Source organism: Eurytemora carolleeae, unplaced genomic scaffold, assembly GCF_000591075.1.
Source record: "Eurytemora carolleeae unplaced genomic scaffold, Eaff_2.0 scaffold364, whole genome shotgun sequence".
Lineage (NCBI taxonomy): Eukaryota > Metazoa > Arthropoda > Copepoda > Calanoida > Temoridae > Eurytemora > Eurytemora carolleeae.
In genome coordinates this window covers 186,892-258,980 of record NW_019396261.1, presented here as the reverse complement: position 1 = coordinate 258,980, position 72,089 = coordinate 186,892, and the positions used below count along the sequence as shown (strand labels likewise).

At 31.6% G+C, this 72,089-nt stretch overlaps 1 protein-coding gene, 1 long non-coding RNA gene and 1 pseudogene across 3 annotated transcripts; 2 read left to right on the top strand and 1 right to left on the bottom strand.

Annotated features, from left to right (window-relative positions):
• The first annotated feature begins 15,633 nt into the window (after window positions 1-15,633).
• LOC111699591 (uncharacterized) lies at window positions 15,634-19,729 on the top strand. Its single transcript, XM_023470294.1, has 6 exons — window positions 15,634-15,664; window positions 15,871-15,934; window positions 17,870-18,002; window positions 19,061-19,176; window positions 19,440-19,545; window positions 19,704-19,729. The coding sequence occupies exons 2-6, from the start codon at window positions 15,872-15,874 to the stop codon at window positions 19,727-19,729; spliced, it is 444 nt and encodes a 147-aa protein (XP_023326062.1). The 5' UTR covers window positions 15,634-15,664; window position 15,871.
• A 6,664-nt stretch (window positions 19,730-26,393) lies between these two features.
• Window positions 26,394-48,590, bottom strand: LOC111699597 (uncharacterized). Of its 2 annotated transcripts, XR_002764783.1 has the most exons (4): window positions 47,074-48,590; window positions 46,049-46,141; window positions 26,848-26,965; window positions 26,394-26,545 (listed from the first exon to the last, which is right to left on the bottom strand). It is a non-coding gene; the product is annotated as an uncharacterized LOC111699597 (long non-coding RNA). The 2 variants fall into 2 exon arrangements; XR_002764782.1 differs by lacking the exon at window positions 26,394-26,545 and having other exon boundaries at window positions 26,748-26,965.
• Window positions 42,442-43,733, top strand: LOC111699596 (serine/threonine-protein kinase pim-3 pseudogene; annotated as a pseudogene).
• Window positions 48,591-72,089: the final 23,499 nt, after the last annotated feature.

Here is a 72,089-nt window from a genome sequence, read left to right as displayed (position 1 = left end):
ACTTTGAAAAACCTACACTTAATTTCTCGACCAAATATTTTACACTAAATGTAACCAGCTAAAATAGAATATACACTTACACTCAAATATCAGGTTTTTAGAGTTTATCAAATTTGATCAGTAGTTACTTTATCAAATATTGGTAAATTCACATTGACAAATAAATCTTATCTAAGAAGGAAAAAATACACAAGCAAAAATTGGCTTGATTTGTATATTAGTATTTAGCTTTGTGTGCATAGAAAAGTTTGTTAAAATAGCACGTTTTAGCTTCTCCTGGTGTATGTTCATCTTTAGTGCTAGAGCTTCAAACCGTCTATAATTTATCGTAATATCATGATGAACACTGAACAGATTCAACATTTTCATTAGAATTTATTTTTAAGGCTTTTTAAATGAGAAGAATAAAAAAATATCATTTTTCCTATTTTAGGATTGTTTTGTAGAAAATAGTGGAAACCCAGAAGGAACAGTAAATAAACAGATCAGGTTGGGATGTTTTAGGTTAGGATAAAAGGTTGGGATGTTTTAGGTTAAGATAAAAGGTTGGGATGTTTTAGGTTAAGATAAAAGGTTGGGATGTTTTAGGTTAAGATAAAAGGTTGGGATGGGAGAGGATTGGATAGAAATGAAAATAGACTGGGATGGAAAGATAAAATGGATTTAGTAAGGTAGTAGATAAAAGTTTAAATTAGGGTTAAAATAGGACGTAATAAGATAATGAAGGAGCCTGTGTGTGTATATATATTGTGTATACTATGTAATTGTAGAAATAACATTGATGTATTGAGTAGGAAGAGGGAGGGGGTGCAGACCCACCATAAGCCTCCTATCCGCAGATTGACTTCAAAGCCACCATAACCTTTCATTCAAACAATCTCAACATGAAAGAATAGGTTTTTATGATACATAAACAATTTGTATAAAAAATTCTATTTAAATTGAGACTTTAATACTTCTATTTTTGTTTTAAAATTTTTTCTAATTCCTTTACTTTTACAGGTGTATCTTGAACGAACCAAACTATATGAGCACCAATTCACATAACGCAACAGTTTTGTGAAATACTTAAATTTTGTGCTTTTATTGTATGCTTTGTGTATACTTTTCACAAGAAAAAAGTTATAATCATTTGAATGAATTAATATTTGAAATTTGTGGATTAAATATTGTGGATTATACTATGAAGAGATATATTTTGATTTTTGGTTGTTTAAGCCCTAAAAAAAAGATAATTTCACGGGGCTCATGGCGGCCCTGCAGCCCCTCCCTCGTAGGAAATATATGGAACGAATTGATGTAATATATATATATGGAAGGATGTCTGAACAGTAATTCAACTGAAAGGATTCCCTTTTCCTTTCACTCAATAGAACATCATATAGGGGCAAATTCTTGTGTGTTCGGCCTTCCTAACATCTAGGAACAAAAAATTGATCTCGATTTCTTAAGGGGTATTGGTGCATCTCAATATCTGAATTCCTGGGGAACACTGGATCCATATAGAAAGTCGAAAAACAAATTAATAGTCTCCTGCATAAAATATAAGGCATTCCTTAAAAATCGACAACTAGGTTATAATACTTTTCGATTGGCAGATATATCTATATATAAACTTGGCTTGTCTGTCTGTTTGGGTGTCTGTTTGTTTGTTTGTATCCAATAAACGTCAAAACGGCTGAACCAATCGGGCAAAAACATTTTGTGGGACATCACGTAACCACAGGGAAGGTTTATGAATGATAAAAAAATGTGTTTTAAGGGTTTTTAATTTTGTAAAAAAAAAATTAATTCTTGGAAATCCGCGAATTTTTTTTTAAAAATCCGCAAAATTTTTTCTTCTTTGTTTTAAAATGTAAACAAAAAGAACATGTTCACAATTTAACTAGAAGATGTACATTATACATATAAACAAATAGATAGATACAGATCAAGAATATAGTGTAATTTCTTTATTTATTGGAGAATTACCTTGACTGGATAGCTTGTTTGAAAGGTATTTTTGTTAGCGTTTAGTTAAATTAGAAACAAATCTGCCGATCAAAAAACTCAGTCTTCCATCGGCAATTGAGTAGAACCAAATCCGGGTACTCCGTCCAGCGCGCAAGGGTGGCCCTGTAAAAATTGTTCAAAAGTGCACTTTTTCTTTTGAATATATATATATATATATATATGAAGCTAAGAAAAATACAAAAAATATTTTTTTACTATTATTTTTAGAGCCGCCAAAAAAAACGTGATTTTTGGGTCATTTTTGAACATTTTAATTTAAGTATTAAAATCCTCGTTCTTTCTATATTATTTTTTTATGTGTCTAATCCTCCCAAATAAAGCTATTTTTTAAAGAAGTGGGCACCCTTAGGGCATAAATGAAATATTGAATTTTTGTTAATTGAAAAAAAAGTTTCAATTGAATTTTTCTAGGTTTAAAAATGTTCTCCTTTTTTAAGCGCATTTTCAGATATTCAAACCCATGCTCATGAGTTTGAAGATTCCAACATGATGTAATCATTGCAATACTTTAGTCCATCTATATTTTATGCCCTAACGTGGCCAGATTTAACAAAATATCTTTGAGAATTGGAAACTTTTAAACACATAATAATCGAAGGAAAGGATTCCGAGGTGGCTCGGACGATAAAATGAGGAGAATGTGGCTCGGTTGTGGCTGACCTTCCTCTCCCTAGGTAGAGATATATAAAACATAGATAGACAAACCTAAAGATTAATAGATAATTTATAAGATATAGCATGAAACACTATAGTTTTTAATAAAATGTTAAAATAAGACTGTTTTGTTTTCACTGATAAGATAAAAATATAGATAGATAGATAGATCTCTTGTTTGATAAACCGCATGCATAATGTATATACTGCCTGTATACTGCCAGTATACTGCCTTCATACTGCTTGTAAACGCCTGTATACTGCCTTTATACTGCCTGTATACAGCCTGTATACTGCCTGTATACGGTAAAATATAAGTAATAAATATAAATATTCTGGTTTACCATTCAGACGGTTATTATTAGATAACAATCGAGTAATGGAGTATGCATTTGCTTCAATGATAATCTATAAAGTATAAACATATATTATATAGACATATATACATATATATTATATATATAAAAGCAAAAACATACGGGGTGTGGAAAACACCCACCCTTTCCCCAATTGTATCAGGCGGAAATCTTGGTATGAGCTTCGACCTAATTGTGATGTAACTAAAATCTTCTAATCTTAAAACTTTAAAACTTTCGTTGGTCATGTATTCTATCTTTAAGTCATTTCGTTTTTTCCGACCCACCTGTTTTGGAAAATAATTTTGTCCAAAAAACTTTGCAATGTAGATTTATTTATGGATTAATTGATATCTAAAGCAAAATGATCAATGTTTTATTGAAACTTTCGTGGTTTGTCTCTTCAACTCCTTCATTCTCTTTATCTTCATCTTCCTCCTCTACTACCTCTTCAACTCCTTCATTCTCTTTATCTTCATCTTCCTCCTCTGCTACCTCTTCAACTCCTTCATTTTCTTTATCTTCATCTTCCTCCTCTGCTACCTCTTCAACTCCTTCATTCTCTTTATCTTCACCTTCCTCCTCTACTACATCTTTCCCTTTCATGTATTTTACTCAAAGAGAATATTATATATATTAGAGTGGAATTTAGACAATCCTCTGGTATGAATTGTGTCAGTCCCTTTCAGCCTGAAAGGGAGTTCAAAGTGTACAAATCATGTAAATGTTCACAAATTATATGCAGAGTGCATAAATACAGTATGTTCCTTAGACTATCAATTTCAATTTCGACTTTTTTAAAGCTGTTAAATAAACTTTATAATATAAATTAGGTGAATAAAAAACATCATTTGATTTTTAGTTATAACGGAAAATCATCGTTTGTAAATTGAAAGGCATAGAGTCTATGTGAAATGATCATTGGTCAATTATGAAACCAGCATATTTCATAATTTGGGTTTCTTTTAATAATAATTTTAGATTTTCAATAAAATGATGTTCCAGGGCCCAAAAGGTATATATCACAAATATGTGAAGTACACCTGCAGTATGGAAACAGTACAACAAAATGCCCGTTTTACACTTTTTTCTAGTAAATTCCACTCTAATATATATTCCATTCTCTTTGTTTATACTGCCTTCGTCGTCCATATCAATACAATGAAGACGACTTTTGATTTTAATTTTTGATTTTCAAATAGCATAAATATAACTGCAGATAACATGGAAATAAGGAAAATCTGTTAATTAACAGCTTCTCTCTGTTCAATTTAAAGAAAGCAATTGTTAGAAATCAAAACTTATATAGAAATGTCGTCTTCATTGTATTGCTATAAACGCCGACCACTGCATATAATAATATTAAAAATTCGGTGATGGTGAAATGGAAGTTAGCGGCAGTTCTTCAAATATTTATTGTAAATACAAAATACCTAATATAATAATAAACATTTAACAGAATCCATATTGTTAATAAACTGTCTACTTCAAGATTATCGTAGCAACTTAGCAAGCTGTATTTTCAAGGTCCTGTAGATAAATTGTATATATTGCGGTAATAATGAAGATAACTATAAAAATGATGTTTATGATAAGATAATTACTATTTGTAAAACAGGGGGCGAAAGTTCCAAACCGTGCTTATATGTTCTAAACCTGAAACAGAGCGTCAAGTTTGGGCTCAAAGGAATTGAGTCTTTGCCGCAAAATAAAATTTTCTAATCTCTATATCATTGCAACCTGATGGTGCAAACTAAGGTTATTTGATCTATAAGAATACATAGTTTGAAATGTCTAATGTCAACGACATTGGGTAGTTAAGATATAGGAATTATAAAAGATTAGAAGTTTGTGGCAAACACCTTTAATACCTCTTCCTGTGCCGAGTTGAAATATCAATTCAAATTAAAACTGTGAGCTGTTCACAATTTCCATTTTTGCTCATGTCACGAATTCTAATTTGGGTTCGCGTTTTGGAACCTATAAACCAACTTTAAACAATTCATAATTTGAGAATATTCAGAAGAAAACGTGCTTCTATAATTTACAGAATAGCATCAATCACTAAATATTATTTTATCTTTTGAATTATTTAAAATTAGTTTCCGCATTATGTAAATATCTGTAATATATGTCTATATCTAAATATATTATGTCTATATCTATATATATATGTCTATATCTATATATATTATGTCTATATCTATATATATGCTTATCTGTCTGTCTGTCTGCTTGTTTAATTGTATCAAATAAACACCAAAACAGCTAAACTGAAATTGGGCCTAAAATTTGTGTGTGTCGACCTCACATGACCCCAGGGAAGGTTTCTGGATGCTCAAAATAACAAAATTGTGTGTCCAAAAGTTTTGATTTTTTAAAAATTTTGAAAATGCACGAGAAAATATCATTAATCGCGCGAACTTTTTTTTTTATTGTGTTTATTTAAGAGAAGATGCTCACAGATAAAGCCATAATTAAAAGTTGAATAAGCCAAGTACTTATAAATACGGAGAATTCAGATGATTCACGTTTCCTCCATTTTTAATAAAATATTTAACTGTCAATATTTAACTGTTTATAAACAATATAATATTAATATTTGAATTTTTTCATGTTATAAGTCCTTATATATTAAAATATAAGAACATAATGTATTTTTTAAATTTTTTATTGTTTTATTATTTTAATTTGACCGCTTGCAAAAAAACTTTTTGTTACCAAATTGGGTAAATGCTTGAAAGTATCATTGATTCAAATCTATTAAATGTCTCAAAACCTTCCTAAACGTGTTTTGCGTCCAAACTTTGTATTTGCTACAAAAATGTGACTTGATCTAAAATGAAATCAATAATCATCAAAAATTAAAACTTAATTATTTTTCAGGGGCCTCAGACCTCACTGAAGATTGGTCCATGTCAAATGTTCCATGAAACTTTGTGTATGAGGATGTTTATCTGTTTTTATATTGAATAATAAATTGATTATATATATACATACATATATATATTTTGAAAAATATAAACAGTTAAAAAAGATAGCTTAGCACATTTGGCCCAAATGTGTCAGGTCAGGGTCAACTTACGGTATAGAACTGTCTTCCCCTGTACTCCGGATGTAACAGAGTTAGTTGGAGACGTCAGATGTAAACTAGCTGAAACTATCAAATAATCTGTTGTCAAAATCTTCTTTGTCAAACTCAGATTCATTCTGAATATCGTTGGTGTTCTTCTTATTTCCCTCCTTCCTCTTCTTTATCCTCTCCTTCTTTGGTTCCTCTTTCAGCTAGAAAACAAGGAATTTTAAAAGTGTAAATAAGCAGGATCGTATAAGAAAAAGGGGGGGGGGGTACTGGTACTGTAAAGTTCTTTAATCTGAGATAAATTTAATAATCAAAATCATTTTTGAAATTTTTAATAATTTATCTTAAGCTTGAGATCTGAATCAATATCAATATCTTTATCTCTAGATTTAATATTAAATGGTTCATCCCGTCCAGTTGCTTCCGGTTAAAGAGTTGTATAAACATCAGTTGTTCTGTAGTTCCAATATCTTTGTTGTAGTTTCAGCATTCACTGTTTTAGATCCACTTCCTGACACTTCAGTAACATCAGTAACAACTTCTGTTGCTTCCGGACCAAATGTAAAACTTTTCATGAACTTGGCTTCCATAAATAATAATATTATTATTTATTATAATATAATAATAAAGTCTGACCGCGTCAACCAATTGTTGCACCTGCTAGTCCTGTCCATAGAGCTAGGTACAGTACAAACTGTGACCGGAAAGGTTGACCCGGATTGGAAATTCAAATATTCTACGGCTGCCCGTGAACTGTTTTTATCCTGATCCATAAATAAGATATAAATAAAGTCACTTCTCTGCAATTTCGATTTTCCATCCACCATGACGAGAAAAAGAGCATTGAACGTTTTGAAAACGGAACAGAGATCGGCAACTACTTTAAAGAAGAATTCATTATTTTAAACCAAACCAATGAACAACAATTGTGAACATTTTTTTTCTTCATTTTTAACATTTAATTTCCTAAATACATTTTTTTCCAACAAGTCTTTGAAATCTTTCTTGTCTGATTTAAATTTCTTCTTCTTTAAATCTTAGTTTTGAATTTTTACCTTAAATCAAAACTCAGTTGATTAAAAAGAACTTATTTTTACTAAAATATTGTAAAAGATATTAAATTAATAAAGCCCAGGTGTTAAATCCTCAATAGTCAATTCCCTCAATAGCCTTAGTTCTAATGATATATAATTGGTGAAAAATTGATAAATGATTTTGCCCTCACGCAATAATCATACAACGTAAGAACATTAAACTAATAATAAATAAATACTAATATTTTATTCTAACAATCCTTGGAACCCAGCGTTGCCCATGTTACTCATAGTTACTCCCGCCGTTTACCCCCACTAGGTCGTAAATTATAATTTTAGCTATTTTTCCCTATCAAAGTCGACCCACTCAATTCAAAATCTCAAAACAAAGCTAAGCATATTCCTGTGGCTCTCTTAAGTTCCCCAGTAAAAACTTGAGGAAAATCGGTCCAGGGGTTCATGAGTCATGATCGGACATCCAAACAAACAAACAAAGATTACTACTTTATATAAGCTCAATTACTACTTTATATAAGCTCAATTACTCCCTTCTTGCCGGACCAACTCTTCAAAGATATTCTTAAAATAATTTTCCAAATTTCTAAGATTTCTGAACTTTGAAAGTATCGTTGCTAAAACCAGCTCTTTATAAAGAAACGTAATTTACTTTCAGAAAAATTTAAATTTCACCCCCTAGCGTCGATTCTAATGAAATGATTCATTTCTATAGATAAACCTATTTATTGTTTTGATTGAAGGGAATAAATCTACGAATGATTACTGGCACGACTTGTCTAGTTTTCTTTTAACTTATTTAGCTGCATTCAAACTTATTTAAAACTTCTCATAAATATAAAGGAATTGAGTCTTTGCCACAAACTCTGATTTTCCAAACCCTATATCTTTGGAACCCAATGTCCTTATTTTTTTCAAACTAATATATTGTTAGATCAAATAATCTAAGTTTGAAATATCAAAGGTTTACTCCATCAGGTTCCAAAGATATAGGAATTTAAAAATTTAAGTTTGTGACAAAAACTCGATTCCTTTCCTTTTTCTTTACTTGAATAAAGAAAATGACGATTTAAAATCCTGCTTAGATATGCATTTTTTGCATTTGGTTTCCGATAAACTAAATTCTTGATGGTTACAAAGATTGGATCATTGAAAATTATAGGAATTTTTGCGTCTTTTTATATGTAATAAGGTTTAGTGAACCATTTCTTATTAAATGTGAAACTTTTTTAAACGACGTCAAATTTTTACAAATTACAGTGTTCCGCATTTGATATTTCCTTTCTATTTCTCAAACTTAATCGCAATAATGTAATGAACAGAATTTTATCTATAAATATAATATAACTAGTTTCTTTATCTGTTTGTTTGTGTGTTCAATATTCGCCTGAGTCGATCTTACTTGACCCCAGGGAAGGTTAAAGGCTGGTCGAAATTATAACTTGTAAGATTTCGATTTTTTACGTCAAGATCAATGGTTACGAAAAAATCCACAAGATTTTTCGTTTTATGATACACGAAAAAAAACTCTGCCGACTTAAAAAGCAACATTTTGATTGCTAAAATTGTTACTAGAGAAGGGGACTTCGTTAAATGTCGATAGCATTCCAAAATAATATTTATTTTCCTTTTGTTTTGTCAAAAAACCTAATATTTTGTGTCTCAAGCAACTTTCTAAAATTCTTTTCAAAAAACAAGTTGTTGTTACTTTCAGTTGAAGATCTTTTCAACTTTTCAGTAATGTAATTCATTAGAAATACACTCTCAGCAGCAGTGCACTTTTCAGTTGCTCTTACTTTTACTTTTCCAAAAACAATATTTGGGAACTTTGAGAACACATTAACAAAGCGGTGAACGAAAAAACCAAAACAGATTCGAGGATTATTATTGAAAAATAAATTGCTATGGTTGGATTTAGAAATAAATGTTTTATCAAAGGTTGGAATTATTAAAACACTTTTTGTAAAATATCAAATTATTTCTCTCTATTATTATTATTAGTTACAACAAAATTTTAATTTTTCTTCCCTTCGTACATTATTTCATTTGACTAATATAAGATTTAGATTAGATTCAGCACATTGATCATGCTATACCTCCTTTAACAAACTCAAATTTTCTAATCTAATATTCTAAACCTTATAATATTTCAAACTGAGACCATTTGAACTATGCAATTTATTAGTTTACGATATCAAACGTACACGCCATCGAGTTGCAAAGATATAGGGGTTAAAACTTAAAAGTTTGTGGCAAAATCTCAGTTACTTTAGCTTTTATTTTGAATTTTGTAAATTCCAAATTAGCATATTTTGGTTTATTATTGTTTGATGTTTGTTGGTGGCGGTATTGTTTATTTTTGAATATTTAATTTCCTTTCAGGACAAACATTGTTAGCATAAAAACAACAATATGGATATAAAATTTAAAAAAAAACGCTGAAAGGGGGGGACTGTAAGCGTAATTTCATGTGACCCCTTGGCCTCTGTGCAAAAATGGCAAATGCGTCGAAAAAAAATTAATGACTAAGTTGTAATACCTGAATGATTTGGTTGGAATTAAATTGATTTTTTTCTGATCCGAGTTGAAAATTGTAATTTTCTGAATTTGTATGGACGCTACGTTCTTCGGTATAAGTCGTTTTAACAATTTTCTCCTTTTAGACACAACAGATAGAAGTAAGATTAGTAGAAATCACCATCGAATATTTTTCGGCGTAAGCCTATTCCTTTCATTTTTGCGAACACTCCCTTTAAACCTTAAATTATCTGAACTGCAATTTATGCAACCTTAAACCTTAAATTGGGTGCATGTGTGTTTGTGTGCCCGGTCATAACTCATGAACCTTTGATTGGAAAACTTGGTCAGCGTGGTTTAAAAAGTCGAAAGGATTAATTTTTAAAGGTAAATACAGTGAGTTTTCCGGGTTTGTGCATAAAACTGAACTGAGAGAAATCAAAGACGACATTCAAACCATTCTCCTTCCCTTTTCCTATGCACAAACCCGGAAAACTCACTTTGTAAAGTTTAGTTTCCCGAGAAAGCTGGGTGACCAAGCTAGTAAAATACATGAATATATATGAAGCAATACACAATGAACTTAAACAATAAGCTTATAATTCTACAGTATTTTTTGACGCAAATGGCATATTTTTATCAATAAGTAAGTTTATGATGTAGGGTCAGAGAGGTTAGAAAGTTATTGTACTCTACAGTCTACACTATTACAATATCCGGTTTTTATAAATAATAAATATAGAAAACCAATATCAGATGTTTTCTCTTGCATCAACATTCATAAAATACATTCATTATTTAAAAACAAATTGTGCAGGCTTTTCCTTTCTTGGGGGTTTTGCTTTAATTTTTTAGAATTAATCATTAAACATTATGATTTAAATACTTTACAAGTTAGATCTGAAATTGTTGTTCTTGGTGTAAGGTAATGACGCCCCCCCCCCGAAAAAAAATCGGAACTTTTGTGTGGATGTTGTTAATCTCGATGTCCAATGAGGACACTTTTAAATTTGTGGACTGTACAGTGACCACTGTTTACTATATAATGTATAATGTAAATCCACTGCACAATGTTAGTCCGTCGTACAATGTTAGTGAACTATGCAATGTAATGTAAGTACACTGAACAGTGTAAGTACAATATATAATGTAAGTGCAATGTACAATGTAAAAACACTGTACAATGTAAATACACTGTACAATGTAAGTACACTGTACAGTGTAAGTACATTAAATTGTAAAGTGTAAGTAAACTGTACAAATAAAGCGTACTATACAATCAATGTACAATGTAAGTACAATGTACAATGTAAGTACAATGCGCACAATGTAAGTACAATGTAACATGTAAGTGAATCGTAAAATGTAAGTACACTGTACAGTGTACAGTGTGAGTACACTAAGTCCATTAAAGTTTGGACTAAGGAAAGATTCTTCCGGAAGTTGTTAATATCCGTTTCTTATAGAACACACGTTGTCATTGTCAACATATCCTGTATATATATATGTAAATATATAAATATAAATTATTTGTTATGATTTTAAACTAGAGTAAATATAAGATTGAAATCTGATATGTTTTACACATAAAACTTCATTGATTCATTTGTTGTATCGTTTTGTCATCTGTAGTCTGTGTGTACTGTACACAACTGCTCCAGCTGCCTTCAAGTCGTGTCGGTATTTCAAATGAACCGGAATTTTCAGTGTTATAATCATAACCCCCTTTATTGATGAGCTATTGAATAGAACTAAAATGTCTCTAGTATGTATCGTATAATGTGACCGATAAAGGAACTGAGTTTTTGCCACAAATTCTAATTTTCTAATCCTTATATCTTTGCAGTCTGATGATGTAAACCTTTGATATTTCAAACTATCTTTATTTGATCAAAAACAATTTATAGTTTGAAATATCAAAGGTCTCCGATATATACTTACATAGAAACTTTTAAAATGAGCTTATGAAAATGTGTTGCACCTCTAAAAAGGGGGGCATGGACAAGATTTACCCCGACTGATTTTTGTATTTAACCCCCCCCCCCTCATCCATTTTAGGTTTAAGTTAAAAAGAAGCTTTAGATATTGACATTTGTTAGAAACATTAGTAAGTTCTGGAAGTTTAACGATAAGACTAATAGTTTAACTTAAAACTTTTATCGGGACTTGATAAAAATCAAGTTTTTCGTCTTTCAACGGAACAATGTTAGGAAGAGAGGCTGGGATTTGAAAACACACTTTTTTGTGTTCAGCATATTAGGGTGACAGTGTGGCAGGAAGGTAGATAATAGGGTAGAACTTGTCAATTATTTATCGGATAGTGAGATACACACATATATATATAGCTATATAAGTATATGAAAATAGCTTGGGAACCCAGCATTGACTGGAATAAAAAATTTCTCAATAAAATTGTTTACAAATCTACGAACATTCCCGTAGACCTTCCGAGTTCCCCGCTCAAATTTTGAGTCAAATCGATTAAGGGGTTCATGGGGTATAATCAGACATTCAAACAAAGATAAAGACAAACAGAAATTACCACTTTATATACAGGGTGAGTCAAAAAAAGTGTGAAAATTCGCAATTTAGTTCCAGTGTACCTGTCTAAGCAAGGCTATCAAAAATAGATCTAGAGCGATCAAAATTTCACTAAAAGAATAGAGGACATTTTTATTAATGTGCAAATGTTAACTGCGTTATTTTTTTATTCAACTGAACAATATATCGGATCTATTTCATTAAAATGGGGGATTCTTATGAATATATCTCTCAATTGGTCAGACCGATCTTAATGAAATTTTAGGATTGAATAGCAATTATTTATTATCACACTTTTGTTTTTCTTCACTTTCAATTCTGACAGGAAAAAAGTTTCGCGGATTTTTTTGTGGTACCATGTGAGTTTTAAACAAATAAAGATAATATTACAAAATATTGCAAAAATACCAAAATAAAAATTTCATGAAAAAAAATTTACTATGAAGAAGACGACGCTAATCACAATTTTTTTCACACACCCTGTACGTATACGAAATGTTGTGTACGTTTTAAGAAGAATGATGAAAAAATTCGATAAATAAAGAAATAAACAAAAGAAAATACATTTAAATCTGCAGATTTGCAAAATATTTTGCATGGATTCCTATTTATGCAAATTCAATAAAATGATATTATCGGAATTTTACAGTTCCATAAATCATTCCTTCCTTACATTATCAAGTTAATAATCTAATTTTTCAGATTCTGAAGTTTCAGAAGTATAAATTAAATTTGATGAAAGGGAGTGTCCCGCAAATGAAAGAAGGGTATACGGGTGTATGGCAATAAAATATTTCACTTCTAAAACTTCTCTCTGCTCTACAATGTTACAATTAAACATTTTGATAGCAAATATTCTATGGATCTTTAAAATTTTAATTTTGAATCAGGAAGGGTCAATGACGATTTCTCATTCCTTTAAATTGCTACCAGTTTTAGAAAAAAAAGAAGAATTTTTAGCTATAATTATAACAATAACGAGCTAGATATTTGAAACAATTCTCGCTATGTTTTGCCTTCTGGATTTTAATTTGGTAAATTGAATAATTGGTTTGCTGACTTTTCCTAAAAAGTTTCTGTATTTGTTGAATAATAAATAGTTCTTTTGAAGGTTTTAGATATATTATCATACGTCTGGTCTTTGTTTGAAGAATACTTTTTTGTTCTTCATGATCTTGTAGAATTTAAAACTACGGAAATATCTATAAAAAACTAAACTCATGCAAACAAGTTTCAAAATGGTAATAGGACTGGAAACAAAGAGAAAAGGTAAAAATTTTGAATAGTTGGTTTATGTCATGCACGTAGGAGGAGTTCAGATCCTAGTAAGTACAGGGTGTCCCACGAAACATGACAATAGCAAGAAGACTTGAAAGTCGTCTTTGATATTTGAATTTATTTGTGACATTTAGTCTTCTATCTACTTTAACATGTATGATTCTTGAAACAATTATCACATAATTCTCCTAGCCCTGGCATTTCCAAAAAGTGGTCTGCGTTTTTTGTGCTTTCAATATTACTGGAGATACAAAGAGTTTGGTTCAGATTTCAATTTTGTCAAATAAAAGCAAAATTGTCGAAATCTGAACGAAATTCTTCATATCTCGGGCAATATTGAAAGCACAAAAAAGGCAGACCACTTTTTTAAAAAATGGAAGGACTAGGGGAATTTTGTGATAATTATCTCTAGAAATTTACTTCTAAAATTAGGTTGACAAATAAACGCAGCAAATGATATCAAAAATCAAGACGACATTCAAGTTGTCTTGCATACTGTCATGTTTCGTGGGACACCCTGTATATTTACCCTTGCTAATAGTTTTGCTAGGGGGAGAAATGATCAAAAAAGTCTTTATTCATTTATTCTCCCACATTTACTCTGGGATTACATACTGAAATAATAACAATAATTAATTAGGTTATAATTACAAATGTTATTTACCAAATTTAGTGCAGGAATCTCTTAAAGGAAGAAAACCCCTTCACTCTTTTCTTTCATAGTGAGTGAAGGTTAAACTTGAACTGGGGTGGGCTAAGCACAAAATAAACTATACAGGTAGTTACATAGTAAGAAATGTCGTCTTTCCATACAAAGAGTAATATCAAACTTAACAACAAGTTTGTGCCACTTTCAAGGTTTGAACTACAAGTTTCAAACCCACATTATGAAATCTTAAGGAAGTTCTTTACTTCTCCGATAATTTTGAAGACAGTCCAGATTTTGCAAGGACCACACGGAGTTATCATTTAGGTTCTTGTTATAACAAACTAGACTTTGGGGTTGTTTTTGTTTTAGAAACAGGTGGATCTGTTTGTACAGACAATATGAATTTTACAGTTTCCATTATGCAAATTGTAAATTTACTTGTTTTACATATTTTACATATTTTCTTAAGATTATATTTTTTAGTTATGAGTTTTACATGTTTGCTCTAGACCGATGCAAACAGCCACCTATTTTAAGTAAATACTTATTAGTAAGTTTAAAAAAGTATTTTATTTTTTTCAGCATTTAATTTTCCTCAAGGTTCACTGTGTTTTTATTTTTTTACAGTATAGACACTAGACAGAGCTGTAGATCCATTGTCAGTTTTTTTAAGAATGTACAGATTATAAAATTAGCTTTAATTATTATGTCTTACGGTCAGGAATTGAGAATACAGGTTAGCTTTCTCACTCTTGGGCATTCAAAGAAAACTAGAGGAACTATGAAGTTTGTTAAGATTTCCAATCATAACTCATGAACCCCTGAACTGACTTGCTTCAAATTTTGAAAAATCGTAATGAATCATTTCAATAGAATCGACGCTAGGGGGTGAAATTTAAATTTTTTCTTTAAGTAAATTACGTTTCTTTGTAAAGAGCGGGTTTAGCAACGATACTTTCAAAGTTTAGAAATCTTAGAAATTTGGGAAATTATTTTAAGAATTATCTTTGAAGAGTTGAACCGGCAAGAAGCTTAGAGTGGTGCGTCTATTTATATAAAGTAGTAATCTTTGTTTGTTTGTTTGGATGTCCGATCATAACTCATGAACCCCTGGACCGATTTGCCTTAAGTTTTTATTGGGGAACTCAAGAGAGCCACAGAAATATGCTTAGCTTTGTTTAGAGATTTTAAATTGAGTGGGTCGACTTTGATAGGGAAAAATAGCTAAAATTATAATTTACGACCTAGTGGGGGTAAACGGCGGGAGTAACTATGAGTAACATGGGCAACGCTGGGTTCCCAGGCTAGCTATAAAAATAAAAAATTAGGATTTATTTGATATCAGTTCTATGTTTTTACTTTGTATAATTGTTGCGTGAGAGCGTTAAATCATTTATCATATTTTTACCAATTGTATATCATTAGGAGGCCATTGACATGGACATTGACATCTGACTTTATTAATTTAATATTCTATACAATTCTTTAGTAAAAATCAGTTCTTTTTAATCAACTGAGTTGAGAGGTAAAAATAGATTTAGGGTTTGTAAAAAATGCAGAAATTGTTCACAATTGTTGTTCATTGGTTTTTGGCTCAAAATAATGAATTGTTCTGAAAAGAAGTTTCCTACCCCTGTTTTCTTAGATGTCCAATGTACTTTTTCCCGTATTATAGAGGATGGTCAATAATAATTGCAGAATACTTTATTTATATCTTATTTTTTGGATTAGGATGAAAACAATTTTACTGGCTCTCTGTTTGATTCCTCTTATTTTTGCAGATTCAAAAACTAGGGTAGGTATATTTTAATTATTAACGAACAATGAAGATTGCATAATGAAATCTATATATATAAAGTTGTCATCTCTGTTTGTCTGTCAGTCTGTTTGTTTGTCCGATCATAACTTACGGAACCCTAAGATGGAATTTAAAGAATTTGAGCCGCGTTTTAAATCTGCCAAAACCCGGTTTAAATTAAGCGCCGGCTTAAATCTTGAAACATTTGATATAATTTTAGGTGGAACCAACCATATTTAAGCCGTGGCTTGAATTTAAACCGCCTCTCAAATTCTTTAAAATCGGGCAAACGACTGATTTGCCTTAAATTTTGATTGGGGAACTCCGGAATGTTTTTTGCTTGGTTTTGAGATTCTAAGATGAGTGGATTGACTTTAATATCGAAAATTTAGTTAGTCTGTTTTGTTAAGACTACTTTATGACCGGCTAATACTAAGAATTTGTAATTTACCTGCTTTAATTAGGATTCTTTAAATGACCTGTTAATATTAGGATTCTTTAAATGACCTGTTAATACTGAGATTCTGTAAGCAACCTGTTTTAATTATGATTCTATAAATGACCTGCTTATACCAAGATTTTGTAAATGACCTGCTTTAATTAGAATTCTTTAAATGACCCATTAATACTGAGATTCTGTAAATGCCCTGCTATTTTTACAATGATTCTGTAAATGACCTATCAATATTAAGAGTCTGTAAATGAACTATTATTATTAGGATTCTGTAAATGACCTGCTTTAATTCGGATTCTGTAAAGAACCTGCTAATACTAAGATTCTGTAAATGACCTGCTTGAATAAGAATTCTGTAAGTGACCTACTATAATTATCATTAGGATTCTGTCTATGACCTATTATTATTAGGATTCTGTAAATGACCTGCTTAAATTAGGATAAGCTGTAAATGACCTGTTTTAATTAGTTTTCTGTAAAGGACCTGCTTTAATAAGGATTCTGAAATTGACCTGCTAGATAAGATAAGATAAGATATATTTTATAGCTAACAATACATATAATATTATTGACATAGAAGTCCGCTAAATAAAAGAAATAACGACTTTTCGATAACTTTCTTGAATTATTTGAAATGTAAAAGTTTTAAAATAGTTTCCTAAAGAAGGATTATCTTAAATGGTTGAAAAATAAAAAGGCACTATTGATGGATAATGGTGATCATGATCATAGGGAACAGTTGGAGCTTCATGTTGGTGGTAAGCAGGTCAGCAATATCTTGACAGCTGGTTCCCTCACATCTAGGCTTCAGTCCCGGGGGGAGATCGCAGTTTTATCATTGGTGCTGGGGTTGAGGACTCTGTCAGCTCAGGGCACAATAAGCTTTGTATCATTGGTGCTAGGGTGAGGTCTTCGTCAGCTCTTAGGTTGCACGATAAATTTTGAAACATGTTGGCTTAGATGTTAGCATTCGCTGCAAGGCTAGATATCTGTAGCTCCATGAAGGAGTCAGGCCAGCCGTAGATGTAAGCGTTCCGACTGATATACCCNGGGGGGGGGGGGGGGGGGGGGAGAGAAGGAACGCGGACTACATATCAACCAACCTGAAAAAGATGTCTGTATCAAGAATATTATGCGGTCGACTGTCGACTGTAGCACACAAGCTTCACCCAGGATCGTCTTCCTTATAGCTTGAATTTGTTTTAACAAATATTTATTGTTTACATATATATATGAACTATACAGTTAGGTGGAGATTAGCTTACACTGGTTTGGGTATTATACCCACCTAATTTATATAAAAAAAATTAACAAGTTGTTAATATTATTACTAGGATTTGAAAGTTGAACAGTAATAGTATCCAATACCAAGGTGTCACATAAAAGTTTAAATTAATTTTCAGTTTTTAAGTTTGGTATGTATAAGATGAAGCATGTACAAAAATCTTACTAAATCTTACAAAGATCTGTTTAACCAGCAGGACCTTGACGCTGCAGCTGTTGATGTTGATACTGAAGCTGAACCTGAACCTGAACCCAATGCTGAACCCTATGAGGCAGACGAAGAGAATGACCTAACTCCAGAAAAAATGCTAGTTTCACTTTTTGAAGGTATTTTTAATCCATTGATGAAAGAAAACCGTTTTGTAATTGCAAATTGGTTTAGTAAGTTTAATTCTTCATACTCACTGCTGAAAATGAACAATCAGGTTTCAAGTCATAACACCTAAACTTTTACTTTAGAATATGTTTATGCCGGCTACTGAATACTGAAAAAATCAATTCTTAAGAAATTGTAGAAATCAAGTGCATTCCACAGGTCTATAAAATTAAGCGAAAATTATATTTCAAGACTTGAATCTACTTTTTCTGGGTTTTTTAATTTTTCTTTATCAGTCATGACTCATGAAACATATTGTAGCAAAAATCAAACTCCTCAGTCAACTGCCTGACTGTCAAAATGCGGCTGGAAAAGTCATTATGATGTGATTTTTACTGATTTTACTTCAAAAAGTCTTATTTAGGCAGTAATTAGGCAATTATACAGTTCGCTGATGGCTTTGATTTTTTGCTATAATATGTCTTATGACTGTTAAGGAAAATTCGCAAAATTTGGGGACCCTGCCACTAACGGTTCTAAAAATATTGCAAAAAAACACAGAATAAGCTTGATTAATCCTTGAAACTACAGTTATGTTTGAGTATAGACCTGAAGATGCACTTGATTTCTACAATTTCTTTAAAATTTCTGAAAATTGAGATTATAACTCAGAAGACTGCAAATTAATATATTCCAAAGAAAAAATGTAGGTGTTTTCGCTTGATATACCTGATGGTTCATTTTCAGTAGTTTGACATTTCTGCAGTGGAAACAGTGATTTTTGACATCATAAAAAGACGACTTTATAAGTTTGATTTCTTTGATTGTACCTAATGAACATGAAACCTGACATTTTTACAGTGTACAGAAGTAGATTTTTTAAGCTTTTAGTAAAGCGATTTGCTTTTTAATAACATAAAATACACAAAATATTAATATAATGTCGTCCTTTTATTCTATAATTTTGTGGGTTCCGCTGTATCTTTATAGAAATATATACCTGTTGTGGGAATTAGGTATAAAATCCCTTTAAAAAGGTTTCTTTCCTTTTGATTAGAAACATGTTTAGATGTTGAGAGGACGGCTCGAGATGTAGATGTAGTGGATGAGGATGAGGATGAGAACCTCAATGCTGTTGATGATCCGGAACTATCTGAGGATGAATCAATGGCTAAATATATTCAGGTTTAAAAAATTTCTCACAATTTGTCAAATTTAATTTTCTTATTATCGTTTATTATCTGGAGAAAAGATTTTCTCTGTAAAAATCAACCCACTAAAATTAGAATTGTTAAACCAAAGGCCAAGAACATTCCCGTGGTTCTAGTAAGTTCCCTAACCAAAATTTGAGCCAAATTTATTTATGGGTTCGTGAGTTATGATCAGGGAAACAAACAGACAAACACCAATTACTACTTTATATATATATATCGATTATTGTATTACAGGACACAGACCCAAGTGAGGTAAAGAGATTTAACGACTATATGGATGCTATATATAGAAGGTATTCACAAAAATGTAATCTAAAATCTTTTGTGTACTTTATTCATGGCAAATTTCATTTAAGACGTTTTTTAAAGTTTAATTGGTTCTTGGATTTTCTTCATATAATTTCGGATATTTCTAGAATTTTTTTTAACGTAAATAAATAACGTAATTATATTCTTAGTCTTTTATTTGTGTTTTGTAAAAAAGTTAATTTTATCTAGAAATAACCATTTCATCAATGAAATAACACTAACATTACATAAAATTACTCATAACTAGGGATGTTAACGTTTTCATTTTTCAGAAAAACGATCGTTTCGTTATGATAACGACGACGAAAAACCGAAAACGAAACGATCGTTTTTAAAAACGATCGTTTTTTTGAAAAGTTCGTTTTTTAAAAATGATCGTTTTTAAAACGATCGTTTTTCAAAACGCTCGTTTTTCAAAACGATCGTTTTTTAAAAAGAACAATTTTTAAAAAAATCGTCGTTTCGTTAACGATCGTTAACGAAGAGAGGAAACCGACCTGAGGGCATCTTATCATTGAGTAGTTTTTAAGAAAATATCAAGGAGTTTTAACTCCCCCACAACTGTTAAACTTCATGTAAGACGACATTCAATAAAGTTGCATGTAATTTTTTTCCAAAAACAACCGTTTTGATAAAGTTCGTCGTTTCGTTAACGATCGTTAACGACAACCCTTCGTTAACGATCGTTAACGACGACCTTTCGTTAACGATCGTTAACGACGACCCTTCGTTAACGATCGTTAACGACGACCCTTCGTTAACGATCGTTAACATAATTGTCAATAAAAAAAATTTCAAAAACGATCGTTTTTTCAAAAACGATCGTTTTTTCAAAAACGATCGTTTTTTTTAAAAACAATCGTATAAAAAACGATCGCAAATCGTTTTAATAAAAACGATCGTTTTCAAAAACGATCGCTATTCGTTTTCTAAAAGTTCAAAACGAGTGGGTCGTTTTTAAAAACGATCGTTTTTTTCTGAAAACGAAACAAAAACGATCGTTTACAAAAACGATTAACAACCCTAGGTGGAGGGGTTTGGGGATGGAGGTTGAAACGTTGTTTATGTGTTTTATAACTAATTAACGCCCGGTGTGATGTAATTAGTACAAAAAGATTAATAAATCATTATCATTAGATATAATTAGTAAAACCTGTCTCGTAAATTATTTTTTAAAGGGAATTGTATTCATTAAAAAAGTAAAATGGAATATTTCTAACTTTTATTTCCAAAAGAGTTTCCACTGGGATTTTAATTTGTAACTGTACATTATTTGTTGTTAGTGTGCCGAATGTTGAACGTTTTGTATTACTTAGCAAGTTAAACATTGAATTTTTAACAATTTTGAACAATATCTTACAAAAATGTGTACCAAAATTTGATGACGGATAACTGAAAAAAAGGCATTGATTTTAATCATAAAATGTATTTTTATTAATATTTGCTAAGACAACATATGTCTCAAAATGTGTAAGATTTAAAAAAATAACTAAATTATTTTTATCATTTAGCAATTGAATAGTAATTTGCGTATGCGAGAAAATAGTTTTATTTTTGTACTTAATTTACAGATTCTGTAATGTAAACAGTTCATTATTTTTATTGAATTTTAAACACAATTAATTCCACTTTTTCAAAAAAAAAAGACATTTGTTCCAATATTTTTATACTTTCATAAATGGAATTGTCAAAGTAAGTTAGCATTTTTTTCAAGTTTTGGAACGCCCTGTATATTTTATGTGAATGTTACTACTAAGTACTCCAGGTGTCTCAGGTCTTGTGTAAAACATTTCAGTATATCTCCAATTGACCTTCAGTTTTCAGATCATTCACCCCCATACATCCAACCCTTCNCCCCCCCCCTCCCATTTTAAACGACTGTGCAAAATAATTTGCAAATTTAAGCCAATTTTACGAACTTTTTGTTTTCTCAGAGTACAGTTGTAAATCAACTCATTATCTCCGTTAAATCCGGTGTGCAATATTGTTCCAAAAATTTTAGAAATTAAAAATTTTTTTTTTTTAGTATAAATTGTTAAACAATTCTTAACATTTTTTAAGAATATAATTCTTAAGTTTCATGCGACATTATTGTAATTTTTAGTAATGACAAAGTCAGATCTACAAATTTTATTTTAGTAGTATGTTCATAACTAATTAAGATTCTTATACATAACATGTTTTTTGAGAATTTCTGTATTATTATCAGAATAAAGATGTTCAAAAAAAGACTAAACATCATTCATACTTTTTTGTTTGACTCTGTACGTTACTTTTAAAAATATGAGATAGAAATTCCGATTTCCATAATTATGACAAAATATGTTTACCTTTATCTTATATTCGTTTGCTTGCAGAACTTTCTATTTTTGACTATGAAATGTAATAATTATTAATCGAAACCTAGAGACTAAGGAATTGAGCCTTTACAGCAAACTTAAATTTTCTAACCTCTATATCTTTGCAACCTGATGGTGTAAACCTTAGACTATTTGATCTACCAGAATTAATAGTTTGAAATATCAAAGGTCTAGGAAAACGGGTTGCTAAGTTATAAGAATTATAAAATCTGAGTTTGTGGCAAAAACTCAATTCCTTTGTCGAAATGGAAGTAGCGTCTAATGTACAAAACTACTGAATGTAGATGTAGTAAACTGAACTGAGCAAGTAGCAAGACGATGAACGGTGAACCCATGTTTTGGAGGAATTCAGAGCTGGGAACTTTTGAATGGTGGATATCGGGATTAAGGCTTGATCCACTCGTTTTCTTAATTTCGAGATTAAATAATGCTTGTTCTCCTCTTGTTATTAATCCCCAGATTAATTAACCGATCGGAATTAAGGATATCCCATTCTAAAAGTTTTCAGCTCTGGATTCCTAGAATATTTAATTATAAGTAAGCTTCTCAATATAAAATATCTTTCCATTTTAGATTGAAATAATCTGGATTTTAATCTTTTAGCGTAGAAAAGTTAGTTAAAAAACAATACTTAACATCAATTTTATACAATAATGAAATTAAGAAGTTAAATTGTTTGGCAAAAATTGTTTGGAAAAAAAAATAATTAAATTTCTGAAGTCTCATATCTTATTCAAACAAAATAATATTTAAAATATTTAAAAGTGACCAGATTGCATAGTTGTGGTTTCTTGGTATTAAACGTGACCTTTTTGGAAAGGATTTTCTTGACAAAATTCAATATTAAAAAGAACAAAAGTACAAACTTCGTATGGCGTCAATCCGATAATTGGGCAATATGCAATTATTGAATTTAGAGACTCTCCTCTGCAAGCATGGTTTCTCTAAGCTTGTCCACAAAGATTTCAGAAAATAAATGTTCTCAGAGTCCCAAATATCTGTTGGCTTTCCTACTTTCCCTTATGATATTCAGTGTATAACATACATATCGCAATTCATGAATTGATATAAACACGTTGAATAATTAAAAAAAAAAATAGTAATGCTGAAAGCAATAATTTGCCAATTGTTCTGAGCAGGGAACTTTTGAATGGTGAATATTGGGATTAATGCTTGATCCATTCTTTTTTTTAATAATCTCGAGATCAAATAACGCTTGTTCTTCTCTTGTTATTAATCTCCAGATTAATTAACCGATAGGGAAATCCCATTCTAAAGTTTTCAGCTCTGCTTGTGTATTTTTTAATATGTACGACATTCTGCATAAACAATATTCTTTACATTTGTTAAAAAACGTGATAATAACGTTTGAAAAGTTTTAAAAAATTTTGCCGAGTCAGAATTGTCCGGAATTCAGAGCTTTGCAGTTTTATTACCTGATCACACTAGTTTTTGTTCTGAATGGATTTTAAAAATTTTTTAAAAAAATATTTTTTATATCATCTACATTTTTTTACAGAGTTATACAATGTAAAACACCGTGGGTTTTTAGCATAAAAATAATAAAGAAAATATGCGATCCACGTATTCCTGAGTTTTCTTAATAAAATCATATTCATCATATTTTCACGTTGGTTTTGATTTTATACAAAAAAAAACAATATTGAAAATCGGCTTTTTCGTTGAAAATCCTCTCCAATTTTTTAAATCCAATTACTTGATGTTTGCAAAATTGTTGAATACGCTTTACTAGCTTCCAACTGATATTTTAAAGAATTATCCCCCCCCCANAAAGTCACGTAAACAGATCATTTTCTTTTGTCCTCAGTTATTAAATAGAAAAATATTTTTAAACCTTCGGATATCAAAATGTTGTAAAATCTCCCTTAACATCACTTCACGGGGGAGGGAGTGGGGATGGGGAAGTCCATGTCCTATATTTTTTTAATTTTTATATTAACCTTTTCACATTGCTGTCTTCTCTTTCCAAAACGGCCGGAATATGTTTAATCTAAAATAACTTTTTCGCATTTTCTTTTAAAACTTCAATTGGTTGGATTTTATTATGGACTTTAAAATAGTTTAATAATTTTAAAATGTTTTATATCGAAACAAAAATGAAGTTTAAAATTTAAAAAAAGTATAAGTCATTTTTGATCAACACCCTAACATCACTTTTTTTGCTGTTGTACAATTTAACAAAACCGAGAAATATTGTTTTATTTTTAAGGATGATTGTTAAAAAAACGCAATTGTACTTAAAAACTCATGAGACATTGACACATTAAATCCCTTTATCTTGAAGCAGGCCTTTGTTTTATTACCGGTTGTAAGATATTCTTTTTTAACAAACGCCGCAGTTATTCATTAATACATTCATGAATTCATGCACTCATTGATTTTATAAAATACTAGCTGAAGTGCCCGGCGTTGCCCGTGGAATTAAAAAAGTATATATTTAAAAAATATTTTTTTAGGCTTTGTCACTCCCAGGCTCAAAATATGTCAGCCCATTCGGTCCAGCATATATCTGAATGTCTTATTATTGTAAATTTGAAATATGAATAGATACATGATTTTAAACATTGAGCAATATAAAACGGCATAACGACAGTAGATTATTTACTCTTTTCTTTGTTATTATAATTTCCTGGTATATAGGGATGGGCATCGTATTGGAACGAAAAATACCTTTATTTTTTCAAAATGACATCTTTTGAAAACGATCGTTTAGAAATTTTTTAAAATGACAACTTCTTGAAACGAGCGTTTTGATGTTTTCCATAACGATTTTTTTCGTTTTGGTTTTAGCCACTCATTTTTAAAATTTTACAAAAAAACGAAAGTTCCCATACCTACAGGCTGTATTTATTTTATTGTACCGTGTACAGTACTATTTCGCACAAGATACATTGAATTGCTAAGGCGAGTACAGAACAAAATTCAGTAAAATTTGGTTCATTATGCATTGCATCCTCACTGCATGCTTGCATATCATGCAGAATATTTAGCATGCAGTATAAAATTACACAAAAAAGTACAATGTTGCATTACAAGCACGCATGTATTCTTGCACATTTTTTAACTGCAAAATTTGTCTCTGTGCAGACTGCATTCATGCATTGCTTTGTTGTCCTTCGTATAGTTCAAAGGTCGCCTTTATTTATCATTCATTGAGAGTTTACATTCATGAAAATGCATTTTTTAGAAAGTATATAGTTAAAGGAATTTTCAAATAACAGAGTATATTTGACAGATTTATATAAAGTTCTGCTCTTAATGATTATTAAAGGAATTAATCTAGAGAGACGAAATATCCAAAAGGAATTGAGTCTTTGCCGCAAACTCTGATTTTCTTATCAATATATTATAGCAACCCAACGTCGTAGACCTTAGATATTTCAAACTATGATCTATGTTTGATCAAATAGTAGAAGTTTGAAATATCAAAAGGTCACACCATGAGGATGCTAAGATACAGGGATTTGAAAATTTGATTTTGTTGCAAAGACTCAATTCCTTTGTTCTTTTTCTTCTTAATAATTACAAAATAAATACATGTTACTGAGTATGAGTTGAATGACCCACTGAAGATCAGAAAGCTATTAAACCCCTTCTGTCGTTCCTCCCCCCCCCCTTCATCAGTCTGACCGGAAGTGCCTGGTGTGAGGTCTCCTAAAACAATGTGGAAAGAAGGATTCGTTTACAATTATGCTTAAACTAACTTCCGGTGAATCCGTCACTATGGGTGATACTTAAAGACGGAAGGGGAGGGGGAAGGTAACGTTAACAAGGGGATGGGGAAACTGAAAATTCAGCATACATTAAATTGTTTTTGCATCACTTAATGATGTGTTTGTCACTTTAACCTCAATACAATCAGAGTTGGAGGGAGAATGTGTATGAAGGGGGGGGGGGGTAAGATTTAGGGATAACTAGAGAGAAGGAAGGGGTTTGTATCGATCAACATAGACTACTGAAAGGTATGTGCAATTAAGATTGCTAGCATTAGCAAATGGTGATATTGTTTACAACCAGTTTCCTTCACATTATGACCCTAGTCGATCGACACAAAAAAGATGTTGATAAGTAAAGTAGATTTTTATATTATGTTTTACTCGGTTCCCCGTAGTTGAATAAAATTTTGATGTTTCACTAAAGCTAGCAAATTGCTATTTGGAAATAGAGATGGGCATCGTTTTGAGAACGAACGGCGTTTTCCAAAACGAACAAAATTGTATTCGTTTAGAATGATTTGATTGAACGTTCGTTCAGTTAGAACGCAAACGAAAAAAGATGGAGAATTAACAAACATTCTAAAAATAAACGAATTATAAAAACGAATCTCTAATTTAGAATAATCTTGAAAATTGAAAGCAGATTTTCACTTTAAATCGGTTTTAAAACAGTGTTGATGATTGATCTATTTTTTTTGGTTTGAAAAACGATTGATATCATAAAATGCTAAGAGCATTAAAAAAGCAATTTAAAAACAACATGGTGGATGAAGAAAGTAAAGAAATGTTACAGTTTGGACTTGACATGATTTTTGATAAATATATTTCTTTTTACTGATTTAATTTACCTCGCTCTATTAAAGTTTTTAACGAGAAACCGTGCTGTAGCCTGTAGATCTGACAGATTGGACAGCTGAAAGGACCCCTCGTCAAACTTTTTTTTATCAAAATATTTATTCCGGTTCTCTAATAAATTTTTACAACTTTTGCTACATATTGTTTTACGTTTAAAGCAATTTTATATAAATTAAATTTTACATCGTACTAAGAATATAAAAAATTTGCATTAACGATTGATTTTGAATTTTTTTTTAACATTAAATTATTTTTGCTAGAATTTAAATTTGCACCGTGTTTGTTGACGTTAAAAGGCATTTACACATCACATATTAAAATTCGACATTTTTTATAAATGGTATTTTCAGAGAATATAGAAAAAAAATATTTTGCTCTTACATTTTGATCTTTATATCAGCGAAAATTAAAAATGAGGATACATATATTTAATGTCGCTAGATAGACGTTGTTCTTCTTTGGTTCGTTTCTATCCAGCTTCGGACTCCGGTTTCCCATCCTATAGGTTAGTTATATTTTTTATCCAGATTAACCCATTAGGGGTGTGAGACATAGTTCAGTTTAACAAGGTACACAATAATAAGTATTAATATAGTTTTTAGTTTTAGATTTAAAAGATAGAAGATTACATACAAAGAAATGGGAAAAAGAAATTTTACTTTTACACGATTCTTTCAGTATGGAATTGTTTTATAAGATATCCATACGTCTTTATATTGACTTAACATTTATGTCACGTGCAAGAAAATCGACTATCTAAATGTGGTTTTTTTTTCCAATGGCATTCGATTTCTAGTGAGAATAGTGGAGATAAAATATCGGCACTTGCGCAAACATCGAGCGGTACAAACATCAGACTTCTGACAAAATTCGGACCAGTACAAACGTCGGGCTAAGATTTGGATTTTAATATTAAAATTTAGAAAAATTATGTCCTCAGGGCGCTTCGCGCTTATCTTCTATTTCAATTTACACATTATCTTTATACACCATGTAAAACAAAAACAAAAAAGTTCGCGGATTTTATAAAAAATTTCACGGAATTTTTAAAATCGAATTTTGTTGAAGGCTAATTTTTGAAATTTGTATCATTCATAAACCTTTCCTGGGGTCATGTGTAGTCCCACACAAAATTTGGGCCTGATCGGTTAACCCTATCCCTGCTGGGGTACTTGAAAACCAGGATATGCTGGGGGGGGGGGGTCAATTTGACCCCCCCCTCTCTAAATCCCATGTTTTATGTCCAAATATGACAAATGATACACCATTAGAAAGCTCTTGTGCTCTACTTTTAGAATCTGCCAAAAAAATTGCAAATTTGCAAAAATTGAATTTTTTATCGCAAAATCCAGTTATACAGTAAAAAAGTTTGCAAAAAAAAATTTGTCCAAAAAATGAAAAATTATACATTTTTGAAAAGCCCTTGACCATGCCATTTCAAATATGCAAAAATCTTTGCAAAATTTTAAAGAAAAACTAAAAATGTGCAAATTTCCTTTGACAGGTTGTTTGCAAAAAATTTGCAATTTTTTTTTCGCAAAACTTGTGCAATCCGTTTCCTTATGTCATAGGTTTTCCAAAAAGCTAAATTTTATCAAAATCTGACAAGTGAAAGTGGGTCAAAACAAAGATTTAGTTTGTTACAGGCAAAAGCAGTCATTCAGGCAGTGTGCCTGAGGACTCAGGCAGTTAGTATTAAAGCCCGGTTTTAGGGAGGGAGGGCTTTGGGTATGTAAGAAAAGTCAGAAAATTTTAACAGCCTCAGACCAATACTTTTTGAGTTATGTAAAAAAAACTACAGGGGGGGGGGTCAAATTGACCCCCCCCCCCAGCAGGAATAGGGTTAAGCCGTTTTGACGTTTTTTGGACACAAACAAACAGACAGACAAACAAAGTGTATAGATAGATGCCCATTTCCTTCATTAAAAATTCAAAATCCCGCTAAGTCTGAGGATGGAGGAAGCAACCTATACTCAATAAAATTAATAAAAACAATTCTGTTTTTATACAGTGTTACTCACAAAGAATGAGACGTTTTCTTTCATTTTTATTTTAAAAAGTGAGTGATTCTTAATTTATTTTTTATAATAATGGTCTCTCGAAATTAACTGATTTTTAAAGGTTTCTTTTGTTTGACTTGTGTCCTAAGTTAGTACTATCATACCTTTGTATCATCCAACAATTGCAAATTAATCGAAAGTTTGCACTAGTACCCAAAAATCTACCAAATTTTTTTATCAATAAACATCTGGAATTATCTTTAAGGTTTTTATCTTTTTAATACCCTTGTATATTGAAAATGATAATATTTGCCATTTTTGGGCTTTTCCACGATGGGGGGTCACAATTTTAGATTTCGGACTGGGGAGTTTTGGGGGAGCTGTCATTCAAAACTATTAGCCCAGAAAAATGTTCCCGCTGTAAATATAGTTGATCTTTGAATACATAAAAGGTACAAACAACTTCATAACAGGGCTTTCAGAAGACAACCTGGGGGATTTGATAGACTAGATTTAACGGCAGGTGTGCACTCAAGCACATTTAAGCCCAAACTCAAAAGCGAGCAGAAGCTAAGCCTCTTTGAAAACAGCGCGGGCCTTTACGCAAGGAATGTTGTGCTTCCATGATTTTTAGGCATAAATATAACTTTGCAAAACTAAAAATTCTGAAGTAAGATTTCTTGGCATTAATCGTATTCGATTTTTTTATAAAGAATTGATGCCCACAACCCCCCCCCCTCATCCAACGCCCGCCCGTGCTACCACCAATATCTGTTTGGGGGGATAAGCCTCCTTTGTTTATTTCTAACAGAAAAAAATGTCCTTCTTCCCATCGTTTTTCTAATGAATTAGCTATTTCCATTTCACGGTTTGATAAACAATTTTGTTTGTTTCAATACAATCAGATAGAAAATTGCAAAAATGTCAAGCCAAAAGGGACTATCCACATAATTTTAAGTAACACTCCATTTCAAGGAGGGCATGCCCGATTCAAAATGGAACCATTAAGCAAAAATTTAAACAAAGTCCTTCTTTACTATTAAAATTTTGATGTTTTTTATTGTGGATTCCTTTAAGAAGTGACTTTTGCACTTTTTGCAGGAGACAAATAACATGTATCTATGTAAGAGAGTCAAAGGAAAAAAGGTGCTGCGCTACTTATAATACTGCATTAATAATACGAGTAAAAGAATTCGCATTATTAACAGAACATATTTGTGTTATAATGATTTAAGGATTAATACCTTATAGATCATGTTTATTTAATTAAATAGTTATTTTTGATATCTAAGATATGATGATTTTTTTGTCATAATAGATTTTCTACACTTGCAGCATTCAGTCTCAGTCTTAAATGGGGGAGGAGAAAGCAGAAGGGATAAAGGAAGGGTTGCACCATGCCCAACACCCACACTATTGATAGTCTTTATCAATAAGATAACCCTTAATCCACTGTCTCGAATAACATGAGAGCATAGACAGGGTTGGGTTAGGGGGTTGGGGGGTTGGAGCAGTATTTCCTCCCATATTTTTAAGTCTAAGTTCTTTATGCAGTGCACTAGTGCTTCGTACTTTCTAATCTTTTATAATACACATAATTTTCACATTATCTTATTTATCTCATACTTCTCAAGTTCTCCTCCCATTCTATCCCTAAACCAATCCTCTCTTTCTTTGTGACACTTTTCAACTCACATCCCCCCCCCCCCTTCCCAACATGAGCCCATTTTATATATTACATTAAAAAATGTAAGCCATCGCCCATCACCCTTTCCCCTTAACATTTTTTTCAAATAAATCTAATGTAGATATTTTGTCTTGTGTTAAACTTGATTATTCTTCAACTGACTTGATAACCAAGCTTAGCTAGAAACTGCACTTTCCCTAAAATGTAAACCAACTGAAGTTAAGCCCAGCTTAGAACATTCCTATGGTTCTTCCGAGTTCTCTAATCATCAAAATATTAGGCAAATTAGTTCTGAGTTATGATCGGACATACAAACCCCTCTCTGAGTGAAGTCTAGGGCCAATCATTGAAGACAGCCATTTATAACTTGATAGGTCCTGCTGCACATGAATTTAATGCCATATAAAACTAAAAATGTATAATTGTTATAATTTTTTCGTAGCAAAAATAGATATTATTTTAATAAATAAAACAAACAGAGATTACTACTTTATATATATAGATGCTATATGTAAAATAGTATGTTAAATTGAATTTATTTTCAACCCAGGTTATTAAGAATCTGCAAATAAAGTGCAATACAAATCCTACTTCTAGCTGTTTCATGAATAAATAACATTTTTTATCATTATTATTGCATGTGAATATTGCCTGTTGAAAATTTGTATTCACTTCCAAACGATTTAATTTAAATTAACACGGCAATCAATGATAATTAACATCAAACTCTTTCTCAATAGAAATAAAAAACTGTAGTTCCACGTACTTTGAATACAAAGTCTTAATTGAAACACCTGTAAGTAATTAAATTATTAAACTTATTTCATCGTTTTCACTAACGAGGATTTATATTTTTGGTATGTTTGTAAGCATAAAAGAAAGTATTTCACCGGATTTTTTTTAGGAAATTAACTGATTATTTTATTCGAGTAGCAAAGTCTCAGAAATAATCTAAACTTTAACTCGCTTCAAATCTATTTTTCTATGTTCTTTATCTGTTTTACATTTGCAGTAAACCTTTCATACTGGGCCGGTTACCCACAAAGGATGAGACAGTAAAGACGACAGAAAACTCTTAAAATGTGACGATCCCGAGGTTAAATTAAGTATTCGGCCTTGGACATAGTAATCTAATGGCTTATATAATGATTTGATAAAGAAAGAAAAAAGTTGCAGTTTATTGGTCGGCTTCATTCTATAGAAACCCCGTATATTGAAATGGTCAATTTTTTATTGAAAAATTAGAAAATCTTCATGTTTGCTTACACGTCGACAAATACCCTAAACATATCAATTTCAATTTGCTATTTTAAAACTTTCTGGATTATTCTTGTTTGTGCCTGAAGAATAATAAGGATTAGTAATGAGGATCCTGTAAAGTAGGTTGGTCACGCTCATATACTGTCCACAATGTGTTCCGTTTAATCTGAAATTAATTACTGTATTGTTAATGTACATTGTACAGTAGAAAATTTTAATATGTGCTTTAAATTAAAATTTTAAGAGTTTAATCCTAATACGATGAAATATCTGCTTTTTTCATCATTGCTTTGAGTAATATAGAAACATTTTGTTTAATCTAGAGCCATTACTGCACAAAATTGTTTGTATGGTAAAAATGTCATTCTAGGAAAACGATAATATTGGTAAAAAGGTTCCATTTGGATCAAGTTCGGGAGTTTTTGCCATGATTTTTTTTCCAAAGGAATTGAGTCTTTGTCACAAACTCTGATTTTCTAAACCCTATATCTTTGGATTACAACGTCGTAAACCTCTCAAATTTCAAACTTTGGCTTTTGTTAGATCAAAAAATATAAGTTTGAAATATCAAAGGTTTACGACATTGGGTTCCAAAGATATTGGGATTATAAAATCAGAGTTTGTGGCAAAGACTCAATTCCTTTGTTTCAATGTTAAACATTTTATAGAAGAAATTTTTAAAGTTTTATTAAAATATCGCCCATGGAGTAATGAGTAGTGACAAAGAAAACCTAACGCATTTGTTTGAAACGTTTTACGGTTGGAAAAACGAAATGAATTGTGGAAAGTTAAAACGTTTTATATATTCAAAATGATTTGGGAAGTTTATGTTTTGAATTCCGTATTACATTTTGAAAACCAAGAGATAATTAACATTTTTTTGGAATCTAGAAAACGCATGTACTTACTAATTTAGTAAAAGGTTTATAACAAAAATTAGACGAATTCTTTATAAATATATAAGTGTAGGTAAGTACATAATATTTATATAAAGCAATATATAAACGTGCCTGATCTAAAGACAACATTGATACAGAGTTCTATTGTATTCTGTGTTTCTACCATGAACAGAATTAATCATGTAAAAATTTGAAAAACTAGTTTAAACCTGAAATATCAATATCTTTAGAAATACTTGAGCTTTTAACATTCTATCTTTATGAAAGTAATACGACATATTATAATTGAGAAAATGTCAGAAAACAATTTCAAGTAAAATAAACAAGAAACGTTTAGCAACATTTTAAAAACCTTTTCAGACACCGAGTTTGCTCTGCATTTTTATCGTACTATAATTATTATATGTGTATTGCATTATTTTTCACCAGAAAAAGACAAAACACTCAAACATATGGTTCTTAATTCAATAAAATTTCTGTGACATTTTGCAACAGATAACTTATTAAGTTATGTATACAGACTTATTCTTATGGCTTTGCAATCTGATGGAGGAAATCTTTAGTATTTTAAATGCTAACAGAATTTATAGTTTGAAACATTAAAGGTCTCATCAGAATTCAAAGATACAAGAATTAGAAAATTTTATTTTGAGGCTAGTAACATCAGTTCCTTTACACCCACCAAAAAAACTAAACATATTCAAGTTTCAAAAACTGTGCATTTTATCAAATAATATTAAACAATGCCTTTTATTCTTTACTTTTTACTCATCCTCAATGCCCAGAAAGCTGAAAACTGGCTGCACCTGGAACATCTTAAACAGGTTAGTTACATTGTCTTTTATATCTTAGTTTTGGTTCTGCAAAAGGATCGCAAAGCAAAAAATAATCATTTTCAAATACATGTACAAAATAATCTGTTATGTTCTCTTTATTGATCATGCAACAAACCAGGGAAAAAGCCAACAAATATTTAGCTACTAAGAGATTTGAAAGTAATTTTTTTGTTGACCCTTGGAAAGAAAACAGGGGGTAAAAATCCTCAGACAGAGCTAACCATTGCATTTAGTAATATCTATATGATAAAAGGTTTAAGGATATGATATGATAAAATGTGGGGCCAAATTTTGAACGGGAGCAGGTTTAAGGATAACACGAACGAAAAAAGATGAAATTCAAATAAAAGAAGATGTGAAAATGGAAGAAAAGCTTTTTTAATCAATTTCATGGAAAAAGAAGATGCTCATAAGATTTTAAAATTATCTATCTGTCAATGAAATTACTTATCGATGAAAAAAAAGATAGAAGTAAAGAAAACAGCTAATAAGGAGTTTGCAAGATCCCTTTTGCATAAGATGATAGTACAACCCCTTATCAACCCATCCANCCCACCCCTATCTTCGGTTTTTAATGACCGCTGACTGGTGTGCTGTTGTATTTTTTGTTTGTTTCTGGACTCTTGCCCTTGATTTCTGGTTGTCATACTGTAAGGAGGGTTACACAAGACGTCTTGTGAAACAAAGAGTTTCTGATTTCTAAACAAAATTGTATTTCACATTCGAATATTGCCCACAAATGGCCTCTTCTGGAAATTTTTTGATTTTATAATAATCCGATTCTTCTTAGCAACCCAGAATTGAAAACAATTCCAAATTCGATGGTCAAGAGTTTGGCTTGCATTATTGAAACTTATATGAAGAACTCTAGAAACATTAAAAAAATAAATATTACAGCAAATGATAAAATAATAATGAGATACATTATCAATTGTATCGTTTTTTGTCTCTGTTTTTAGTCTTTGAAATATGATTTCGGTTTCCGTTTTCCAAGACATGTTGCATGCAACCCATTTCTTCGAATGTCAACCAACATTTTTCATTTATTAATTACTAGCTGAAGCGCCCGGCGTTACCCGTTGAATTTGAAAAAAATCGAATTTTAAAGAAAAAAATTTAAAGGAATTGAGTTTTGCCACAAAGTCTGATTTTCTAATCACTATATCTTTGGAACCAAATGTTGGAGACCTTAGATATTTCAAACTATGAATTTTGTTGCATCAAATAATCTGGGTTTGAAATATCAAAGGTTTACAACTTCGGGTTCTAAAGATATTGAGGTTTAAATATTTGATTTTGTTCCAAAGACTCAATTCCTTTGTTAAGCCTATGTTACTCCTTATATGTATACGCGTTGTATTATTGAAACTGATATTAAGACTCCTGGAAACTTAAATTCCCCCCTTCCAATTGAGTAATAAATAGGGGGTGCGGGTGGGGATGCCTCGTCTTCTTTTGTAACAAATAGAAATAGCAACTTTTATAACGGGTTGAAACAAATCAAATACTGCGGATATGTATTTCATGTATGCCATACATATGTCTAATAAAATAGATAATAATAGATAGTGCAAGTTTATTACACTGTTTGATATTCTTCGTTTTGAAGAAAAGCAATGGTTCATAGGTTAGTATTAAACGTAAAAAAGATTACTATCTATTCATCAGATTCTAAATCACAATTTATTGTTGAAAATAGATGTTCTAAATTTAGGCCTGTAGCCAAAAAAATGCCACAATCAACATATTTGAAAAGCATTACTTGTGTTGAATTACAATAAAATGACTAAACTAAATTATTTATGGCATTTCCGGGTTCTTATCAACTCAGCGATATCTATTAAAAGTTACATACAGAAAATTCCTTACCGGCCACTTAATTCTTCAGAATTTTATAGACTAGATTGCAAAATGATTTTTGATAAGGAAAACTTTTTGATATTGGTAAGAAAAAAAACATTAAATAATGTTGATAATTATTTCATTTTTTCCATTTTCTGAAAACCTGTATATGAGTTTATAACATTTTAATATTATTATTATTAAAGATTTATTCATACACATTCAATATACATACATATATTACATATTACATATATATTCGATAATCAAGAGCACTTAAATATCAAGCATGGTTCCTCATATTTTAATATTATTATTATTAAAGATTTATTCATACACATTTAATATACATACAAATATTACATATTACATATATATTCGATAATCAAGAGCACTTAAATATCAAGCATGGTTCCTCCTATTTTTTCAAACATTCTTTAAAAGTATGTTTGCATTTAAATATTGAGATTTTCTGTGAAACTTAGGATATGCAAATAGATTATCAAGTACAATAGGTGGCACTGGCAACAGAGAAAAGGACCAATTATACATGACGTCACAAGTGTCAAATATAACAAGGAAAAAAATATTTTCTCACATTAGTTGACGTGTTTTCCAAGATAAAAAAAAAATGTAAGAACAGAAAATTAAACTTATTTCACTGTAAGATAAGCTCTTTTTTTATAAAATTGTCACTATTATTAATAATTTTTTCGAACACAAAAACTGAGTTGACACTTGTGACGTCAGAATACAGCTGTACTGAGAGTGTACACATTTTACGTTGCCATCTATTGTACTTGACAATCTATTTGGGATATAGATATTTGGAAGAATTTGTTTTTTTGTGAAAATTTCTTTTTATTAAATGGTCTATCTAAGTACTTTTATTAAATTCGCTTAGATATTACTAATTTTGAAAAGTATACTTAAATTATTTTCAAAGTGCTTTCTACACATATATCTTTATAGATATTTAAAACCATTTGATAACTATGTAGACCCTGTTAATTCTAAATTGTTTCGGCAAGTCCTAAAGTTTTGTCTCTATAACATATTCAAAAATTTCCTATATTCGATTCTATCCCTTGAAACGGCCTCCAAGTAAATCCTAGAAAAGGCCCCAATAAGAATATTAATATTCGATTATCTCTAGGAACTGGCAGTGCACATTGGCGAAATGTTTAGCAAGGTTTTGGTAAAAGTATACTTGTGAGATCTAATATTTTTATCATACCTTTTTTCTTTAAAAGTATTTCTTCGATTTAAATTGACAAAAAGTCCATTAAATCGAAGAAAGAAGAAGTTGCCTAATGCGAGTCCTTATTTTCTGTCAAACTCCGTGCAGCCCCCCCCCCCTTCAAAGAATTTATTAAACGTACATGAAATAAATAAATAAAGATATTTCATTGGATGGTTAGAAAATTCTGTTATTAAATATAACAACATACATTATGACCGCAAGGTAACGGTCGATTTTTAATTAAGGAGATTATTAATTATGGTTTCCAACGCAAGTTGATTTTACTTGCGCACAATTTCGTCATAATTACGCGCCATAAACGCAATGGAATTGAACGTTAGAGAGCGCTATAGCGCGCAATTTTATATTTGCTTAAAAACTACTCAATGATAAGTACAGATGCCCTTCAGGTCGGTTTCCTCTCTTCGTTAACGATCGTTAACGAAACGACGATTTTTATAAGAACGACCATTTTTAAAAACGACCATTTTTAAAAACGAACTTTTTGAAAAAACGATCGTTTTTAAAAACGACTGTTTTGTTTTCGATTTTTCATCGTCGTTTTCATAACGAAACGATCGTTTTTTAAAAAAATGAAAACTTTAACATCCCTATATCAACTCATATTTCTGTGAAAATTTCTGTTAAAATTAGGTTATGACTTAAGTTTTCCATACATATTTGTTTCTATAGGGAAAAGATAATTTTATAATTTCCCCTTCCCGATTCGAAAAGCTATAATTGTTGAGGGTGGTGGGAGGTTAAACATAATGGAATGATCATATACGAAGTTAGGACAAGGTGCCTCATTATTAGGTAACACCGCGTGTACATTTGATCACACTAGTTTAATTTATTGAATTAAATCATTTTTCGGACATTACCGTGGTTTGAAATATTTATGAAAACTTTGAAAAACCAACTGCTATTTTACGTAATAGATTTTAATGATTTATGAGGAAGAAATATTTGCACCTTTTAACGATATCGTGGAAACATCGCATATTACCACCTCATGGAAGTGGTCAACTTTGCTGTCGAAATTTTTTGAAAGTAACCCTATTCCTGCTGGGGGGGGGGGGTAAATTTGACCCCCCCCCCCCTGTAGTTTTTTTTACATAACTCAAAAAGTATTGGTCTGAGGCTGTTGAAATTTTCTGACTTTTCCTACATACCCAAAGCCCTCCCTTTAGGCCTAAAACCGGGCTTTAATACTTACTGCCTGAGTCCTCAGGCACACTGTCTGAATGACTGCTTTTTCCTGTAACAAACAAAATCTTTGTTTTGACCCACTTCCACTTGTCGATTTTGATAAAATTTAGCTTTTTGGAAAGCCTTTGACATAAGGAAACGAATTGCACAAGTTTTGCGAAAAAGATTGCAAATTTTTTACAAACAACCTGTCAAAGGAAATTTGCACATTTTTAGTTTTTCTTGATTAAAGATCAGGTTATTTAAAATTTTGCAAAATATTTTTCTATATTTGAAATGGCAATTAACAAATACTTATACTTTAAGGGGTGTTGGTTTTTAAAAGTAGTTTTTTTTTGCTGTGCTATCGATCATTTATTAAATGACATTAACTAGAAATTTGTCGAAATCCAGAAAGTTTATAGGGAAAGATTTCAGAGCTAGTGTTCCTTTTTTTGTAGACACATTTGAAGAAACGAAAAAAAGGCATTTGGATAATAATGTCAATAATACTAAAATTTTAACTTCATATTCATATGTTATGAAACTTTTGTATCTTTTATCACTTTGATTATCCAATATAGAAGTTTCATTTAATATTTAAAAACTGTGTTTTGTACAGGAATTGTATAAAGCTGTGATCTAAATACATATTTTTTTGTCTATCTGTCAGTTTGTCAAAACGGCTAAACCGATCGGGCCCATATTTTTTCTGACAAATCACATGACCCCTGGAAATGGACCATCAAAATTAAAAAATTTTGATGGTCTACAAACTTTAAGATTTATAATTTTTAAATGCACCAATTTTAAGAAATGAAAATCTGCGACAATTTGAGAATGATTAAAAATAGCGACTTCCAGAACAACAGTTACACGTGAAAGTATTGGATAGGAAGGGGGCTCAAAGCGCCCTGAAAGCCTAGAATAATTAATTGCGTATTACACTGAAGTTTATCTAATTAGTGAAATCATAAATTTAATATCTCAATGCCATTTTTAATTGTTCTCAATCTTGTAGTTTTTTTGTAAGTTGAATCTTTATTTTTAAGATTATCCTGTACTATTGTCTATTATATAAAAGGAGCAATATGTTTGGTTGGTAACTTAAATATCAGAAATACCCAATATTTCAAATGCGTACTCAAAATTTCTGCGTATTTCTTACTTGTGTGGATTCTGAGTTATCAGTTTTGTGGGAATGAGAGGGTTTGATAGTTGAATGTTAGTGGAAACTTCTTCACCCTTATGCCCCACCTCACCCCGAAAATCGAATTCTATAGTTGGGCCTCTTTATAAATCGAACATTCTAGAGAATAATGCAGGCTCAACATACAACTCGATTACTCTATTATGCCTCCACTATTTTAGATCATCGAAACCTTTTTCCCCGATTCCTAACCAAATATGGACGATTAGATAAACACAAATAAAAAAAAATATGAAGAAAAAATGTTTATCTTCTAAAAAGTAAATCCTACTCTAAATTATAAATAGTTTAAATCTTAAAAGTTTTCCTTCTTTCATAGCAAATATTTTCTGATGTTGGTTTTCTAAATTTGAATTATATTTCTTTGTAAATCGAATTTTATAAGACTAGCACGGAGCAATTTCTCAACCAATTTCAATGTTGGTCTCTCTCTGTTCATCGAAATATTCGATCCCAATTTTTTTTTACTTTTGGACAAATTTTTATTTTAACCTTATTAAGATTAAAAAAAACGTTTTAAATATAAATACAAAAAATTATTCCAAGAATTATAAATAAATAGTAAAACTTCATGCTTCACTTCACCGTCGAAATTCGAATTCTGTGGTTGGGCCTCTTTGTAAATCGAATTTTATAATAAAAAAAACACTTGGAAATTTCTAAATTGATTTCAATGTTGGTCTCTCTTAAGCGGTTTACCGAAATATATTCGATCCCGATTCCTTGACTTTTGGACGAATTTTTATTTTAACCGATAGAGTTAAACGATAAAAGTTTTGAAAAATGAAAACAAAAATTTGTCAGAACCTTCCTTTAAGACAAGGCAAAGAAGGAGACTTTACTAGAAGTCGAATGATAATGATTCCTAACTTTTCTGCCCTACCTCACCTCGAAATTCGAATTTTCTAGTGGGCCTCTTTGTAAATTGAATTCTGTTGTTGGGCCTCTTTGTAAATCGAATTCTGAGGTTGGGCCTCTTTGTAAATCGAATTCTGTTGTTAGGCCGTTTTGTGAATCGAATCTTTTAAGAATATCTTGTAGCCATTTCTCAATCGATTTCAATTTTTGCCTCTATTAATCGGTTTATCGAAATATTCGATCCCGCTTTCTTGAATTTTGGACGATTTTTTTAACCGATAAAGCGTTTTGAAAAATTAAAACGAAAATTTGTCAATACCTTCAAGAAAATGCAATGAAGAGGCCTTTACTAATAATCGAATGCTAATGATTACTGAACCTTTAAACTCCACCTTCGAATTTTCTAGTGGGGCCTCTTTGTAAATCGAATTCTGTGGTTGGGCCTCTTTGTAAATCGATTTGTATGAGAAAAATCATGTAGCCATTTCTTAAAGATTTCAATATTGGTCTTTCTTAATCGGTTCATCGAAATATTCAATCCCGATTCCTTGACTTTTGGACGAATTTGTACTTTTAACTGAAAAATAAACACGACAATAAGTTTTGAAAAATAAATAATAAAAATTTACAAAACCTTCAAGAAAATGGAATCTCTTCTTCTTTCATAGATTTATATTGTTGTAAAATAAAAAATAATCTAATTGCAAAAAGTTGCTCAAAAATGTCAATAACCTTTGACAAAAGTTCTAAGAAAAAATTATTTCTCAAAGAGGCTTTTTAATAATCGAATGATGAATGAAAAGTAAACCTTTATGCTCTACCTCACCTCAAAATTTGAATTCTGTAATTGGGCCTCTTAATAAATCAAATTTTTTAAGAATATCATGAAACCATTTCTCAATAGATTTTAATGTTGGCCTTTCTTAATCAGTTAATCGAAATATTCGATCCCGATTCCTTGACTTTTTGACGAATTTTAATTTTAACCGACACGACAAAAAGTTTTGAAAATTAAATACGAAAAATGTGAGAAAATGCAATGAAGAGGCCTAACTAATAATCGTTAATGCCCCATCTTATCTTGAAAATCGAATTCTCTAGTGGGGCCTCTTTATAAACTAAATTTCGTGGGGTAACACGTATTAGATTTGTACAGGGTAAAATAGCATTGGATTTTTCTTTACTCCAATAATCCAAAGGCTAATTTTTTTCTCTGATGCATCATTTTCACAAAAAGATTGAGAACAAACACACACACCCAACACAAAATTACAATCTATTCAATGGTTCTTTTAGTTGAAAAAACAAATGCATTATTTATTTATTTACAAATTGGAAAACTCTTATGCCCTCCCAACCATTATTACGTACGAATTTACATTTATCAATACCAGAAAATGAACAAATTCCAAGAATTTATCGTAAACGCAATACGCATTGCATGATATGCGTATTATAAGGATTGAGTATGCGTGTAAAATTCTGCAGCGTCATTTCAGTTATAGCTTACGCAAATTATTCAGAAATTCGAGAATAAGTAACTGGCTAAGTGCTGACTGACTGACATATTGGATGATTTTGCCAGCCAGTCCTTAAATCTTTAAATTTTATATTAAATATTAAGGTCTTTCTGCATTTGAGTTAATTTTAATTTCACATATATCTCTTAAAAAATTGCTTTCCATGTGAAATACGACCTAGGGAGGTATTTCATCTACCTCCCCCCCCCCCACTGCTTTGACACTTTTGGTTGATGCCTCACTTTTTTAATTAATACTTAACAATGCACTTTGTAAAATGTTATTGTTATCTATAATGTCCGAATTAAATATACAAAATGAAATTACGGCTTAAAATATGTCATTTTAAAAGAAAGAGTTTTAGATTCCTTGACGGAGCTATAAATTAGCGGAATATTTTGATTTCCTTTTTAATAGGATTCTATTGCACACTAGAAGGTTTTTTTGTGTTTATTGTTGAGAGTAAAATATTATAAAATTCAGTGATGGTGATGGACCAAACCTCTGTAGAGTAAAAAAGTAGATGTTAGTTCCACATTTATTGAAAATATATTTCGGTCTGGGTTGACCATCGTCAGTTAATTATTATTCCTTGAGATTGTTCCTTCACAAAGATTAAAAACAAACATTAATTATTAAAATATTATAAAATTAATAAAATATTATAAAATTGTGTTTACGGAGATCAAAGATGTTCGCCATCACTTAATTCCCATGCTTGTTGGGACACCCTGTATCAGCATGGAGAAGCATGGAGACGGAAATACCAGGCTACCGCGGGTATCTCTGCATATCTCTGTGGTGGCCTAGTATACATGCATAGGAAACCCAGGCCCTAGGGCTGTTTTTATAAGCTCTATACACACTACACAGTCAGACACTATCTGAAGACTCTACGCAATTTTAAAAACATGAATAAGTTGAAGTTCTCAGGAAATGATTTTTTTCTCAAGAATAGTAATTTAAGATTTGTAGGTATCCCGGGGTCATTGTTTTCAATAGATGTAATAGATTTTTGTTCAGCAAATTTTATATTGATATGGTTGAATTAAAAAGTGTAAAACAGAATTTTAAAGAGTAACATTTACAAGCTTAATCCTAGTACTCGATTTTTTGATCTACTTTTTTAAAACAAGAAAAGATTTTATGTAGACTAAATTAATGGAATGGAGGGGGTGGGGGAAAGATTCCAGAAATCGTGTGATTTGCAAAAATATTTTTTTCCCTCGATTTTTTAGCTTGTACAAAATTACAAATTATTATTATCAATTCTTTGATTATGCAATTAGCAATAATAATTACAAAATGTGTAAATCTGCGAAATTCTGAAGTGTACGTTGCGGTGAATGGCCGGTACCCCCCCCCCCCCTCCTCGGTGCTCTCTCTCTCTACTCTTCTCTCTCTCTCTCTCTCTGCGTTCCAAGGCTAACAGTTTAGTTTAGTTACTAGTTAGTAGTTAGGTTAGTTTGACTAGAGCCACCTAAGCGAACAGTCGCAACAGGAACATAAAACAGAGAACACATCTTAAAAATAGTTGCATACTTAATAAGAACAATGTGCACAACACCAAACGAAAGTTCGAATTCGAACCCTGGTATTTGCAAATCAGCAGGTGACAAGCGGCAAAAGCAAAAGCTAGAAGATGTTTACAAAGTTAACTCAGTGCTTGGTAAAGGAGGATTTGGAGTTGTCTATTGTGGAACAAGAAAAAGCGACATGAAAGAAGTTGCCATCAAACACGTAGCCAAAAATCGAGTATCCGTTTGGGGAACCCTGGATAACGAATCAGTTCCTCTAGAGCTTGAACTTCTCCATCGAGTTCAGGGAGTTAGCGGAGTTATTCAACTCATAGAATATTTCGAAAGATCTGACTCATTTGTCTACATTCTCGAACGACCCGAACACAGTAAGGACATGTTTGATTTTATCACTGAAAAAAAACGAATGAGTGAAGTTCTAGCCGTGAAGCTCTTTAAGCAAATCGTACAAACCATTGTCGATTGCCACAAGCAAGGTGTCATTCATCGTGACATTAAGGATGAAAACATCCTAGTGAATCATAAAGCAGAAACCATTCGATTAATTGATTTCGGGTCCGGAGGATTTCTGCACGATGATTATTACACAGACTTCGAGGGTACACGTGTGTACGCCCCACCTGAGTGGATTAGCTGTGGAAGATATAAAGCAAACCCTGCTACCGTATGGTCCTTAGGAATTCTTCTCTTTGATATGGTCCAGGGTGATATTCCATTCGAGAAAGACGAAGAGATTGTAGATGCTAAGCTGTTTTACAGGAAGACCGTGTCCAAGGAATGCAAGGATTTGATAGAATCCTGTCTCAAGCTCAGACCTCAAGATAGGATTGGTTTAGAGCAGATCATGTCTCATTCCTGGATGAACAGTGAGAAATCTTTGGCTCGTGATTCACCCGCCCCATCTGAGTCATCCCACTCCCACACATCATCAAACTCATCCTTGAGCTCGTGGTGAAAGACACATCTACATACACTGGATGATCCAAAGAAAATTTATTCGCATGCCGACAGAAGAATTAGGTTCGGATGAGTAAAGAGATCTCGATAAGCTTTCGTCTACGGATGAAACTGCAGTAATACATTCTGATAAATGATAATTCATTCATGTTCTACCCCTGTATCCTCGCAGATTACAGATTTGTCAAATATTACATTAAATAAAATAAATATTATAAATATTAAATGTTTTTGAGGTTCCGTGTTTTATTAACGTTAATAGAGTAAAGCTACTGAGATTAAGAAATGACAAAAAAGAATAAATGTAAGTTGAGAGATTTTTTAAAGATAGCGAACGAATAAACTTTGAACAAATTCTTAATATTTCAACTATTTTCTTTTCATATAAAAAAGCGTTTGTGTGTTAAAAATTTCGCACGGAACAAATCACTTAGATACATGAAAAGTCGATCAGATCATGTCAGATAGATATAATTTCATACTGGGACCATTTTGGAGGGAAGAGCGAGTGCGACAAAAGAAGAGAATATTATACAAAACATTACGAGGTTTCGTGATGTTTCAACATTTCTATTTGAAGTCAATTTTAACAAATGCAAAGTAATTATAAATTTCATTCATGTAAATATTTCATTTAAATGTATGTATACATTTTCTCTTAACAACTCACCCCTGACATCATTGGATTAAACATACCCAACTGGTTTTCAAACGACATTTTATTGCGCTTCAGACAAGAAAATTCTAGAAATCAGTTTTTGCAGTCACGTTTTTAAAAATATCTAGGTTTTTTAAATTGTATGATATTGATTGCAAGCTTTTTCCAATTTTTTAATTTGTGTAAATAATGTTCACTGAGTTAGAAATGCGGGAATAAAAAATCAATATCAATAAATGCAAGGAAAAAATTCCAAGAGATAATTACGGAGTAAAAAATCTTGTAAATTAAATTATTTTAAGGAGATTTTAGATTTTTCAGTCGTAATGTCTTTCACAATGTTTGGGTTATGTTTTATGTGCAGGTGAGCTTTGGGCGCCTGTTTTAAGAAATGGGAGATCAAACTATAAAGATTTTAGTTTAGCTTAAATTACAACCACAATTACATGGATAGTCCACCGATAATAAGATTAGATTAAAAAGATCCCATAATCCCGGATAAAGTTTGAATTCTCTTTTTTCCTTTTCTTTTCTTTAACCGAGAAAACTGTGACTTTCGATCACCATTTGACTGATAAAACATAATTTTTCGCCTTTTCTCTCTATTATTTTTTTAATAGACATATGCGTTTAAAATGAAAAGTATAAAAAGACAAATCTGTAGTTTTAAAGTTGATTGAATTATAGATTAACATGCGATTGAATTTAAAAAGAAGAAATCAAACTTATCTCGCTCTGGTTAGTCCAGGGTGGGTCGATATATTATCTAATTGTACACTAGTTCACATTTTGAAATCATGGTTGATAGTGATTCATCAGGTTCTAGTTATCAGTCATAAAAAACGTGATCAGTGGTTAACATATTATTGTGTTGTAAAAACATAATATTTTGCTAGAAATGATTCTTAAAATAATTCATGATAAGATGAAGATGAAATTAGCTAAAGGAATTTACCAAATAATCATTTAAAAAATGAAAAAAAGTTTTCGGAGTAACAAAATCAGAATTTGAGAAATATCTTGGAAAGAAGAAAAAAGTGAACACTTGCCTCATGCTAAAATTTTAAATTCTTTTATCTATTTAAGCTGATTAACAAAGATCTTTGAAATTTTCAACTAGAATTTCGGCTCAAACAGTAAAACTTTGAAATATCACAGGTTTAACCCATCAAATTGCAAAGGTAGCAATTCGAAAATTAAGTCATCATTTATCTACGATTTACAATATTTTATCACTTTCGATTATTGTTGATTTGGGAAATGGTTTTAAAGAATCTTTAGATAAGAATAAAATAAAATTAATGTTGTTTGATGCAAACCTTGATTCTGATTCTTTCCTTTTTTCCTTTTCCCAACCTTTACTTCTAATAATTGCCAAATTTTTATGAGATTTTGATTTTTGATCCGGTTTATAGCTAGGGAATTTATTTACATGAGTTGAGAGAGTGAACCTTGCATGATTTAAACTACATTCTAAATAAAATATACCTATATATATATATATATATATATATACATGCTAACTGCGCAAATGTTTTTGCTAAAATTATTTTGAAAAATATTAATTGTTAATCTATTATAAAACAGTTCGCTATGTTACCTGATTGCGTAAACCCTGATATTTCAAACTTATTATTAATCTAACCAGTTAAGAATTTATAATTTGAAATATCTACAAAATTGGGTTGCAAAGATATAGGGATTAGAAAATTTAAGTTTGTGGCAAAGATGAAATTCTTTGCTCACATATACGTTTAAAGATTTTAGCATTTTCAAAACATATTTTTGCTAAGTTTGTAAGTTTTGTAATTTACAAATTGTTTCACAAAACACATGTTTTAAGTAGAACATGTAAATCATGAATCTTGATTTTTAAAACTCACCTAAAAGATAAATCCATAAAAGCTAAGATGGAACGTTCCAGATAACAATTCGTGAGGTACATTGAGCCCCTTCCTTAAAGTCTGAACTCTCATCTAAAAAAAACAACTTTTTTCCGTAATTATGCAAATTCAGAAAATTGAAATATTTTTGCACCAATTGAAAAAAATTTCAAATTTCATTTTTGATATACTTTAATTGCTGCTGATTAGTTACTTATTTTAGTTATATTTCTTGCAGCTCCAAAAACATACTCACATTTTAAATGTTTGTTCTCTCATAATTAATTCTTTAAAGTTTGTCCTTGAACCCCGGCACAGTTTACACTTTAGATAAAACGCATTAAATAATTAAAGATGAATGTTTAGTATTTTGTGAACAATGTTTAATGAACTAGACGTTTTTTAGTTTGATTAAATTTTTTATTGCCTTCAATGTTCAATGTTTTTCAAATGAGGCTTAACTAAAATAAAACTATAGCACAGATGAACATTTTTGTGGCAACTCGGATGACCACAGGGAAGGTTCATGGATGGTCATAATTTAAAAATGTGCCTTTAAAGGCTTTAAAAATAAAGATTTTCCAAAATCCACGAAAAAAAAAGATAAATTCGCAACAAAAAAAGTTATTGTTCGATATTAGCAAAGAAAAAGTCCATATAAAGCAACAGCTAAAAGTTAAAATCGAAGATTGTTGCCAAGCACCCTAGAAGTAGGTTTCCAGCGAACAAAAACTTTTGCGAAACAAAACTTAATTGTAAATAAACTGTAGTCAACTATAGCAGTGGGGCGGATGATTTGTCGCCTCTTGCATAATGTACTAGGATATGTTAAAAGATACCATTCTAGAGAACATGGGTTTTACATGTGTTTGAACGCTTGGAAAACCAAGCCACCATTGACCCCAGAGTTCTATTTAAATTCAAGCCAATAGATTTGATCCACGAAGGAGGAAAAAATAGGATTCATCAGGTTAAAGCCAAATTAGGGTTAGTAGTCACGACAAATCGAAGCAAGGAGGTTTTACCTGTCATATGAGGCGGAAGATAGGCGGAGAGTCTGCCAGAGAGCTCTGGCTTTATTTAACTCATTAGTATCAAACATTATTTGTTCTTTTTTTTACAATGTAAACTTATTTTTATACTCTGTAGACAGATTCTCATCAGTTGCAAAATATTTTTGTTTGTGTTTTACAAGAGGGTGATAAAGTAACTTTGTCCACACCTGCTATTAAATAAGTTGGGTAAAATTGAGTAAAACTTTATATGTTATTGTAATGTGTATTATAGACTTGAAAAAAATTCAGTATTAAAAACCCCAGATTGAATGAAATAACAAGGCATGGTTGAACACACAATATATTTACATTATAATGATACAAACGCTTATTGTTGAACCAACTAGAGTTGATCTAAGTATACATGACATTCGCCAGGAGCAAATATATTTCCATTTGACTCTTCTGATCGGATGCTTGATGCTAACTCCCTCCCCTGTGGAACATCAGGGCTAAGATCACCGACGATCTACTTTCTCTGCTGGCAAGATAAATGTTGTTCTTTAGATAAGAAAGAGGGTTCAATACACCTGACCCTCTATACGGTTACTTGCTTCTCCAGCATCGATCCTTGCATTTATTTTGACCCCGGCAAAATCTTTTTCGCACTTTATAATGGGTGTTACATGACGTATATAAATAGAAATTATAATAAATAATTTCTCTCCCTTTACTTTAATAAGTGTCTGATAAAAAATTCGCAAAAATTTGGTATTTTATTTTCCAGAAATTTTCGCATTTTTTATTTCGCGAAACGGATAAAAGAGAAATTTCGCGAAAAAAATTCTGAAGCAAACGAAATGCAAAAAAATACAAAATTTTTGGGAAAACATTTCTTATCACGAAACAATTTCCCCTTTTCGCTGAAAACCTTACCTAGAAGTCTAGTAGATTATGAATGAATAATAGACTCTGTATACAATGTATCTAATAAATTGACAATACAGATTTTCAAAACGAATATTTTTTATGTTTTAATCTCATTTCAACGTTCAGCAATAAAATCAGAACAACCGCGTTGAGGAAAGCTTAAGTACTGCGTCAAATGATTCCTTATCAGTATAATGAATTGGTAAACTGCATCAGAGAACTTTATTTCATTTTAAAGTGTTATTTAGCTTTTCAATTAAGTAAACACAATTTTAGCGCTGACAACTCTGTTTATTTCAAAATCAAAACTGTCGGTTGGAAACCATGAAAAAATATTTGATAAAATTTCAAAAATTTAAATTTATTTTGAATCTCAATCAATTTTGATCTACCTACCGCCGGAACTAAAGTTTTCCCGCAGAGTAAAATTTTCAAAGGAATTAAAACTTGTATTATTTGATCTTAAAGAAGAAAACAAATGCACATAAGATTGTTTAAATGTCATAATAATTGTCCAAACTTTTATGAGCACCACTGTATATTATAAATAAACAACCATGCCTGTAAAGTTTCATGTTCACAGGCTCACTGGTTAGTGGTTCAGGACATCTGGAATTCTAAAAGTATGACTCACAGGAAAATATTCTTTGATAACTCATTGAGTTTGTTGCACAAGCAAACTCAATTTCGTTTTACCAATTTTATTATTTTTATCTGGATCTGATTTAGAATCATTAAATAACTAAAAAATTTTTTTTCCAATTCCACCACTTTGCTTTTTTTGCGTAGGATATTGTACAAAAAAACTTTAGTGCGCGATGCTTGAAAATGACGTAATGTAATTATTGCTTTTATAGCCCTGTGGTATATACAGGCAGATTATGAAGGGTGGGGTACCAACTAACAAATTTACTTAAAACATCTGTCTGTAGATATATGTGATTAACTACATCTGCCTGTAGATGTATGTGATTAACTACATCTGTCTGTAGATATATGTGATCAACTACATCTGTCTGTAGATATATGTGATTAACTACATCTGTCTGTAGATATATGTGATTAACTACATCTGTCTGTAGATATGTGTGACTAACTACATCTGTCCGTAGATTTATGTGATTAACTACATCTGGATGAAGATATATGGGATTAACTACATCTGGATGTAGATTTATGTGATTAACTACATCCGTCTGTAGATATTTGTGATTAACTACATCTGGATGTAGATATATGTGATTAACTACATCTGTCTGTAGATTTATGTGATTAACTACATCTGGATGTAGATATATGTGATTAACTACATCTGGATGTAGATATATGTGATTAAATACATCTGGATGTAGATATATGTGATTAAATACATCTGTCTGTAGATTTATGTGATTAACTACATCTGGATGTAGATATATGTGATTAAATACATCTGTCTGTAGATTTATGTGATTAACTACATCTGGATGTGCGTCTTCCTTGCTGCGAAAAGTTGTATCTTACAAAATGAAAGAATAATTTTGATTTCATATCACGACTCACAGTCACATGCCATAAACTATTCAATGGAAACAATGTTTTTAATTTGAAGACAATATTCACTCTTTCAAAGATTTTTTTTACATCTCCAAGATAAAAAAAAATTGTTACTTTTGGAATTTTTACTTGAAACGTGCCTTCATAATTCATCTGTTATCAAGGTTTAAAGTTCAGAGTGTACAAACCTTTACACAATCAAAAGTTCAGTCATTCTTACGTGCAGTTATTCGTACGAGGGAGGGAACCCCCGGACGCCATGAGCCTTTGCTCTTCAGACTTGAGCCTCCCAGATTTTCTAGGCAGACCAAGCTTCCACTATGCAGACCAAGCCTCTGCAATGAAGACCGTTCCTCCGCTATACAGTAAACGAGCCTCTGCCATACAGCACAGCTTTATTTAAATATTGGTTTTTATGTGTAATAAAAAATTTTAACATTTTTTTTGACGTATTGACATAGGAATTTTACCAAGGATTAGAGTTATTTATTGATTATCATGATTAGAAACATATTCGACTCATAAAGTAGTTTATATGATTTATACTAAACTTTAAACATTTCTCACGCAAAAAGGAAGCTATTTGGAGAATTATTTCTGGAGTAAAATCAGTTTGTTTTGTTGTATACTTTGATTTAAACAATACATTTTTTTTTTGAAAAATGTTAAGATTTAAATAAATGATACAAATTTTCTAGATTTATTTAGAACTACAAAAAAGGTATTGCTTAAATCAAAGATTTTAAAAGATGAAATTCAATTCAATTCAATTTTTTATCTCTAAATATTTTTCTTTCATGTAAAAAATGTGTAAAGTTTTATATACAACTTTATTAGTCATAATTAGGCAATTTTTTCCATAATATTTTCATTAATATTCTTATTAATGTCTTTGATAACATTACTATTATCATTATCGATGTAATAGTTATTAATATTATTATTATTTATGTCATATAAATTCAAATTCCATCTTACAAATGTCTAAATTATTATTGTCTTGATTCTGATAGTATTATATTTATCGTATCAATTCTCTTTGAAATACAGAAATAAATTGGAATGTTGAGGAAAGAGAGAGGTGTCGGACTCGGCCGTCGGCTGGGAGGAGGGGGAGGGGTGCAGGGGGTCCTCTATGCCCTAGGGGGATGGGGTACCTGTAGAACTAAGGGTCTATAACCCCATAGGGCTTATGGGTAGGTTGGGTTGTTGTTTTGTTTACGAGATTGTTGACCCCTTACTCTCTCTCTCTCTGTGTCCCACGTGTTGGGAGGGGACAGTTCATGATATATAGCCATATCCAAAATCTAGATTTTCTTTATATTTCTTCCATTAATTTTAACTTTGTCTAGGTTGTATAATGTTCAAATTTGTTTCTGCTTTTTTTTAATGTCTTTTTTACCTTGAACATTTCTTAACAGCGTAAGTGTGTATTTAAAAAGCTTTATTTTCATTAATTCTTGAAACAGCTTTAAACAGACGAGTTTTCAATGTTGTTCCTCACGAACCTAACGTTATTATTTAACTATTTTCCACCGGGTGCCTATAATAAAGAATTTGTTCCTCTCTTTAAGGGTCCAGGAATCTTGTTTATAAACAAATTTGCAAATGATCGATTGGATCCTTCCCGGCAGAACACGTGGGACCAAATCCACCAAAACATTGGTTACTGGGCACATTTTTCTCATTTAACACATCCTGATACATTTTAGTTGAAATACTGCCACATTCAACCAAGATATTTGTAAGTTTGTAAGAACTTTATTCTTTCATTTGTGAAGAAATAATTTCCCTGATTCAACCCTTTCACTGGGAACATGCGGATGGGGGCGGGATTGTAGATATGGGCTCGTGTGGGGGGGGGGAGGAGAGGGCTTCCAAGTACAAATCCCACGTGGTAAACGATACTTATCAATAATACAAACAAACAAAATCTAAAAGGACAGAATATTTTACAAAAAATGATAATTTTAGAGTTTTCAAGAGCTGACTTAAATCTCTACGCAGTGCACAAAAGATACATGGCGCCTCTTACTAAATTGAAAAGGGGCCGGGAGTCCACACGTTTTCAGAGAATCCCTTTCGTACTTTCAACTGCCTCATTTATACCGTATTATTTGGAACTCTTAATAAAACTTGGTATTTAGGTCAAACAGTACGTTACCGCTCAGTGATATACATCTATGAATTAAAGTACAAACTGCTTAGCACTGCTTAAATACATATATAAAAAAAATCATGCATCAGGGCTAGACAGAAACAATTTGCAATCCTGCATAAAAACAAACTCGAATTTCAATGCTCAAAATACTTAACAGTTTTATAAGATCTAGTGCATAAAGCAAATTTAAGGCTCACAAGGCTCACATTGTGATACACATGCTCAATTTTAGATGCATTCGTTAAATTATTTTGCGAACCTAAGTAATGCAATAAAATATGCATGGATGGCAAATGGGCCTACAGACGGTTAGACAGGAATACAGACGTATGGGTATAGGTAAAAAAGACAAATAGAAAGAAAACAAAATAAAGAACAGGGATATGCACAAGAGAGACAATAAGAAGGGAAGTAAAAGAAAGAAAATATAGAACAGTAAGAAGTTGAAGAGATAGAAGAGAAAATATAAGACTAAAAGAAAGTACATGTTGAAAAGAAAGGACAAAAAAGAAAGAAAAACACCAGACAAAAAGTGACAGAAAAAAGAGAAAGTACAAAAAGTGACGGAAAAAAGAGAAAGTACAAAAAGTGACAGAAAAAAGAGAAAGTACAAAAAGTGACAGAAAAAAGTGAAAGTACAAAAAGAATTAACAAAAGACAAAAAGAAAAGAACGAATAAAAATAAGACAGAAAAGATAGGATACCCAAAAGAGATATTTTTATGGGGGGGGGGATAAAATTGTTTGATGGCGAAATCTTAAAATTTGAAGGAAAAAATTAGACAAACAATTATAATGACATTTTCTGATTCTGGTCCAAAGGATTTTAAATTTCCTTTATAAAGTTTTTCGGCATAGGAGGACAGGGGCACACAAATCTTACTAAATATTAGCATTAATTATTGATTTTCATGAAAAGTAACCATGGATAAATATATAAAACATAGATAGCTTATGTACGCAAAATCACCAAGAATTGTACAGTTCGCGAACTCATACTTCTAGGGGTCAAAGTGTACTTCAATGATAAGTGGGGTGGTTTGCAGTTTTAATAGAATGTAAAAAAAACTCCGGGAATGGAACTATTTGAACAACAATATTTCACTGAGCAATATATCATATTGACGAGAACTGAAGAAGGACATGAGAAGGACTATACTAACTTAAATTTCTCTCTACAGGACTCATGTACACCACAAGTACTCGATGACATAAGTACTGCCAATGTTCACAACCGACCTAGTTAATCTATATAATAGGAATATCTTTAAAACATCTCTGTACATTTATATCTTTCAAGATGAAAAATGTCGTCTTATGCGCAATCTATCTTTATCTATGATAGTAACTCATATCAACTTAACGGTTTATAAGATTTATGTTTTGTGAATAAAGCTTTTCTTACACAAACAGTCAGCAAGTTGGAAATTCATTTCTTCTGGAATGAACTCATTTGTTTTAATTTAATCTCAAATGTCATCTCAAATGGTAATACACATGCATGGCGGCCGGGGAATGCCAGCCTTGTATATATAAATTAACTAAAATTTGAATTGGTAATCAACTATAAAGCTAATGATAAAACTTTTAAAATCAATTTTCCTTATTTTTACAGGTTCCTAGAATTTAAGAGGGGGGGGGGGACTTGACCCATAAATTTCTAAAACTGAAAAAAGATTTGATAATTTTTGTGCTTGAATTTAAAATTTCAAAAATCCGATGTCTTTTGTATTTGCACGCCCCTGTGTTCATAAGGAAAGGAAGTTTACAATTTGTTAACTACGCTTTATTTAAAGAACTTCATACATATACCGTACCTAAACCGTACCTGTAATAAATGTAATAAATAAATAAAGTAATTTATTCTATTCAATGAGGTGATTAGGGGGGGGGGGGAATTTAACCATAAAAAGATGGTAGGGTGGTCTAAAGAAAAGTTTACAAATTCTGCAAATCGTATCATAACTGCAATTGTAATTCATCTTTTCATTTTTGCACGAACCCCATTTTTAGTCTATCTGATTTTACTAACAAGACAGTTCACTTTAGTTTGAAACTTAGGGATCAATAAAGTTGATAAAAAACGAATGAATGCAATAAATGTTGCACACTTGCAGGTATCATTGATGATTTTATGTAGTTTTCTGGTGAACTTTGTCTTTTAGTTTATCATTGCAGTTATCATTGATGATTTTATGTAGTTTTCTGGTGAACTTTGTGTAGTTTTCTGGTGAACTTTGTATAGTTTTCTGGTGAAGTTTGTCTTTTAGTTTATGCCATGATTTTATCTGATTAGTAATTAGAAAGAACTCAGTAAATTTGTGAAAAATAAAAATACTTTAGTATTTTTTATACAATGTTTTCTCTAAAATATCCAGAAGTTGTTATCTTTCGTAACAGCTAACGTGGGACCCATAAATGATAGGAAGACGACTTTATAAGTAGGGTTTTCAGCGAAATGGAAAAATTATTTCGTGAAAATTTGTTATTTACCCGAAAATTTCGCATTTGTTTGCAGCATTTCGCAAAAGTTTGTTTTCCTTTATAAGTTGATTTACATTCAATAATTGTGAAACTATTTTCAAAACAAAGGATTATGCATAAGATTTATGCTTTTTTGGGTATGTTTTTTGGGTATTGCTGTAACACAAAACATTTGCTATTGCTTTTAAAAAGAAATGAAAGTTTCTTAAAAATTTATTGAATGCAAAATCGATAATTGGAAGCATAAAAAATGCAAATTACCTCAGAAATAGTAAAAAATGTCATACAATACAATATTTTTGCTTATCGACATACTTTAATATTTTATACATTTCAGCGTGCCTCGTGAATACAGACAATTTCAGATAAAAGTTGATTATAAGGATGAAAGTTCAACAAACTCGAAGGTTACGCGCACGGCCTTGTAACAGTGTTCGGAATGTGCGCGTAAATGATTTTGGCGCGAAATTTTGGTTTGGTTTGGTTGCACAGGTGGTACAAGTACTGGTACTGGTAGAAGTGGTGGGTAGGAGGTGATTGACTCTGTAAGATGAGTCCTTATCAGTGACGACAATTTTAATAATAAACAAATCATAGATTTTTTTTCTACTCCAATCTAATATTTAAAAAACAGTATTTTTTGTTAAGTTTTAAGTTAAATATAAGTACAATTATCAAAGGACTCATCGGAATTATAAATTATATAAATTCGGGTTTCATGTATCAATTTTTTTGACGAGCATTGTACTTATTAAGGCAAGATTTGTGTAAAATTTCAGCGTAAAAAATCATATGTTACTGATTTTGCACTATGAAAAAACATAATTTACAAATGGACCAACGTCCCACCCAATAAAAATAATTGCAAAATCTTGAAAACATGTGTGCAAAAAAGTGAGTACAATTTGTTTTCACAAGTAATATGTGTTCCAAATATATTGTATGTTTTAAAATTAAAAAAGGAAAACAGGGTCTATGTAAAAAAAAGTCTAGTTGGAACTACAGGCATTTAGGCAACATGAACTGAGGACTAAGCTAATTGATCAGATTTAAGACTTAATTTTCAGATTATTCTTAAACATAACTTTAACAACGCGGATCAATCATTTTCTCAAATACTTTTAATACTTTTTGAATCACAAAAATCAAGCAGATTAAAGTTAATTTAGATTTCAAACATGATTCTTTGAAAACTGAATCTAAAATAATGATTTGTTTATACATACATGCAAGGTTATAATGCAAGGAAAGCTATTTCAGGGATGTACGCATCTTTTGTACTGCAGTGTACTGTCTATGGACGGTAATGTAAACACAAGACGGATGTCGATGCCTGACATGGATTGGATCCATTTTTAAATGAAATATTCTGGTCATGGGAAACTAGTATGTGAATTATCAAAATTATCAATTTAATATAAAAAAATTACATTTCTGAAAAGCCCTTGAAAAACGGATTTAAAAATACGTGCCTTTATAGGGTTAATAAAGAGTTTAAAAATTAACTTTTTACTTAATACCGTTTATTTAGGGTGATAATTGTAAAGCTGTGGAATAGTAAGATGACTTAAAGACTTAACTTAAGTCTTTGAACAAAGACCGCTAGGGGGTGAACCAAAAAAAATCACCCCCTAGGCAAACCTCCATTACGCCCCTGTAAATCAGTAAACTTTCAAATTATAAAGATCTTCAATCAGTGCAGATTCGCATAATCGTAGTCTCATAATCATGGAATGGAATGTATTGCATGGCCAGGTATTATAAAACATATTCAAAGTTGATAGTTTGAAATAAAAGGCCAAGGTGTTTGGACGCATCAAAGTTGACATAGTCTGAAAAATTGATGCAATTGTCTTAGCCGTCTGGATCTTTGTGAGTAAAGATCATGGCCTTTTAAAATTTGAATTGTAATCCTGGTTTATAACTAACTTAATTAAATTTATTTTCAACCCTATAGAATATCTTATGTTTTCTTTGAGCACTTTGTACAGCATGTATATATAGTACACGCTGTACAGCATGTATATATAGTACACACTGTAGCTTTCGTTTCAGTTGACAGTGAAATAACCGAAGAAAGTGAATGTTTACTCTGAAAACTATTCAGTGTACAGTGTACAGTGTACAGTGTACAGTGTACAGTGTACAGGTAAAGCATAGCTGCAGGTGCAAGACAGGTCCATTCTCTAAGTTCGACTTTGTTCTGGGAATTTGCGCTTTTTAGTGTCTCCGATAGAACGGATACGGCAGGTGGGGGAAATGATGCACATCATATAGATTCAGGCCTATTGATAATATATCTTATACAGCGTCAGCTGCACCAGCTTTATTGATAATACTGTAAATTTTGATACACAGTTCGCTGAAATGAGAGAACATTAAACAACGAAAACATTATCATGTCAATTCTTGTGTCTAGCTAGTTCTATCACTAACTTTTTTATTCAAACATCTTTCGGATTTTTATATTTTAAAATCAACTCCGAATAAGTTCAGACAACAATTTATACCTTAACCCCTGCTGTTTGTTGGTGGGTCCATAATCGGCAATCACAAAAATAAGAAAAGTCTTTTAATTCTTTTAGTATTCTTATGAATTTGATTAATCAGCTTTACCGAGTAACTAAAAGTAGTCGTTGTAAGCAGAATATCTTCTTTGAGGTTGCGTGGTTTATTTTAGTTCATGTTTATTAACTGCATACATTTTACACATTTACACATTCTAGTAATGCAAAAAATTACAACATTTTTTAATCAAATTTCCAAGTTCAGAACACTTTGGTTCAGATCATGTGTTCTGACTCGTGCAGACCTGGAGACTTGAGAAACTTTGCTTCATTCAGGTTTTGATAACATCATTCGCTTAGTTCGTGATGGATGCTGGGTAGGATGGGCCTAGGTTCAGCAATATATTTATACCAATTAAGTCAATTTAGAATTGGTATGTTTCCGAGTTATATGATGAGATATACAATTAAAACAGACAGACGAGATATGGACATTTAAAAAAAGGGCCTTTTACTCATTATATGTTGTGATCTGATTTGAACGATGTGATACATGAGTTCTATTGTTGCATGATCCGAACCTAGACAAGTATCCGGGTCTTTGCTCGCACTAGCCCTTAGTGTACCCAGTATAAATAAAACAAACAAACATGTTCGAAGTGAATTTATGCAAAAACGATAGTTCGTCCAATACGGTAACCGCCAAAAAAAGTCCTTGGAAAAAAAGTTTCCAGAAAAAAAATCCTAAAATTTCACACTAAAAAAGTCCTGTGGAAAAAAGTCTCCGGAAATAAAGTCCTACCAATTCGAGACTTTATTTTCTAGGACTTTTTTCTGGCTCCAGTATGATTTTATACAAAAAAGTGAAAATGCATGATTCACAATGGACAAAAGTCCTTTTTTTCTAGGTTTTTCTTTTCCTCGGATTTATTTTCTTCAGAACTTTTTTTCCTGAGATCTTATTTCCTGAGACTTATTTGGCAGCCCCCATACCATTTTAGGAAAAAAAGTCCCAGGAATCCAAAAAACAGGACTTTATTTCCAGTGACATTTTTTCCAAGGACTTGAGAAAATTCGGACTTTTTTCCATATTTTTTATTTCCAGGTTTTTTTTTCCAGAAACTTTTTTCCCGGGACTTTCTTACATAGATTCGTCCAATACATTCAATGAATGTTATAGATGTCCAGTGGCTTGACAGGATGGAATGAGAAGGCTCGGTTTGATAAGATCGAGTAAATGCCATCTGTGAGAAAGAAACCTGTTGCTTAAAGTTCACCGTGAACCCTAAAGCTAAAACAGTAAAATATTAACAAATAGGACAAGTTTGGTCAGTGCATTCACCCAGTACACCTTATAACTTAAAAATTGATCAACAGGGTCACTCTAGGAAAGAAACCACACAAATTAAGAGATTCAAGGTTTAAAGAGATATTGTAAATCTTTTGTTCAAAACAAAAAATAATTACATTTTATTCGATTTAAACAAAAAAGATGTTTTGCTAAATATTTTAATACAAAAGGGGGGGGGGGCTTTCTGACTTTGTTTTTAGAGATTTCTCTCTGATTTTTGGCATGCAGACCTGAATTGTGATCTAGTTTTTAATCAAAACTAAAAGTGGGGGAAAAATAATTTTTCCCTTATTTTTTCCCGCATTTTTCAGACATTTTTTCAAAACTTTGTGTTAGGTCCATGTGGGGTGTATAAAGGCTTCTTTGGCCTTTAGGAGGGGGAAAATGCGGGGAAAAGGGGGGAAATGGTATAAGGAGAGGGGGAAATAAATTAAAGAGTCCAGAATTGAGTTTCCCGACCCAATGTTTATGATTTTAGACACCCCACATGGACCTAACGCAAAGTTTTTGAAAACTATGACCGGAAAATGCGGGAAAAATCAGGGGAAAAATGATTTTCCCCCCACTTTGGGTTTTGATTCAAAAATTAGATCACAATTGAGGTCTGCATGCAAAAAATCAGAGAGAAATCTATAGTAATAAAGTCAGAAGGCTTCTTTGGCCTTTAGGAGGGGGAAAATTCGGGAAAGGGGGGGAAATGGTATAAGGAGAGGGGGAAATGCATTATAAAATCCAGAATTGAGTTTTCCGACCCAATGTTGATGACTATATACACCCCACATGGACCTAACACAAAGTTTTTGAAAAAATGTCTGAAAAATGCGGGAAAAATTAAGGGAAAAATTATTTTTCCCCCACTTTTGTTTTTGATCAAAAAACTAGATCACAATTCAGGTCTGCTCCGACCTACGAAAAGTGCCCATCCGACCTACGAAAAATGTCCATCCGACCTACGAAAAATGCCCATCCGACCTACGAAAAATGCCCATCCGACCTACTCGTGTCCAAGCGACAGCTTATAAAGTAGGTCGGATGCACGAATATGCTGTTTTTAACGTGCCCATCCGACCTACAGTGCATCGGACCTACCACAGCTGTTAAAACCACGTGCTTGTATGTCGGATGGGCAGTAGAGGGGATGGGCGTAGGTCCAAAAATACACCATCGTGAAAGAGTACTTTTATGAATCAAACACCCAACTCAATACAAAAAGAGGGTTTTCGGAATTACACCTCCAATTCTATTCAGGTGAGTGAGGGAAGGAAGGCCAACCACAACAATTCCTAGTTCAAGCCACATTCTCCTCGCCTCGCCCATTTCTCGTCCGAGCCACCTCAAAATACTCGTCCTTTTAAAAATATTTTTTGTATGTGTCAAATCCTTGAAGATGAGAATATTTTTTGAAAATCTGGCCATGTTAGGGCATTAAACAATGGCTAGACAAAAGTTTTGCAATCATTTTATAATTTTGGAATCTTCAAATCCATGAGAATGATGTCAAACTTTATTTAAGTTAGAACTTAAACCTCTTCTGCCTCCAAAATAACTAACTTTCAATATACAAAAATTATATCAAAGTGTTAACTTGAACATGGTCTAAAATTTTTTAATTTCAACCCAGATAGAAAAATTATTGATTTCTGATATATTAACAAATAAGGCAATCTTTTGTTCTCGTACCAAGTAATTTCTGCTTGTCACACGATTATATTCAAGGAGAAAATAATGTTTAATTTAAATTATTTAAATCATTTGCTTCAATTTATATGTCACAAACCTAATAATTCAAACTGTATTAAAATTATTAAGGAAATGTGGTTGAAAAAATAAAGTGTAAAAATAGAAACAGTTGTTTTGATTGAATTTCATTATAATTTGCGGCATTCTACGATGGGCGGATTATTGGTAACTAATAATTTGGTAACTAGCATTTTGGTAACCTAACAGTTTGGTAACTGGACAATTTGGTAACCAACAATTTGGTAACCAAAACTTTGGTAACCTGGCAATTAGGTAACTTGACGACTTGGTAACCTGACAATTTGGTAACCTGAAATTAAAGGCTTCCAGAAAGAGGAGTCTATTGCTAGAGTTACGGATGCAGAATATCTGAGAGATATCCACCAGTCCAACAACAGCTTCAGAAACAAAACCCAGCTGGAGCGAATGAGACAGCTCCATGACATTTGCTCCAAATGGGATGAATCAACTGTAGAGGAGTACCTGGATGCAGTTAATGCGCTAATTTAAGTTTCCTCATAAGCATGTAGTTTAAATGTAATCATATTATAAGTTACCAAATTGTCAAGTTACCAAATTGTCAAGTTACCAAATTGTCAATTTACCAAAGTGTCAAGTTACCAAATTGTTAGTTACCAAATTGTCAAGTTACCAAATTATTAGTTACAAAATTGTTAGTTACCAAAATGTTAGTTACCAAATTATTAGTTACCAATAATCCGCTCATCCATTCTACGCGAATAAGGGCTACTGCAGACAGATGCTTATTTGTAGGACATCGTTTTGGGAATATATACATTTTTTACAAATCTAAAAGTTGTAAGAGAATATTCAATATTTCGTTTATTCCCTAACGTGGATAGATTTTCAAAAAATATTCTTATCTTCAAGAATTGGACACTTAAAAAAAATATTTTTAAAAGGACGATGATTTCGAGGTGGCTCGGACGAGAAAATGAGGAGAACGTCGCTCGGACTAGGAATTGTTGTGGTAGGCCTTCCTCCCCTCGGTGAATACAGAGTACAATTTAGGTCAACCACCTATATACGCTACTCTCAAACAGTCAAACTGTTTCTACACTTTATTTACTACGCAGAAGCTTAGGATTGCACCATGTTTTGCTGGTCGATCTTGAACAAGAAAAATTCAAGAAACCGAACTGATCGTGAACATACAAATATTTCCAGCCAATAGTTTGGATTTTACTTTTTTTTTAAATAACAGAAGTGCTATTAACCAATACAATTATATTGATGAAATACCTACGAAAGCAAATTGGATAAACCGCGATATAGCAGAGATCTTTGATATCTCAAACTTTGACTATTTGAAATATAAATCAGGTTCAAAAAAAGAGCGATTTTGTAAAACTGCCTTCGCAGGTGTTTGATTTTATTTCATCCACATAATTTTTCGGATATTTATCCGTTTTGTCCTTTTTAGAAAGACGTTATTAAATCAAGTTTACTATTTAAGTTTATTACTCTCACGCAAAAGTCGTGTTCTTATCAAGATATGTATCATTTGAGAGCAATTTTAAAGCTAGAATAAAATAGGAATAGTATTCTCGCACATAGTCCCTATATTCTCAGAGTAGACCATAAATCATCTTGAAACCTTTCCCCAACAGAATAGATTTAAAGAGTTTCGGATAAAAGATATAAAAAAGCAAAAATAAAAAGTCTGAAATAAATAAAAGAAGTATAAAGGAAAGAGAGATGAACAGAAAGAATAAAAGAAACAAAATGAAAGAACATTTAAAATAAAAAAAATGAAAGAAGAAACTAAAGAAAGATAGATCAAAGTTATGTGTAACCTTGAGACGATATTTTGAAAGGTCATTAGCCTTAATTCAAACTATTTCATAATACCGAGAAATAGAAAATGAACGGTCATTGACCACTTATTTTAGAAGATGCAAAAAACATAGAACACATAAAACTTAACTTTTAGTTTCTTGAATTATGATGTAATCATTGTTTTGTTTGTATTGCTGTTAAAAAGTATTTAGTTTATACACCTTTAAAAAAAGGGCGAGGGCCAAGGCGTTGTGACCCCTTTCTTAAAAGTTGATGTATTATTTTTATAACTGTCTGCCGTCTTGGTATTGGTGCCTGTCCATCTACTCTATATTTCATCCATCTACTTCTATTTATTAATTTCTTCTTATTTAAATATTCAACATCTTTGTACTTTCCATCCCAGCTGTAGCCCATATCCCCTCCCCCTCCCCCTTCCCTCCAAACCTCCCTCCCCCTCCCCTACGACATGAAACAAGTGTAACATAGCAAAAACAAATCTGTTTTGAAAACGTACACTTTTCTTTAATGAATACAATAAATGCTGAATTGACAATCATGGTTTAAGCGAGGAAGCTATGTTTATTATGTTTTATGTAAACATTAATATACCAGATAAGTTTTCAGCCATTTAAAAATAAGTATATATAAGTTCGCGTAGAGACAAGTAAAGCTGACTATAATATGGTTTGAATCGCAAAAACATAATTCTGTTATTTGATTACTGAATTCATCAGTGTTATACTTTTATAGTTCTTACTTTAAAACGCATAGGGCCTATTTCATTAGGTGATATAGGGAATGAAACTAAAATTAAAGGCTTCAATTTAACAAGCATATGCATAACAGATTCAAAGCCTGTTAGGCAAAGTTTTATTTTTATTTGACATACACATTCGTAGACAAATAAAAATACGTAAATATTTTGAAGAATAAGCTACGACGATCTTACCTCACCATCTTGTGTTTTGTTTTGCGTAATAATAAAAATGGCGGGAAACTGATACGTTTGTTTAACTGTGAAAGTCTGTATATGGGTCAAGCGTTGTCTTAACGTGTTATAAAACTATAAAGAACAATAAGAACTTCAATTTTAGAGACGAGGATGGAGGGAAGCCGGATTGGAGGGGAGGTTGGTAAGAAGATTGAGGGGAAAGAAGGTTCAATAAGAGATAAGATATAAGAAGAAAGGAGTAGAGATTTATAGTAACACTACTTACAACTTGGCTAAACCACACGGTTCAAACGGTCTATGGTTTTATGATGACATGGATATTTTTAAATCATGCATATCAATAGATATTAAAAACATGTGAAAAGCATAAAAAACATTTTCTTTGTTTTTATGTGTTCTATTCTAGATGAACACATGGAATATAAAACCTAATATATGAAAAGCCAAGGAGAATTGAATAGAAGGATGGGGGCGATAGGGTTTCCGTACACTTTGCTGTGACGTTTTTGGACTGCTGAAGAACTAGTTTTTGCGTAACGACAATAATAAAGATTGTAAACAATAACACAAATGATAAACAGACATATGAGGCCGTTCCTTCCATAAACTACATTGGTCGACAACTTGACGTCTCCTATATTGGTCGTCAAATGTACGGAGAAATATCTATCTATCAGATAAGAATTTAGCATGAGACATCTAGCGGCCAACATATCGTCCCCCAAAGTACGTGAACTACACGACCACTTTCTATGGAGAAAACATCATATGGCATCTCTGGCGTTAGATGAAGATTCACCGTATACTAACTCATGTTTGTTTACATTAGATCGGCTGCCTTTATTATTGTTGTTACGCAAAAACTAGTTCTTCAGCAGTCCAAAAACGTCACAGCAAAGTGTACGGAAACCCTATCGCCCCCTCCTTCTATGCAATTCTCCTGGTGGAAAGCTATAGGGAATTATATTTCAATGAATTTTGTCGAATGATTATTAATGTTTGGTACCGCTTTGTTGTTCTGGCGAAGGTGGATCAATTAAGGAACCAAGCTTTAAAAAGCCGGGGCCGCCTATCTTATTTCTATGATATTTTAAATTGTTCATTTATCGCTAAAAAAGAGTTTATTCAATTTTCTATCTTAATTTTTTTATAATTGATCGATCTCTTTGAATTAACGTTTCTTAACCCTATTCCTGCTGGGGGGGGGGGGTGAATTTGCCCCCCCCCCTGTAGTTTTTTTTACATAACTCAAAAAGTGTTGGTCTGAGGCTGTTGAAATTTTCTGACTTTTCCTACATACCCAAAGCCCTCCCTTTAGGCCTAAAACCGGGCTTTAATACTAACTGCCTGAGTCCTCAGGCACACTGCCTGAATGACTGCTTTTGCCTGTAACAAACTAAATCTTTGTTTTGACCCACTTTCACTTGTCAGATTTTGATAAAATTTAGCTTTTCGGAAAGCCTGTGACATAAGGAAACGGATTGCACAAGTTTTGCGAAAAAAAAAAATTGCAAATTTTTTGCAAACAACCTGTCAAAGGAAATTTGCACATTTTTAGTTTTTCTTGATTAAAAATCAGGATATTTAAAATTTTGCAACATTTTTTGCATATTTGAAATGGCATGGTCAAGGGCTTTTCAAAAATGTATAATTTGTCATTTTTTGGACAAATTTTTTTTTGCAAACATTTTTACTATAAAACTGGATTTTGCGATAAAAAATTCAATTTTCGCAAATTTGCAAATTTTTTTGCAAATTCTAAAAGTAGAGCACAAGAGCTTTCTAATGATGTATCATTTGTCATATTTGGACATAAAACATGGGATTTAGAGGGGGGGTCAAATTGACCCCCCCCCCCCAGCGTATATTGGTTTTCAAGTACCCCAGCAGGGATAGGGTTAATTAAATATTTTACACAAATGTTTTACTTTTTTCCCTTAAAATTGCTCTCAGTTAGACATTTAAAAACTCGTTAATTTTGTTTTGCCATGAACATTCGGAAAGACCTGGTCAGAGTTTACATTGCGTATTCTTGAGTACTGTTGTGTTGTGCAAGTATGGAGTATGGAGTTCTTAACAGCAACAGGATGAGGCTCTAGAAAGGGTTCAGAAGGTGTCCCTAAAAGTTATTCTAGGCCCAGTATATGCTAATTATCAATCTGCTCTATCCGTTCTGGAACTAGAAACCTAAAAGATTAGGAGAGAGAAACTTTGCTAAAAAAATGTCTAAAATCTCAAAGGAATTCTGCTTTAGGCTGTAGAACCAGTCATTCACAACCACCAGCTACGGAACGTAGAACTATTTACTGTCAACTATGCTACAACGAAGAAATACGGAAAATCTGCAATTCCTTAAATGCAGAGAAATTAAACTCCCTATGATATAACCTTATCTTATTCTGTGATATAACCTATGATATATTCAATCATATTCTTATGAGAATGTTAATCATATTATAATATGTATTATAATCTTGATATATCTCTAATAAATTTTACTTACTTAAAAAACATTCGGAGAGTTCAGGGTTATAGAAAACATAGAGAATAGAATATTTAGAGAGGAATTTACTGGAAAAAAGTGTAAAACGGCCATTTTGTTGTACTGTTTCCATACTGCAGGTGTACTTCACATATTTATGCTATATAACCTGTTGGGCCCTGGAATATCATTTTATAGAAAATCTAAAATTATTTGACCAATTATCATTTCATATAGACTCTATGCCTTTCACTTTACAAACGAAGATTTTCCGTTATAACTATAAATCAAATGATGTTTTTATTCACCTAATTCATTATAAAGTTTATTTAACAGTTTAAAAAATTCGAAATTGAAATGAATAGTCTAGGGAACATACTGTATTAATGTACTCTACTGCATATAATTTGTAAACATTTACATGTTTTGTACACTTTGAACTCCCTTTCAGGCTTAAAGGGACTGAAAAAATTCATACTGAGAGATTCTTTTAATTCCTCTCTATATATTCTATTCTCTATGGTAGAAAATCAACCTATCCGGTCCCTTCATTAACCCCCCCCCCCCTTTTAAACATTTGACAATTTTTTTTATTTCTTCCAATAAATTTTTGTTATCATGTAACCATTACACTTGTTTGCTTTCCTTTTATTTTGAAAATATATAAATCGTTTTTTTTAAATTTTTGTAAATTTGATTCTTATAATTTAATATTAATACCAGTGTTTAAAAGAAACAAACTTGCTTTATCAGATATAAAACAAATTGATTTAGGATAAAGTAAAGAGGATCGTCTGTAACTTAAATAAAAATATAAAATCCAACTAAATAGACATAAAATACATACATGTTTCGGTTGACGTTTGTATTAGAAATTTTCAAGTATTTCAAATTCAGAATTGTTGACATTTTTCAATTTTAATATAAAAAGAATGTGGAGAAAATGCGAGAGAGATGTAAAACTAAACATTTATGAAAAAATTAATATGCATCAATATGTGAAGCAGTAACTTTTGCTTTTCTATCTGAACCGATTTGCCTCAAATTTGTATAGGAGAACTCATTAGAACAAAAGGATAGTTCTTAGCTTGGGTAGTGCATCTAAGTCAAGTTGTTCAACTTTTAGAGGAATAGAGTCTTTGCCACAAATCTGATTTTCGAATCACTATATCTTTGGAACCAAATGTTGCAGACCTTAGATATTTCAAACTATGAATTCTGTTAGATCATGTAATCTGAGTTTGAAGTATCAAAGGTTTACAACATCGAGTTCTAAAGATATTGAGGATTAAAAATTTGATTTTGTTCCAAAGACTCAATTCCTTTCAGATTTTAAGGCAGAGCTGGGTTTCCAACGACTGGTTTTAAAAAATTATAGCAAAGCCCTAAAAAATGTGCACCTTAAAGCATCAAACTGTTTTTAAATCGCTAGTTTCAAAAACAAAACAATGACAATTTTGCAAGTTCCAGATAAAATCATATTCCCGCCAAAATGTGACTTACTTCAATAGCATTTAAAAATCAAGGGCTTATCATGTAACACGTGTCTACACATTTCTGAGGGCTTTCCATATGTGTGCAAGTTTGAGACATTAAAACAATTAGTCGTAAATCTTTTTAAAAACTCTGTGTCTAGTTATCTGCAGCTATAAGTACAGCTTGTGGGGTAGAACAAGAGATTTGAATTGTATCCTTTATTGACCAAATAATGACGTTGTTAGATTTCCTGTCTGAGTTCCTTGACACCAACACATCGTAAAACCTAGGTTCTTTTTTAGCTGATTTACAATATCATCTCGTCGTCTGCACCATTCTCAATCGATTTTTTAAACATTAAAAAGTTTTAAAAAATATTTCTTCTCATGAAAAGTTTTTATTTTTATTTTTATTCATTCAATTTTCTTCTTAGTAGCCAGTGTGACGGGGGGTCGACAAATCTTATTCAAAGAAACATCAATAAAGCTAGTTTACAATAATTCTTGGTCATGTTTTAAACATTAGAAACATCTCAGTATTACCCTAGTTAACTAATCTTAATTTTTGAGACTTTAACTAAATGAATTCGTATTCTCTATACATTCCTCCCCCTTCCAGCCTTACAATAATGGTTAGTTTAACAAATCTGCAGTTTTTACAAGGTCGTTGCTCCCCAGACACCACTAGTGCAAGTTACAGTTCATAGAGATGGTATAATATAGATTAGCTGAGAGTGTAGTATATAGCTATAGTTAAAGCTTTTTAATTATAGTATACCGTACTGCACAGTAATTCAGATTACGAAAGGTCGGATAGTACCTTACTGTACAGTAATTTAGATGACTGAAGATCGGAATTAATTAATTGTAAGAAGAAGTTGAACTTATTGTGTACATTGTCCAATTTCTTCTTTAGTTTAATCTGGTGTGAACTAGAGTAGTAGTTTAACTAAACATATCTAGTTTAACTACTTCTTGCTATTTATCAAATCCGACCACGGTTTAATGATCGGTGAGCTCTTAATTTCTAACCAATTTTTATCGACTAAAAATTGAGTTTTTTCTTTTTTTAAAGTTTTTTATTCCGATACAAGCTGTAAATACTTTTGGTTAGTTTCGTTTAAAGGGACTGAAAGTCTAATTTCAAGCGTCCCTTTTCATTTGCGGTGTCCCTGCAAATGTGACTTTCTCATTTCTTGCTTATAAGAAGCAATGGAGAAACTCACAGAAATAAACACTTTTTGAGTCAGTAAAACAATTGTATCTTCCAAATTTTTGATCAAAGTAAGGTTTTTAATGGTACCGTTGTAAATCGGACATTCCCATCTTTACATGGAGGGTCACTGAAAATTACGCTTACAGTTCCTTTAATAACCCAAGAAATAAATTATTAACATGATAAGGGAGTTACTCTTTAATGTTCCTAGATAGTAGATACTGAACAGAGTAACCCAGCAGTTTTTACAAGGTCGTTACTCCCAGTCCCGACCAGACACATTACTGCAAGTTGCAGTTCATAGAGATGGCAAAAATTAGAATTTATAAGATTCTGGCGCAAAACAAAATCGCTTACCACTGTATAAGTAAATGTACTACTGAAAATTTTTGAAACACGAATAGCCAAGCAATGTTTATTTTTAATACAGAGAAAGTAAAGAATGTAAATGCCTGTAAAGGTCAAAAAAAGCTCAAGCATAAAATTTTCAGTTTTCTCAAAACTAAAATTCGAAAAATGCAAGCTTGATGTTCAGTACAAACAGCTTCTCCTATAATTGGCCATATTTTGTCTTGTAATTTAAAGGAATTGAGTTTTTGCCACAAACTCAAATATTCTTATCCCAATATCTTTGCAACCTGATGGTGCAAACCTTTGAAATTTCAAACTTAGATTACTTTATCTATAAGTATTAATAGTTTGAAATATCTGAGGTCTACGACATTGGTATACATAGGTATAGAGATTAGAAAATCAGAGTTTGTGGCAAAAACTCAACTTCTTTGTCTCAATGTTGCTTTTTGCAGTACGATGGTTTATAAGAATAATTAATCTAAGAAAAGAAGGGAAAGGATAAGCTTCTCAAGCTACAAAAAAAATTAACCCCATAATTTAACAAGACAGGGTGGAAATATAAATTTTCAAATAAATTATTTCAGAAAACACTAATTTTTTCTTTTATATGAAGAAAAAAAACCATTGCACATAATATTGGTAACAAAAATTAGATTTTATGCCAATTTTCATCCCTTTTTTTCTTTCTTTCAGTTTTCGTTTCCTTCTTTTCATTTTCCATCAGTATATAGAAATATCTGGCCCTCCCCATTGACTTAAATCCCGAATGCGCGCCTGTTGAGGGAGATTACTTGTTCTGAAGTAGGGGCAGTGGGTTTAAGGCACGTTTGATAAGAAATAACCGACTGCTGCTGCACTGCACACTATTATACAACTGTATACAAAGTTTAAACTTTAGAAAACCGAGATGATAAAATATAGATTAGTTATTGATTAAAACATAGATATAATAAAAATAGATGAGATTAATGAAATAACGTCATATAAATCAACTTTTGCTTTACCAATCTGCTGTTTTATATCAAGTTATTACCCCTTTTCTGCTCTACCCCTTAACAAATAAATTCAATATAAAACGATAATTAAACATTCATGTTCTATTCTGTTCCATGTCTGTCCCTTGAGTACTGATAAATATGATTTACTCCTACTTTTCCTCTCAATTTATTCGTTTTAACTCCCATCCATCATTACTTCCCAAATATCTAATTTCCCTGGAGAAAACTTCTTAATGTCTCATTTGCCAGACGGCAACTTCCCAAACTTACCCAATCAAAACCTCTCTATTTTCTAAATGTCCTAGTCGCAGCGTTTCCCTCCTACCCCTGCAGGGATATAATATATGCTGTGTATATATAAGACAAGAGAAAAAAGTTAGACAAATATTTAGAAAGTCAGAAAGACAGACACAAGGACAAATATTCAAATAGACAGTATTAAAATATAGACAAGATATATAACCAGATTGATAGACAAATGTATGAACGAATTGATAAATAGATAGATAAAACGATAGATAGAAATATGCATGGGGAACTCTCAGTGCACTGTCTAGACACCGGTGTCTCATGGGGAAACTCCCCCCCACCCCTATACAAGGATCGGATTGACAAAGGGTGGGTGGGGTGGGAGGACCCTTACAGAAAAATGTTTAATATAAAATTTTAACCCTTTAAACATTCCATTCTTCCATGTTCTACACAAAAATCCAGAAACCCCCTCTTATGAAAAAATTTATTTTTGAATGCCCCTGGTCTTACTTACAGTTCAGGATACTTCTTCTTCATTCAACCAAACCAATTCTGCATACAGAGCAACAGTTTGGGCCCTCGTGTATCATTTAGACATACAAGGAGAGCAACACTTGGGGTCCTTGTGTATCATTTAGACATACAAGGAGAGCAACGGTTGGGGCCCTCATGTAATATATAAACATACAAGGAGAGCAACAGTTGGGGCCCTTGTGTAACATATAAACATACAAGGAAGCAACAGTTTGGACCCTTGTGTAAAATATAAACATACAAGGAAGCAACAGTTTGGACCATCATTTATCATTTAGACATACAAGGAGAGCAACAGTTTGGGTCCTCATGTACCATTTAGACAAACAAGGAGAGCAACAGTTTGGGTCCTCATGTACCATTTAGACAAACAAGGAGAGCAACAGTTTGGGTCCTCATGTACCATTTAGACAAACAAGGAAAGCAATAGTTGAGTCCCTACTTTATCCTTAAAAATATCGTATCCTATCGTATCGTATCGTTAAGTATCGTATCCTATCGTATCGTATTGTTAAGTTTCGTATCAACAAGTGATAGATACGATTCAATAAATCTATAAATACAGGGTGTCCCACGAAACATGACAGTAAGTAAATAGTTTAGAATGTCTTCTTTCATAATTTGTTAAGTTGTTTAATACCAAAAGACAATAATAAAAATATTATATAGGAGTCATATTATAGTAAAATCAACTTCAAATTAAAATATATCTAAGCAAAGGATTTTTTAAACAAAAATAAACTGCAAACAGACTTTAATATCTAATACAGTGTATGAAAGACGACATTCAAAACTATTTATTAACTGTCATGTTTCGTTGGACACCCTGTAGTTGTTGATAAACTCTTTATATATACACAAATTAAAATAGGCGTCGATACGATATAAAAGATTGTTAAAAAGTTGTTGATGTATCTCATGTATATCAGGGCAACATTCATGTAATTATGGATCCTTCATTTAAATTTACATATTGCACAGCGAGGAACGAGGAACGAAGAGCAAACGATTAAAAAAATAGGAAGACGCCCAGCCCCACGGTTCTACTCGACTTCCAAACTCGGTACAAATAGTTCACAGTGCTCCAAAGGTTGCAAGCTCTCACACAAAAATCGATGAGAGTTTTGCAGATTTCTTCTTAAACCCTTATAAATATTTATATCATGTGTGAGTTCACTCCCAGCAGACTGTAGTTATTGTCTTCAGCTAAATGGTCGTATAACTGCAATAAGAATTGACCTCACCCTACATTCGCATAAAAATTTCATTATCTAAGACATTTGGGTCTGGGTAGCTAGGGGGCTTATTCCCCAGAGACCAAAATATTGCCAACCCGTTATCAAGAACACAGTTGATTGTTGTGAGGAAAAATATTATTTTAGAGTAAGACATAATTATGTTCCCTATACGCAGTTTGAGTTCAACATCTTTGAGACAATTGACGGTTTTCTCGTATCCTACCCCACTCTGAAGCTACATAGTGAGGCCGTGTTTTTGTCCTTTTGGTTCGCCATGTACCTGAAATTAAGTTTACCTAAACTGAATTGCCCGATGGTGGTCATCTTTAAATCTAATTTCTTAGCCAAATCAAGTCTTTCTTTGGTCAAAATTTCAACAGGGTTTTAAAACTTCCTGCAGCTGGTCAGGCGCTGCTTTTTCACAAAAGTCTGTCGATGAAAAAAAAACATCTGTATTTTGTAACAGTCTTTTGATAGTAATTAGGTAGATAATTTTTATGTGCCATATGTATTTCTTCACACTGAAAAATCCAAATGGTAATACAAAACTTTGTTAAGGAAAATAGTTTTGCCATAACTTTTCCTAATCTCCAGACAAGCGCAGGACGGGACAAGACAAACATGGGACAGAGACAAACGCTGTAAACGTTGAACAGATCTTAATATATAGACAAACAAAATGAAAAAGACGTAGACAAAAAGAAGAAACCCTAAACTCAAACATTAAACACAAAAATCACAAGCTTTGGTTTCCCGGAGTCAGAAAATCAAACACCGGTAGATCGCTAGAGCTGGCATCATTTATGGTTAGAACCATAGAGTAATACTCTATGGTTAGAACTAGGGAGGTATATAATCACAAAATTAAACACAATTAAAATTGTGAATAATTTACAGTAGTGAAACAAAAATCTAGATTAGTTCACTGCATTAAATCAATACCCTTGATTAGATCACTTTATAGAAAAGCAATGATCTTGATTAGTTCATTATAATAAAGCAATGATCTTGATTAGTTTACTCTAATAAAGCAA

What these genes read in the sequence shown, in the direction of transcription:
- LOC111699591 (XM_023470294.1), top strand. Translation starts at nt 15,872, where the DNA reads ATGAAAACAATTTTACTGGCTCTCTGTTTGATTCCTCTTATTTTTGCA. An exon ending in GCTAGTTTCACTTTTTGAAG is followed by an intron (nt 18,003 to 19,060) that starts GTATTTTTAATC and finishes AAACATGTTTAG; the next exon opens with ATGTTGAGAGGACGGCTCGA. An exon ending in CAATGGCTAAATATATTCAG is followed by an intron (nt 19,177 to 19,439) that starts GTTTAAAAAATT and finishes ATTGTATTACAG; the next exon opens with GACACAGACCCAAGTGAGGT.